Genomic DNA, 71,927 nt, shown 5'->3' with positions numbered 1-71,927 from the left:
AGGTTCCAGTGATTTGCTGGTGCTCTGCATCCTGCAAAGAATCGCTACTGCAGCATGAGACCCAGGCAACAAATTGTCCTGGGAAAAGGGGGGGGAAAAGAGGATTTTAAAGACAGTAGAATGTCTGAAAGGAGAAAACATGGGGGCAGCTGTGAAGTGTCAAACAGCTGCAAATGTCCTGCTGGTTTTACCAACATTAATTAGCCTGCTTAATCTTCAGAGCCATAATAATGCCCTTGCTAACATTAACCAGCTGCAGTGAATGAGCTGAGATCCTGAATAAGAGGAGAGAGGGGGCTAGAAGGAAGGCTGAGTGGAACAGGTAGAAAACTTCAACTCTAGAAATAAAACCTCTCCACAACTAGCATTTCACTATCCTTCCTCTTAACAAAGGCCCCTCACAGCCTGCAGTCTGAGGCTAGGGATGGCTAGGAAAAGTGACATTGTATCAATAAGGACAGGTTTGTCATGCCAGAGTGAAAAAAACTCTATTGTCCCCAGGAACAAAAGCAAAACTGTCTTTGTGCCTGGCCCAGAATGTAAGTTCTGGTCTCCTATATGCAAAACAAGCACTAACTTCACCAGGATGTTTTGACACAGTCATATCTCCTCATCCTCTGTTCTCTTCACCATTTAAAGAAACAGATCTTCCTTCCCTAAAAGTCATTCTATTGCACTGTAAAACAGAAATCAGCTTGGAAAAAGAGTAATCATAAATACTTGAAAACTAGGATCATGTCTTCCTTGTGCCAGCCTCGGATTTATTCAATTCTGACACCTAGTGGGCATCAGCACGAGTGGAGCACAAGTGGCCAGCCCAGCTCGCAAACAGCCTTAGCAGTAATGCTGATGCTCAGCATTAGCTCCATGAGGGATTGGCTCCATCCATAGCACAGCTGTGTCTCCTTAAACCCTCCCAAACCTCTGTGTTGAACTTGCACTTGCAGATGTACTGACAACTGAACATTTTGTGGTAGAATCAAGGCTGGAAAATGCTCAGGTCCTGATCCCAGCATCTCATTGCTCTGAATCAGGACACGGGCTTGGCAATTAAGTCCTATCCATCATTTCAGAGAGATCATCCAAGGGTCACTCTGGTTGGTCAATCACCTGAGATTAGGTTGCTGACAGTAAAGCGCAGGCCCGGAAATCACCACATTCCTTCAGGATGAGCAATAACCTTCTGTCTAACATAGACTAGGCTTCATCCAGCTTTCACTTAAGATGATCTCTGCCCTTTGAGAAATTTCATAGCATTATAGAATAGTTTGCATTGGAAGGGATCTTTAAAGGCCATGTAGTCCTATCCTCCTATAGTAAGCAGGGTCATCTCCAACTAGATCAGGTTGCTCAGAGCCCTGTCCAACCTGACCTGCAATATTTCCAGGGGTGGAGCATCCACCTCCTCTCTGGGCAATCCATGCCACTGTTTCACTACCCTCACTGTACAAACTTTAGTTCTTTCTATCCAATCCAAATCTCCCCTGTTGTAGTTTAATACCATCACACCTTGTCACAATAGACCCTGCTAAAAAGATTGTCCTCATCTTTCTTGGACCAGTTTCACATAGCACTGAACTCCTCTTAGTTGCTGGTAATTCCATCCATTCCCAGCTAGCCCAAAAGAGAGGGGCTGGGAAATAAAATGCCATAGCACTCTGGACCTCAAATACTGCCATGTTTCTCCAAGTGTTGACTGAAGGGCAAGAAGGGAACTGAGCCCAGATTTTCAGCCATACTACTATATAGAGTGTTGTCCTTCATCCACACCATGGGAATTCCTACTCAGACAGTCAGCAAGAAAAGCATCGGAGTGTACAGAAAAGAGAGAAGATGCATATAAAAGGACTGATTCTGCCATGAATGCAGGTTTTACCACTTTTTCATACAGAACAAAAACTCAGCAGTTTCCCTTCTTCCACAGAGACAAACTGCAGTGCTGGAGCTCTGTACAGGACACACTTTCTGTGCACAGAAATGGATCCCCTGACACTGCCCCAGCCACAGAAGGTAGCTGCAGTTGCTCTTACTCATTCCCTAAACTGTAGCAGGAGTCCAAATCAACATGAGTCCCTTTTCTCTTGATCCTACAGCTGCTACAGGTGCTCTGCATTGAATGGGGCACTGAAAAATGTTCTGTGGTTTTACCTTCTTCTGAGGCAAAGCTCAAAGGAATTGCCATGAAACCCCTGAATGGAGCAAGCCCCAGGATAATACCCCATGGCTTTGCTGTCTCCTTTCAGACATCACTCCTTTTTTTGTTGTCTCAGTTTACGAACAACCTCAAAGGGGAGAACTCCTACTCTGCACATTCCTTCCACCACAAGCATCTCTTTAGCAGTGCAGGGAAAGCTCCCTCCACCCTATCCCTTATGCTGCATGAATCTTCAGTCTCCAAGCAAAATCCAGCAACAAATCCAGTGGTCTCCTTTCATAAAATCTTCTCCTTCTCAGTGTACTTTGCTCTGCATCTAACTGTTCACAGCATTTCTCCTTTCCATGCTAAATGCAGAATGCCCATGTTACTGGTACAGCCTAGAAGAAAGATGGCATCTTGCCTAATAAATCCTTGTTTCTGACTTAGCAAAGCTACTCTAGTTAATAGCTTGGAGAGGAAGGCCATGGAGAACACAACATGCAGACAAACAATGAGACAAAGTATTTCACGGTGCAGGAGTACAAAAAGAGCTTGGTGACTCTATTGAGTTTACTCCCTCAGAGACAGGTAGTCTGGAAGCCTGTCAGTGATCTTGGAGGTTGGAAGTCCGTAAGTGTGAGGACGTGGCTGAATTTGAACAAAACCAGGACCCCAGCAGGATTTCAGGCTTCAATCACATCAAGGAGAGATTTGCTCTTGGATGCAGTTGTGGTATCTCAGACCAAAATCTCAGACATGGGAGTTGGAAGAGAACATCTGTAGCAACTATCATTGGTATGTTGGAGCAACAAGTGCTTGAGTCAGCAATCTGAGACCGTGAAAGACTTGAATAATGCAGACAAAGAAAATATTGCTCTCTAGTGCCAGACAAACATCTGCACAACAGATGCCATATCAGCTTCTAGGTGTGAAGATATTTGCATACATGCAGTAAAGAGCTTAAAGCACCTGTAATCCATTTTCCTGGAGGGAGGGGAACTTTAATTGTTCTATTTGCTTTTTGGAAGGCCAATCTACTCCAAAATCCCTGCAGTGACCAGGGACATAGTCAACTAAATCCCTTGCTCAGAGCCCCATCCAACCTGACCCAGAATGTTCCAGAGATGAAGCTTTGATCCCCTTTCTGGGCAATCTATGACAGTGTTTTACCACCCTCACCATAAAAAATGTCTTCCTTAGATCTATTTTAAATCTCTTCTCTTTTAGTTTATAGCCATCATTCGTTTCAGAAAGCAGCTAAACTGTCTCTTTCCACCAGCTTTTAAAATGAAGAGTCCTCGTTCTACCTAAAATCAGTGCAAAGGTGTGATGTCATCCCTATTAGGAAGAAGATGCTCAGCAAAAGTTATTCAACTACAACAGAGATTATGCAAGGATGCTGGAGATATACATTCACAACAAAGGAAGGGGTAATGTTCCCTATCCTGTTGACACAGAAAAAGCAAAACCACCATGAAAAAATAGCCCTTCCTCTGCTGGACCTTTACTGTACATCTTATCAGCACCTTTGGCTTCCCCTTCTACCCCCTGCTGTTGCTATGGGTAATCATTGAGGACTTCTCTGTCTATGTGTTGTCACGTTTATGAGATAGAAATTCCTATGAACCAGACTGCCTGGCTGCAATAAGTAAGGAAAATTACCTGAGAGTCAAACTGGGCGGGAGAATTGCTTTAGAGAGAAAAATCAGTTGATTTTGAAAGGCGAGACAGTTACATAACTGATACAGAGCCAAGGATCAATTTCCAGCTCCCATGACTGCCACTTACTGAGAAAGACAGCTGAGTACTAGGGAGTGCAGCAGCAAAACTGTGACAGGGATGGAAGTACATCTTAACACCCAGCTGATACTTCTTCCTAAAGAAGACAGCTTTGTTATGTCCTAATGTTTCAAAGATTTCTTTGGCACTAAATGGCACTGTTGTATTCCACAAGACATCCAACTATATGACTGTTTCTGTCTCAAGAAATTCACTTGTTATTCTGACCCAGTTTGCCATAAAGCCATCATGAGCATGGTATAAAAGACCTATCTGTGTTTCTAGTACTTGGACAACAGACACTTTCCCCAGAGGCCTCTTCCCTCCCATACCAGAGAATTGGAGCTGGAAAAAGGGAAGGCAAGACGTAGAGAAAGACACCTCTGTTCCCAGAACTGCAGACTCACCACCTGGTTTCTTTCCATTGCAACCAGAAACAGTGGAAAGCTATGCTTCACAGAAGGCTTGGTAGGAGGAAAACTATTCAGTTGGGATCTCAGTATCAGGTAACAGACAGGGAATCAAATTGCCCAAGCAGGTCAGCTGCAACAAGAGCCTTCCAGTCCGCGGTTTGATGAAGGGTTGGCTGCTCCATCAGGATTGAATCCCTGCTTCATAAGGGCTGTTCAGTCCTTATAACCTTGTTGATACAGGCACCTACGTGACCAGCCCAGCATATGAGAACCTTTGCTGTTATCCCAACACATAAAGGACACCCCTTCAGAACCTTCACTATGTACATGACAATTTCTGTAGGAACAGCTTCTGGTGCCTATTTATAGCCAATTTGCCTGTCTCCAGTGGGGTCACATCAGCACTGTTTGAATTAGGTGTGCACAAAAGCATAGCCCTAACCATAAACAAAAAGCAGAGTTGGTGTTAAAGCCAAACAAACAAGAACCCCCCCAAACGGCACAGTAATCTTTCCTTTGCCAAAGGTCTGAAGGGTGGGATCTGCTGCATGGAGTGGAGCGAAAGGAACAAAACTGAAAAGATCTGTTTACCACCTTAGTGGTCAAGTACATCAAAGCTAGATGGCTGGTGGGCTAAAAAGCTTTTGGGCATGTAGCAAGATGCCTTGTCTACAGCTGCTGCATCCCAGAGAAAAAGGAATAAAGTGTCTTTATTAGTCTGGATGAATCAATAATTAGCTACAAGCACTACAGAAAATTACAAGCAACCACAGAGCAATGTAGAACAAACAGATGGAATAATGATCCTTTAATTACATCATTATGAGATGGTACAACACATACTGGACACAGATTTGCTAGGTGCCTAAGACAGTACTCCCAGTGAGCTTCAACACATCAGAAGGCAGCTATCAACTGATTGATGGAACACAGGAACAGATTGCCCAAGAAGGCAATGGAAGCCCCGTCACTGGAGATGTTTGAGGTCAGGCTTGATAGGGCTCTGAGCAACCTGATCTAGTTAAAGATGTCCCTGATTACTGCATGGCATTGGACTGGATGACCTTTAAATGTCCCATCCAACACAATGCATTCTATGATTCTGTGAGAAGTGCAGGCAGTTACCATGAGCTCTCATCCAACGGTCATTTGATGCTGCAGCAGAAAATGAGTTTAGAGAAAGACTTTGTTACAGGACAGTATTTCATGAAAAAGAAATCGGAATCTTGATGGGGAGCCTGACGTCAGGTTCTTTCTTCCCGAGCTGTATCTTTGAGTCTTGATTCTTCTCATTCTCCGATCTACTTTAAAACAAAAACAAACCAAACAAAACCAAAAAAACAAACCACCACATGGAGAAATGTCATAGCTCAACATTTGTTTCATACTTCACAGAACTAACCACACATCCATGGCCTCAGAAAAAAAAAAAATAAATACGTATTCAGCTTCACTGAGCTGCTTATTAATTTGTTTAGCATGAGAATCACACCATGAGGAATCCGTAAAAGGAAACCTGCATATGCAAAACACTTCACATTTGCACAAATGTCATGTCAATTGCTAATTAGTATAAAAAAAAATAATCCCAACAAGCCAGACTGCCAGAAAAATTAACAACAGTGAAATATGTAACATGGGACACAAATCAACACATATTGTAAAGTCTCAAAAGCTGAGATTGTTGAGGCCACAAACTGATGTATGGTCTTCTGAGAAATGTGTCTGAATTAAGAGCTACAATATGCAGAAGAAATTTGAGATCTGTTTTTCTGAGGGCCATGTGACTACTTCCACAGCAATCTGTAGCCTACACTGTATCTTCAGCAAGTTTGATCACCATGGCAACTTGACATTTTTTCTGCAAGGCAATTTTGTTAGTAAAATTTTAGGGATAGATTTGTGCCAAAAAGCATTGACCACACCTGGTAATGACAGATATACCAACCCTCTGGGAACAGCTTGCCCAGAAGTGCCTGATTCCTGCACAGCTCTGGAGATGGGGAATGAAGGCCAAAGAACCTGGACTGACTGATACTGGGGATCAAGTGACAGGAGGAGATAGGAATGAGTGAAAACATAGGAAATTCCATCTCAATTTAAGGAAAAATCTTCCCCCTATAGCTCTTCAACACTGAACCTGGAGTTCAGAGAGAATGAAGTACCTGTATCTAAGGACAGTCAAAACTCAACTGCACAGCCTCATGAACCTGGTCATGTTTTGAGCCAGGGACGGGCTTTCAGAGATCCTTCCCCATCTCTGTGATTCTTTGGTAAGCTCATTTCTGGAGCTTGAAAGAGGCACATTAAGCAGTATGCCGGAAAACAGCTGAGAGCCCTTTCTTTTCTGTTCCTCCAGTGAAGTCCTGATGGTTTTCTCCAGGAATGAAATTAAGGGGCTTGCAATCAGGCCTTTCAATCAGACACAGTGAAGTCTAAGGAATCATCCAAGCTCTGTGACCTCCAGAAGCAGGAACAATTTCCTCAGTGCATCACTGAGTCTAATCCTTCAAAACAGATGCAGAAGAGGTGGACAAAGGGCAAGGCAAAAATCACTGCCATTTAGAATTGCAACAAGAAATTGTCACAGTCGTTCTCCTCTCTGCTGTAACACCTCCGCTTTATCCTTGCACCACGATCTGGCCCGAGCCTTGCCTTGGTCTGTTCCAATTTCAGTCTTTCACTTCTGAACAGATGAAGGCTTGCTATCACAGATACTAGGTGACAGCAAGAACTTATCTATCACAGATAGGCTCCAAGTCAGGAGGAACACAACTGCGGTCTGACATTTCCTCCATGTTGCCTAAGTGATAAATGGCTCTAGCTCTGGCTCTCAAAGCTGATCTGATACGGAGCTCATGCACTATGCAACAGATCCCATTCTGCAGGGATTTTCTTCCCCTCTGATGCTTCACATTTTCCCCCAGGAAGCAATAAGCTGCTTTCTGAGAGCTGTAGAAAGTGGGGTGGGTGAAAGGAGAGGGAAAAACAAAGGAATATATAAAGCTGTGAAAATACAAAACTGGAATTAAAATAAAGCATCTCCTTAATGAAGACACTGGGGATAAAAGCTCTTCTTTCCATTCCTCGGGAGGGTTGTGCACCCTGCTCTGTTATTGTTTTTATAGAAGACAGCCAAGCAAGCATCCATCTCACTCTGATGGGTTAGACCCTAGACTTCTGGGGTATGAGAAGAAGCCCAATGTTGCCAGTTACTCCTCCATTAAAAAAAAAAAAACAACCAATCCCTAAAATTCAGTATGCCAGTTTATTCACTTCTGCTTCTGCAAGGCTGCTAATCAGCTTGTAAGAACAGCCATCAACCACACCCCTGCCAGCAGCGAGCTGTGCCAGGTAAGAATTTGGCCAGAGAGTCACTGAAAGAAAAATGTAGAAATCTCTAGGAGGAAATCACAGCCCCTTGGCTTAATGCAGAAGGCATTCGATTAGTTGTTTAAACATTTCCCTTGCGTGATTTATGACAGTAAGAGAAAACCAGCATTCACAATCTACATGTGCATTGCAAGCAAAGGCAGGAGTTTTCTTAATTTTCCTGTCCAAGGAAATGAAGCATTGCTGGTGAGGCTCCAGATGTAAGTCATATGTTGGACTCCACCCCGCACAAAAAAGAAAACCTGCCTCAGGCAGTTGATTTTGGAAGAGCAGAGCGTGGGAGCCCTTTTCTTTTGTTTTCTGAGGTTAAAGGCATTAGGTGAGTTTGAGCCATTTTTCAGGCTCTTCTTTGCAGTTCAGAGCCACAAACACCATTAAGCAGATTTCAGCTTAATGGAATCCATAATTCCTTATACCTGCGCACACTCAAGCAGCCTTTCATATTGGTGTGTGCTAAACAGCGACCTTTCAGAGCAGGAGTCCCTCCTTCCCAAGAGGTTCAACAGGGAATCAACCACATCACTACCATGGCCTTTGCTGACACTGTGGCAACAGAAATATCTCCAGCAAGCTCTGCATGTACCTGGCAGGCCAAGCTAATGCCCTTAATTCTTGTTCCAGGCTAAGGTCGTTAAGCAGTGATCAGCTGTTGTACAGCAGCTGACTCCCCTGCTGTCACTCGCCCATGTGCCCAAGCTGTTTGTTGGAAAGCCTGGCATGCCATGTGAATTTTACAATCTCCCCTGCTCCAGAGATGCACTAGGAAATAAATCCAGAAAATCTGATTAGGACTTGTCACTGAAGTAAGCCCATTAATCATTGATGTGGTTCTTTCATATGCAGTTTGCCAACTCCTGCAGGCATCAGCAGACTGGTAGATCTGAAGGCTGCAGACTTGAAAAAGTTCTTCCTTATATAACAATTGCACTGATTTTTTTTCCTCCTGAATATTTAGCACATTCTGATAAATAAAAAAAGCTACAAAGCACCAGAGAGATAATTTAGCCCAGCTTCTTGCATAAAGTCAGGCGTAGGGAATTCAGGCATAGGATTCCCCTGAAATAATTTTTGTAGCCAAAAGATAAGAAGCTTTAGTTCAGAAAATGTAAAATCCAGCATGAAAAACTTTAGTGAGTTTTGCAGAAGTCAGTTACCCATACTGTTGAGTACATTTCATTTGAGCTACATTGAGCTACATTTCATTTCTTACCTGAACTTGTCTAGCTTTGCCTGTCAACAGCAGGTTGAGTAAGAGATGAAAGTCTTTTATTAAACTGCTGTTTCCCCAGCCTCCCCCAGAATATTCTCAACAAAGATAAGCTAGCTGAGATCCATCTCAAAGCCCAGCACATATTTCCCATGCCCCACCAAACACTGCCATCACAGTACAGATTGTAATAATGCCAGCCATCATCACACAGGTGCCAAAACACATGGGGGAAAAAGCCACGAGTAGCTTTCCCCGGCCTCAAATGCATAACTTAATTTGGGTACTTTTGGCTCCAAATTAGACCCACAAATGAAGCTCTGTGATTCTGAATGCAAGTTAAATTAAGAAGATTTCTCTTCAGACTTATTAAAATAAGTCAAAACAATTAAAAAACAAACAAGCAAACAAACCCACACCAACAAACAAACCAAAAAACAAACCACAAGGACTTCCAAGGGGGGTTGAATTTCTCTTTTAGTCTCTTAATCTATTTGTCTCCGCGATGTTCAAAATCTACAACACTGGTATGAAACCTAGGTCCATGAATCATACTTGCAACCCATCTTCAACTGTAAATAGAAAGTATTTAAACTCAAAATGCACAGGATTTCAGGAACTATACATTTTCCCCCATTTGTTCCACGTACTTGTCCAAGAAGATTTTACAGCTTGCTTCTGGTTAGGCATTAGACACAGGATCACAAAACATTTGTGATTACTGCTTAATGGGGGTAGCTCCTCTTGAAAGCCAATGAATTAATTCAAGATACCTGGCATTTTCCAAAAACAAAAAAGGGATGTCTTCCCATCTTGAGTACACAGATCTCCTTCCCCACAACTTTTCTAGAAAACTGTCTGAAGTACAACCTGAATTCATCCAGAGTTGGGACAGATTGGTTCTCAAGACAGCACTGGTCGGGCATTTACAAAATTTGCCTGACTCTTCTCTGGAACAGAAACTCAACCTTATACTACTCTTCAGTAAGCCTCAGTCTGTCCGCACCATTTCCTTGGTTTAAAGGTACCCAGAAGGACAGAGAGTGCACATCAGAATGCCACTGCAATATGCTTAAGGAAGTTCAAAGACATTTAGAAAAGCTAGAGATTCCTATAAGAGGAAAAGTAATGATTAAACCAGTCTATCGCCTTTACTGGCTCATGGATAAATGAAATAGCATGTGGGTTTAATGAAATTATATTTAAAACAAAGACCTGACCTCACAGAATGCCTGGATTTTCCTTTCATATCTAGTTTCTAGGAGAGTAGGGGGTATGTCTCCTTCAGCACATATAAGCTTGGATATGCTTATGAGTAACATGTGTTAGTTTTTGGTGAGTCATCAGTGCTAAATCACATCTAAAACTGTCTCCTCTCCAATGCACACACATGGAGCATTCAGTTCTGGCACACTCTACAGGGACAGGGAGCTGCTAATGATATGTACCCCAAGTGAGTGTACAAAACCTTTTCAATCACAAAGACACAGTGCTAAGCAATTTCCTCTTCCTTTCCCAACTACTTTAAAACTGTTTGGTGTGCCATACAGTGACCTTCATTCTGTGTTGCTAAAACTATTCTAAAATCACTTCCCTTTGGATTAACTCCATAAGATAGCAGGTAAAATATCAGCAGCAATTACAGCTGCTCCCACATTCTCATTAAGAGGGTTCCAAACATTTCTTTCACACCTTTTCTGCAACAAACTTTAGCCCAGGAGTAACTGCATCTTGGTTCTCCCAAGAACTAAGTTCATCTTTTGTTTGCTGAACTCTGCAGCCTCAAGGTTGCATTAGATTTGGCACACCAACATGGGCATTGCTCCAAGAGTTTGCAGTGTAGAGAGGCATAACAAGCCACGGGTTAGAGGAGAGCACCAGCACAAAGATGGTGGGTGATTTGCTGAAGGACTGGGGCACTCAACAACTCATCTGGATTTTTGCCAATACACAACCAGGGTGTGTTCTAGATCACACAGCCAAGTGATACAGCCATGCTATGGACAGACAGCTTGAATAAAGCCCAAAGTATCAATGAAGTGTTAGACAGAAACATGTCTCTGCCAGGAAAGAGAGGTGGAGGCAAAAAGGCAGAACTGTAGCTCAAGGCTTGAGCCTTAGGCTAAACTCAGGCCAGCAAACTTTTCTGGGTGCCATTCACACTACCTCCACATCAGGACTGTGCAAATATAGGGGATGAACTACTCAAGAGTGAGCAAAAGCCACCAGAGATTGCTACCCCATCACCACTTCATAATGGTGCTAATAGTGCTGCTTCTATCACTAAATTTCCCCATAAACAGCTCCTACAAATGCCTGAAGTAAAAAGGCTTTTAAAATGCTTGCAGCCAAGAACCACATTCCCAAAGAGGGTTTTTAACGTCAGCAGTACCCCCTTGACATAAAATCTGCAGATCTAGGGTGCATAAAACCTACAATTTCAATTGTACTCACCCAAACCTTATTATTCAATCTTGTCAGAGCTGAAATAGCTGGGTTTATACCAATCTCCACGGCTGCTGCCTCTTCCCCTTGAAGGGAAGGCTTCAGGAGCAAACACATCTTAAAAAAAGAACATGGAGACATACATTGAGTGTTGTGTGCTTTCAAACATGTTCATTTAGCATTCTGCACATCGAGACATCACCTGATTTATCAGGGCAGTGGGACTGGATGACCTCCAGAGGTCCCTTCCAACCCCCAGCATTTTATGATTCTGTGCACACAAGTATGGGTTGTTAGAGCACCAATCTGGCAATCCAGAAGATGTGTACACAGAGCATACAAACCTCAGCACTGCCCTACTTTGCAGCCTAATGGCCTCACTGCTTCTTCAATGGCACACCCTTCTGCAAAGGAAAGAGTAGCTGTCCATGGCATGAGCAATCTGCTGGTCTTCCCTATTTTCCCTCAGACAGATGACCTTCAGATGGTCCAAAGAGATGATCCAAAATATAAAGAGGAGAGTTGAGCACGGCAGAAATGGCTTACCTTCCTGGCGATTGCCCCCTCGCCTGTTGGGGTCCATTACTGGCAGATGCATCATCTGTAAATTAAAAATACTTATTGAAGAAGCTCAGCCATCAAGAAGTCCACTTCTCCTTCATTTCCTCAGGTACTCACTGAAGTAATTCCAAACTTCATTATCAATGTCTCTGAAAATAAGACTACTGCCAATGCAAAGCCCCTTGGCAGTCAGTCACAAGGTGTTCTTTAATTTTTGTTGTCAGTGATCTAGACAAGAGGATAGAGTGCAGTACGTCTGCAGGCAACACAAAGTTGGGTGGAAGTCTTGACCTACTTGCAGGTGGGGAGGCTCTGGATAGGCTGGATCAATGGGCCAAGGCCAGTGGTATGAGGGTCAACAAGGCCAAGTGCCAGGTCTCACACTTGGGTCACAACAACCCCACACAATGTTACAGGCTTGGGGAAGAGTGCCTGAAAAGTTGCCCAGCAGAAATAGACCTGGGAGTGTCAGCCAAGAGCCAGCTGAGTATGAGCCAGCAGTGTGCCCAGCAGCATCTCGAATTGTATCAAAAGCAGCGTGGCCAACATGACTAGGGAAGGGGTCATGCCTCTGTGCTCAGCACTGGTGAGGCTGCACCTCGAATACTGTGTTCAGTTTTGGGGCCCTCACTACAAGGACACTGAGGTGCTGGACCACATCTAAAGTAGGGTAGCAAAGGTGGTGAAGGGCTCAGAGCATAAGTCTTTTGATCAGCAGCTGAGGGAACCAGGATTGTATAGCCTGAAGAAAAGGAGGCTGAGGGGAGATCTTATTGCTCTCTACAACTAATTGAAAGGAGATTGCAGTGAAGTGGAGGTCAGTCTCTTCTTTCAATAACAAGTGATAAGACACATGGGATTTTGGCAGAGGCTGGGAAACAGCTTCAAGTTGCACCAGGGGAGGTTTAAGTTGGATATTAAGAAATATTTCTTCACCAAAAGGGTTGTCAAGCACTAGAAAAGGCTGCCCAGAGAATTGGTGGAGTCACCATCCCTGGAGATATTTAAAAAATATGTCAGTTCTGGTGCTGAGGGACACAGTATAGCACAGGGTTAATGGTTGGACTCAATGATCATGAAGGTTTTTTTCCAACCAGGACAATTATATGATTCTAAGACATTACTAAGGATGTCTGCAGTTGCAGGTAGGCTGTCAGGTCAACTTCTTTCATACTTCATACTTGACCTTCCTGTAGTGCAGATACAGCCAGGAGAGCAGCATTTGTCTGTTGCAGTCACACAGGACACCTCATTGACTCATTTATCCTAAGTTACTGCTTTAAAAGCTCTCTATACTCTTCTTTCGTTGGTATCTATGCAAGTGACATGATTCCAGCCTCAGCCAACCACAATTCTTTCTCCTGTCCAAATGCCACCAGCACTATGTGACCTACATCAACCACAGCTACACCACACCATCTCAGCCAGGCCGAGATCCCCTGAACAGAGTTGCAGTTCTATAGCAAAATCTACAGTGCACTTGGTGCATCTTTCTGCAGAAAAAAATACTTCCCTTTTCATGTGCAATAATTCCCTGTGGCATTTACTCCTTATTAAGATTGCAGAAAACACATTCCCCAGCAGGAATATTGGCAGCAGTACTGAATTTTAACTGATGGTTAAAGACGACTTGCAGGAAGATGTCTGCTTGTAAAAGCAAGTGTTTATACTAAGTGTGCCGTTAAACAAGAGTTATGCTTAACCCTCAGAGGACAAACTGAACATCCAAGACCACATTACGTATCCAAGTACTTCACATGCAGTCTTTCTGCTCTACAAATCAAGATGTGATGCGTTCACTAGCTAGCTCCAAAGAAAAATCCTGAACCCCTTTGTTGTTGTTGTTGTTAAATTAAAAATTACAAGGTAATTTGGCATTTCAAAACAGGAGAAGGTGACACAGAATCCCATTTGCTTCAAGTTATTCCTATAGTCACCTGCACTTTCTAAAGATAGAAGCTGTCCACATCCTCTGGCACTTTGCTTGTTCCCTGCATATGATCGTCAAGCACAACGCCCCCTACAGATCTGTGTTGTAAATGCAGGCACCCAGGTGCAAGAGTCAGTTCACAGAAAAAGAGGACAATGGCATGATTTGAAAACAGCCAGCAGGAATTCACAGGCTGGGCTGGCATTGAATCACACCTTAAAAGATCATATGAGAGCTCCAAAAGGGAGTACAAATCTCAGCAAAGCAAGTGTTCTTCAGCTACACTGTGATTACATGCTCAGCTGAGAGCTGGGTCTGGTAACAGGGCCAGTCATTGGTATTTGTTTCTGTTTAAGATGAACCAGTCACTGTTCTGCAGGCACATACACAATACATCAACAAGAAAAGAGCTGGTGGATGTGCCAGACTACTACAGAGATTCACACTCTCCCCAGGCATCCCTCGAGCAAGGTCAAACTTCTCAGCTGATGGAAAGTGAAGCATAACAGGAGACAGATGGGTTTCAAGCCACATTCAGTTTTCTCATCAAAAGCTCCAACTGCAACAGGAGTTGCAGTTCATACACACACACACCTGACTTCTCCTTAAAAGAGGGTGAGCAGAATATTTGCGCCCCCAGGCAGCAAAAATCAATTTTCTCCTTCCTTACCTCCTCGCTGCTCATCGATTCAGAACTGGATGTGCCATGATGGCACTGCACAGAGATGTTTGAGATCAGCTCACCAGAGACTTCCACAACACTTCTGCATAAAGCAGTTGGCTGTAAGAGATCAAAACAGAGCAAATGCCACAGAGCCACTTACTGTGCAAACCCTCCCATGGGAGTTTCTCTGAGAGAAGAGAATATGAATAGGGATTTTTTTTCTTCATTGTGAACTGAAAGTTGAAAATTGCTTTCAACCTCTCCTATAAGGACAGGCTGAGAGAGTTGGGGTTGTTCAGCCTGGAGAGTAGGCAGCTCCAGGGAAACCTTAATGTGGCCTTTCAGTACTTAATCAGGCCTATAAGAAAGATGGGGACAGTATTTCCAGCAGGGCCTGTTGCAACAGGACAGATGGCGATGGTATGAAACTAAAAGAGGGGAGATTTGGACTAGATAGAAGGAAGACTTATTTACCATGAGGGTGGTGAAACAGTCACAGGTTGCCCAGAGAGACGGTAGAAGCCCCATCCTTGGAAACACTCCCAGTCAGGTTGGATGGTGTCCTGAGCGATCTGACCTAGCTGAAGATGTCCCTGCTCACTGCATGAGGGTTGGACTGGATAACCTTTAAAATGTCCTTCTAACCCAAACTGTTTCTATGCTTAGCACTATCAGCACAGAGGGAATCTGCACTACACAGGAAGATAACCCTTAATATGGTGCCTAGATGCATGATAGACCAAAGTAGGTCGAACATCCATTTTTCTATTCTCTTATCTTAGAAAGGAAGCCATATCTTCCTCCCAGGATTTTGTCCCAGAGCACACAGACACTTTCACTGTATGCTGCTCTAAGCACACATCCTCTTTTCAGCTCACAGTAGTTCCCCACTGACCAGGCAGAAGAGTATCCTAGCACTGATCCTTTCCACCTAACACTCACTCCAACCTGCAGGTTATATTTGTCTGAGTTTGGCTCTGTTTTCAGAAAACCAGTGTTTCAGTATGGCCTGAGAACATCCTGCACAGAGCAGGGGGGTCACATTCACACCGGAGGCACTTACCACAAAAAGCCCAATTTTGAAGTCACATGTGGAAGGGTCTCTGCCTGAAGCTTTCGTGCACACAGTTTCACGAATGCTGAACTGCAGCTCTAGTCTATAGTCATCACTGTTCCATGTGTCAACCTGGTAAAAGCAAGGTCGACACAACACATGATTAGTGTCTGTCAGTTTTCTATGCCCACTACATGGCAGCCTTGCTTCTTTCCCCATTTCTATGCCCACTACATAGCAGCCTCGCTTCTTCCCCAAAGCAGAAGCAAGACATAAGGGCAGTATGGGTCAGTGGCCAATTTAGAGCAGTTTACTGTGTGTGAGAACAGCTCTTTATTGTGCACAGGAGTTGCACTCTTAGGCAGACTTGTGACAGCAACACAGAGCAGCTTTCTATTGTAGGATCCTCCCTGCTCTACAGGGTCACCTGAAGGGTCTATAGCTATCAAAGGCAGACAAGCATAGTACTACCCCTGCATGCTACCCCCTTTTCTGTGGGAACCATGTGCTAACAGCTCTGCTTTGGATATCCAGACTGCTGGGAAGTCTGTTGCAAATAGAAAACTTGGAAAGTAAATCACAGAACTGCAAGCAACTGAGTTAATGTAGTTTATAGAGTTGCTGCTTGTCAGCTGAGGTGCCTTAATAATCAGTGTGCACACAACATTGCAAGCTTCAGAAGGTTTGGTTGCTTTTGTTGACACATTAGGGCTTTCCCGCTTCCCACAGGCTAATCAATGTTTTAGCTCAAGATGGAAGGCTCCATAAAGCCCCCCAAAACCAGCACCCCACCCCCCAAGTAGATGAATCATCATGTCATTTATTCTTGCAGAAGACTCAATACATGCTATCTATAGAAACAGAGTGGTTCTGAGGATGTTCAGGAACATGGACAAGCTAACTTTAAATTAGGAAGATTTAACTCCATAACTGACTATAACTCCAACATAATTCTTAGCAATGCAAATTAAAACAGATACAGGTTTCTTGCCTGCATTTAGACACCAGCAGATTTAATCCAGAAATGGTGTGTAGAGACAGATACCTAACTACAGATTGGAGAAAGAATCCTGAATGAGTTTGTATTGCTATTTAGTTAGCAATGTGAACATTCAGATGAATGAAGTTTCTTTATGCCCAAAGCAAAACAGTTAGCTAGAGGGATTTGAAAAAAACAGTGGAGAACAAAACCTTACAAGACTTGCCTCAAAGTTTTCTGTTTTAGGGGTAGAAAATCTGAACTAAAGTGTTTTTAATTACAAACCAACATACGAGAATATTTGGGTTCCTAAATCCATAACTTCAGATAACGTCCCAAACCCGCCCTCTTCCAAGCAGCATCAGAAAACTCCAACTAAATCTGTGGTTCCAGGATTGAGAGAAGAAGAGTTTTCCATCACAGCAAAGCATATTTCGTGTAAAAGATCTCCACTGTCTGCTCACTTACTCTTGTGACATGGCTCGTGACAACACCGTACAGGTATGTGCCCCACGACTGAGAATTGATCCTCGCAATGGAAGCATTGAGAGCCTCTTCTGTGACAGGGAGTTCATAGTCGTACACTGGAAAGCCTGAGATGGAGGCACTTAGCTGCATTAGAAGCTCAGGGTGGTCTTGGGCTTTCCCTCCCAAAACCACCGTAAGAAAAAAGACATGGTTCCATTCTAAGCAACTTACCTGAACATGAGAAAACACTCAGTGTGAGGAAAAAAATCAAGATGCTCATAGTGTGACTTTCAAACTTGTCTGGTCTTTTCCAAGCAAGGCTTTCCAGTGCGTGTTCCTCTATCTTTATATAAACGCAGCCTTGAACCTACAACTGACCCTCCTGTGTGCATGTTCTGCTACTAACATTGCACTTTAAACAGAATTGATCCCAGAGTAAATATTTGCTGTCAGCTTTTCTCCATTTAGCAGTAGTTCCTGGACACAAGATGGGTCACCATGTCTTTTTTTCCCAGCACTGTGACTAAAAAGAGAGCACTGAATTGCTGATATCTCCACAGCCAAAGGCACCATCTAGTTCTTTTTCTCACTTTTAGCCATTTTATTTGTCCCTTTAAAACTGGTGAGTAAACTCTTTCCTTAGCACTGGACTCAGTGCCACTGTGTCTCAGCAGCGACTGGTGGCACTTAAAAGTCAGCATTCCCAGAAGAGGGGATGATTCCCCAGCATGGAATGGGAATCCACCCACATAGATTCATCCAATGCCACCATGCTGCAGGCCAAATCATTCAACAGAAGCCTCTCAGGCACAGAGCAGACTCTTGGGACACCCCAGGTCTGTTTGCTATGCAAGATCCTGGGACCTCTGCAATTCAGCACATGCCAGAAGAGCATACGCGTTGCTCTGACTCTTATGAAGCCTGAGCTCAGCTAAACATGTTGTTCAGCCTTAAGTTTAAGTACAGAAATTAATGGGCTTTTTGACCCAGGCCTAACTTCAGTACTGAAAGCACCTTAAGGAATTACAGGGATGAGCTGGACATGACACCTCAGCTCTTAGCTAACTGGTGCCACTTGCTAGTCTACCACAGCCACCCCACAACAGAGCCACTGAAGTGCCACAAGGTTCAGATTTGCACTTGGGTTTTAAGTGCTTAAAGTCTGTCCATAGAGTTGGAAGAACGAGTGCTGCCTTCAAACACCTTCACTCATTGCTGACCATCCACAAGGCACAGATGTGTCTAACCATGTTCACCTTGAGGATCTCAGGTGTGAATTCCTCCGTTAATCTTCAAATCACAGTTTCACTTGAAGTAGAAAGGGTGATTTGGAAGGACTTCCCAAATGGCAAGCACTCAAGGAAAGATATGGAAGCACATAAAGAAACAGGGTCCAGATTTAATAAGAAAGAGGATGAAGTTGCTTTCAGTTGTTTGGTTGTCTGGTTGCATGACAGCAGGTTGCACACTAGGGACATCTGACTCCTCAGGTGACAGGTGGAGTACTCCTCATGCTGCAAACACCTTCAGGCAGAGACCCATAAAGGCAATGCAGTTCCAAGACAAAACAACTGTCCAGGTGTGAGCCTTGATGGTCACTGGATTCATTCCCCATCATTGCTACAAGATCTTTTAAAAGCAAACTGCTGAGCCATGGTACACCCCAGGAAAGAGTCTCTGTGCCAGCTGGTAGAGTTGCACATGAGCACATGGTTCTAAGAACAAACTGTGCCTGGAGGGGTCAAGCAGACATGGTCCCAAACAGAAACATCACCAGAGCCACACTACTGGCCAGTGGGAGATCACGTGTGTGCCATCCCCACCCAAGCATTGCTTTGAGAGAGGTGGATGTGGGTGCATATTCCAAAAACGGGGTGGGAGTTTTTTACCAGCCAATTTGGATTTCAGCATTGGGAACACGATCAAAAACACCGATTGAAACTTTGCCCAGTCAAAAGACAGAGTCTGTTCTGTACATCCATTCTCCCTGTTCACTGCAGCTGAAGACGCTCTCTCCTGGCTCTTGGATCTGCTCCTCTGGAGCAGGGTCTGCCCTTCCTGCTTCTCAGTTCTGCGTAACTGCCATCAGTGCCACAGGGAGGCCAGTAATATAATTCTGTGGCTACAGCCATGCCAGAGCACCACAATGTGGAGGATTTAAACTGAGCTGTAAATTCTCAAGAACAAAATCTGTTGTGCTGTTCCCAAGTTTTCTGCAACCAGAGCCAAGATCACACTCCTTCAGATCAAGGAGGAAACCTTCTGATATGCTGTTTGACCTGCTCCTGTGGTGGCTTCTCTGCAATCAGTTGTGCTGCTGCTGTAGTAATGAAACAGAAGAAACAAGAATGCTCAAACCACTTAACAGAAAGAACTTGGCAGATGGAGCCCCAAGGTCCTTATAGTTTTCCTTATTGCTTCGCCACCAGCTTGCTGCAGTAGTTTGGATAACATTTAGCTTTCGACTTCATCACTAGAAAAGGAACCATCTGCTTCTTGTATGCCAGCACCAGTTAATATTCCACCTGAACCTGCTTCCTAACTGCCAAGGCACAGCATTGTAGCCAGTCCAGTAGTAATTTTAACTTGGTAACCAACCACTGGGGGTAAAGATTTTCCTCTCAGAGAAGCTACCAGGACATGCTGCCAGCAGGATTGCAATAATGTTGAGGGGGGCTTGAAGATAAAATTATTTTTAAAAAATTAAATTCAGTTGCTGTGCAGAGGTCTGGCTTCACTTTATGGCATCCAGAGAATGATGATGTTTGTTATCCCACCTCTCCGATTCCTGGCTTATTAAGTTTGCAACAAAGTTGGTAATTATTTCTCCTATCTCTCCACAGATACATTACACACTCCAGCAGATTCATGTTACAGCAAAATTGGCTTCAACCACCATCCATGTCAGAGACACATTTGGGTTGAGAGTCCTCAACCCAAACAGAGACAGGAGCCAGGAAGAAGCAGAAACTGGAAGCAGACAGGACGGGGAAAGGAGAGAAGGGAGGGTGAGTGGAGAGAACAGGCTTTTCTGGCAGGAGGAAAAGTAATTCTGATCCCAGCACTATGCTCTTCCCACTTAAAGTGCCTGGAGTGCCTGGTTTCTGAGGTTCTTCCCACATTCTCTTTTCACTGGAGGCTGTAACTGAAGCATCAGGTCAGGAAACCTGAAGACCAAATGGTATTCAACCTGAAATTCAACAATTTGCAGAAGGCCTCCAAGGTCAAATTCTTGAACCCAAGAGACTCTTCAGTTACCAGTCTGCTCAAAACAGAAACTTCTTGTTTCATCTGTGCTAAACAACAGGCATGGTCACAGAGACCAAGGACAACATGCTCTTGGAAGAGCAAAGCATCCTTCCCTTCCTCTGGATACCAGCTCCTGGCATTTGCCAATGAAGACCCTGCCACAGATTTCTATGTATTACTGTGGCAAGCAGTGGCCTGACACATGGAAGAATGATACAAGGCTAAGCCTTTACTGCAGACCAAAACCAGGGCAGAGCAACATGGAGAAGGTACAAAAATGCCACAATAAATGTTTCATATTGCCTGCTGCCCTATTGTGGCTGTCTTTATTATCCCTGATTTTCTTTCTCATCCCCTTCATCTTCCATGGGAAGACAACTCAGATGCCACCTAGCACTGCAGAGAAACCAAAATTTCTTCTGCAGCTTTATGAAGGATTCTGGTTGCAGCAGCAGCAGTAGTGCTTGCAATATCTAACATTTTTTCCCCCTCACAATCAACCAGACTGAAGAAGCTGGAGAAGACTTTTAGAGTTTGCAGAGCAAACAGAAAAAGCATATGGGCACATACATATATGTCTTTTTAGAAAAGACAAATACAAAACCTCTTGAATATTGAGAGAGGACAAGATGAGGAAAGACTCCTCATAACTTGACTAAACTTCTACTCTACTATCATCAAGTTCCAGATGCCAAGGACCAAGGGCAGAGGGAGGGAGTTGTGTTCAAATTTATCTATGCAGCAAACGGATATGTGCTATTTAGGAAAAGGGGAAATTAACAAGCTTCTGTTAGATTACTATTTTCAGACCACTTTCATTCCCAGCAATCAAGTCAGCTCTGTTCCCAGACAACTGGGAGAACAATAATTTCTCTTTGTGAGTGAAATGTTGATAATTACAAGATGTGTCTTCATTCTAAATCCTCCAGCATCATCACACGCCTGTAGGCTGAAATCAGTCTAAACAGCATCCCAGGCAGTGAGAAGCTAATCCTGATCCCTTGTTTCCTGGACACTCAGAAGAGAGATGAAAATTAATGATGCCCCCACAGAAAAAAGAAAATCCAATTAAATTCAAAACAGCATCTTTTTAATTCCCCCCTCCCCCTTCCTCCCCGCCACCTAGGTCCCACAGCATGACATTAGAAAATCAAAAGGCTCCCTAAAAGTTTGTCTCTATGGGTAACTACTTCATCAGACATGCAGAAGACCTGGAACAGGTTGCCCAGAGAGGTGATGGAAGCCCCATCCCTGGAAACATTAAAGGTTGGAAGTGGCTCTGAGCAACCTGATCTAGATGAAGATGTCCCTGTTCATAGCAAGAGGGGTTGGACTAGATGATCCTTAAAGGTCTCTTCCAGCTAAAACTGTTCTGTGATTCTGGTGTATTGACATCAACAGGTAAGGATAAGATAAAGGCTTCTACATTTTGCTCTGACTAACAGAGGCTTTGAGACCTGATCCATAGCTCAGAAACAACAGCAAAGACTCAGCTTTGATTCCTTTCGATCTTGTCTGCATGTGCCTTGAGAAACTAGCAGGCACTTGTGTAGCCAGCAACCCATGGGCTGCTGAATGTTCTGGAATGGGGAATTAGCTTTTGTTCCAATTTTTCTAACTGCTCTCATACCTGCATAAGATCACAGAAACACAGAATGGTGGGGGTTGGAAGGGACCTCTAAAAATCATCTAGTCCAACACTCCTACCAAAGCTGATTTATCTAGAACAGGTTGCACAGGCATGTGTACAGAGGAGACTTCACAACCTCTCCGGGCAGCCTGTTCCAGTGCTATCGCCCTCAAAGCAGTTTTTCCTTATCAGATGGAACTTCCTGTGTTCCTTTTTGTTCCATTGCACCTTGTCCTGTTGCTGAGCACCGCTGAAAAGAATCTGATCCTATCCTCTTGAAACCCACCCTTTAGATATTGACAAGCATTGATAAGATCCCCTGTAAGTTTTTTCTCCTCCACACTAAACAGCCCCAGGTCTGTCAGCCTCTCCTCGAAAGAGAGAAGCTTCAATTCCCTCAGCATCTTCACAGTTCCTCCACTAGACTATTTCCACCAGTTCCTTGCCTCTTGAACTGGAGAAGCCAGAACTGGGCACGATAGTCCAGATGTGGCCTCACTAGGGCAGCATAGAGGGAGAGTAGAACCTCCCTTGATTTCTTAACACACCCTGAAACACCTTTGGTCTTCCTGGCCACAAGGGCACGTTGCTGGTTCATGGGTAACTTGTCCACCAGGACTCCCAGGTCCTTCTCTGCAGAGCAGCTTTCCAGCAGGTTAGACCCTAATTTGTACTGCTGCAAGGGGTTACACTTCCCTGTTTCATAAGTCTAGAGTGCATAACATGGCAGCTTCATACTCTACAGTCTCAAAAGATTTTCTATGTCAATAGTGAAAACCATCAGAACTTAACAGTGGTTATACAAAGACTGAAGGAAATATTTTGGTAGGCACATAAAGGCGGTGCCTAACCCCTTCTGAAGTGCACTTCCAAGGTGCACCATACATGACAGCCTAATGAATGTAATCTAAACCTACACAGTTTCTACTGCTGTTGCTGGAGATGGACTTTGAAAGTGAAGCAACAGAAAGCACACGTTACAACAAACAAAACCTCAGTAACACACACTGAGTGACTGCTCTGAAACATCACAGGCTGCAGCAGAATCTCAGAGGTCTCACTTCATTACTCTCAGCCTCTGAAACTTTAAATATTTATATTTCCTATAGCTGCCAGGTCAGCAGTAATAGCTCTTACAGGGCCACTGGCACAACTTTGTAGCTGATGCAAGGCAAACATTACCTCCAGACACCGAGATTGCTACCTGAAAAGCCTAAGAGCTATATCTCCTTTTAATTTTTTAATATTTTTTCTAAATTCTGCTGACTCTACTGATCATTTTCAAGGTTATCTCCCTATCCCTAGGACACCTTCTTAGTTCTACTGTTACATTTTTTTGCACTCTTAGCACAAGTTGCTCGCAACCACCAGTCAAACCAAACCCTGGTAAAACTTGAAACCCTAGTCAAAACCAGGCAAAACATTAACCTCCTTCTTCTGAAGCCATCAGCTGCAAAGTGCAGCCACCGGTGTCACACCCTGTCCCTCATAAGCCTCCCGGTGCCATGTATTGAAAGCATCTGGCACTGCTGAAGGAGGCTCAGCCCTTCTGCCAGCCAGTCCTGCTGCCAGCATTTCCTCTTAATGCTATTTCAAACTTAGCCCTCAGCATGGGTGTGATTTGATACACAAAGGGCTGTCTCTGGCTACAACTCATGATAAGGTGCATATTCAGGGCAACACAGGTCAGGAGGTTTAAGCAGGAATTCATTTTTTTAAAAAAAGTTTCTTTCCTTCAGTTACCTTTTTTTTTTTCTCTGCACAGAAAAATGGAGAATGTTTCTGTAATTTCCCATAGGCATTAAGAAAAATCAGAAGGCCAAATCTGAGAGATTTATGAATACCAAAGTCATCATTTTAATCTCTGGCTTTCAGTGTCTCTGAAAGTTACACAAGGCTCTAGACATGAGACAGAGTCACTGGCAAGGGCAAGCTTTAAATCACCATATAATTCAGGTAATTATTTTAGCCATGAGCAGCAAAACCAAGAATGAGCCAAATAGGCTATTCTAGGTACTGTTTTCCCTCGCTTCCTGCAATGTAGCAGCAAGAGATTGATAAGCTTCAAAAGGGTACACATGAAGCCATGGTCTTTCAGGTGCTGAAAGGGACCAGTCTGGTGCCTGAGAGTGGGCTGTGCAGGAATGGGCTCAATAGACTGAAACAAAGGAAAACTTCTTTTTTCAACTGTTCACTTAGTAAATTCTTTACCTCAACCTGCAAGTTTGGTTTGCTTGTTTTTCTTGCTTTTGCCCTTCTCGTTCTCTTCCTCATCCCACTTGAGCAGACAGAGCAAGTGACTGGGTGGGAGCTTAGCTGCCAGTTGTGGTCAGCCTGTCACAGTCACACATTTATTATGATTCATCACCAACTGTATGACACTGCCTCTGTTCCCTGGGTGGCTGCATTAGCAGACAAACCTAATAGCAATGGCCAGCTCCAAGAAAAACAACAATTACCACTGAGCACACAAACAAATATCCTAAGGGCATTCACACTAGCAAAATGCAATCACGTGGAGCTGGCAGAAAGCACAAAGACATACATCAGCTCCAACAGTGACAGAAGTGATGCTCCTGAAGCCTTTCCTGAAGTACTTCCTGATTCAACAGTCTCATAGAACAGGAGTTCCTCTGCCTCATTCAAATTCTACACTGAGATCAGTCACGAGGCAAAAAGCATTTCTGCTGTCCAAAAAACCCTCTTAGAAGTAATGTCTACCTGCTTTCTAAGAGCAAAAAAGAGAAGTTCAGTAACTGGATGCTCCCCAACCGAAACAGGGCGCACTGTAGAAACCAAGGCAGGCTCCACCTCTTGCAGTTCTGCTGCAGGCAATACAGCCATATGGTTACAATCTCATTCTGCATGTTTGCTTCTGCTGAAACCATCCTGTATTTATGAATCCAAGGAAGCAAATTTATTGCAATCTAGGTTTAACTGTGGCCTCTGATTCATTTCTAAATTACATAAATCCTTTTCTCACCATACCTGTGCACCAGCCACCAGCCTAGGCGAGCAGAACACTTTCAACCCTCGCCTACTCATTTATCCTTGCTTGAGCCACTATTTTTAACTGTGTATCATTTCAGTGTCTCCCAGACCAAGCCCACATTGCAGATAAAACACAATGTTTTTCAGACACTTACCATGAAAGGCAAATTTACATCTTTTAAGTAAATACTTTTTTAAAAAAATTAAAAGCATTGTATATGACTTCGTTACTGTTCTTTTTCATAAGAAAGATTTCCTGATAGCTGAAAACTCATCTGATAAATTAACAGGGAGATTATTAGTTTTATGTCTTTCTTAGATGACAGTTTTACAATGTTATTGGAAATACATTAACATCCTACACACAATAACATAATAGGAATGGCATAAAGCAAAAATTACTACCCACTTACACCCAGGGTGCAGAAAAATAACTCAGTGCAAAACTGCCTTGAGACAATATCATATCAGTGTTTCAAATCAAATTAATAATGGAAAAGCAAGAAACAGCCAGGGGCAAAAACATGTAAGCCACCCCCTCCTGAGGAAATGCAGATTGGCTTGTTTACAGCACTCAGGGATGCTTTGTGCCAGGATTCCTAGGGCAGGCTCCGGCAGTGCAAGCATTTCTCCTGATCAAGGGGCACAGCCTCAGGCATCCATTTCCCCTGGGAACTTCAAATACCAGCAGTGGGTGATAATGCATCCTCCCATCCCTGCAGTTTTCCATCCTATGTGTGGCAGGTTTAGGCTATGCCTTTAAAATTAAGCTGCAGATTTCAAGCAGAAAAGTAGAAAAATATAAGTCACAAAATATTATTCTAAACGAATTTCACTGGCCAGAATGTGCGGGATGGACGCAGATGTACCCTAACAATCTTTCACATTTCACTTCATTCTCATTCCTTCCTTTTCTCTTGTGGTTCCAGCTGCTTTGGCTGGGGAGTTAACCGTTACTGGCTGGCCTTGCAGATAAGAACACTAACATTGCTTCTTTGAACTAGCACTCCTCCTAACTGCTCCTCTTTTCTTCTGTTACAGGGGGAAGGAGGGGGTTGGGCGGGGAGTGGAGCAGCTCCCCTGCTCTCTGGGATCCCAGAGGGGATACAGAGGGGGTACAGGGGGTTTCTGTGCTATTTTCTGTTTGTAAATACCTGTATAATATTGTAAATACTGTATATTTTGTACATATTCATTGCATTCCATTGCAGAGTGCAGTTCTTGCTTGTAAATACAGCTTCTATTTGCTTCTAATTGAGCTGGTAGTGCTTAGTTAATGTGAATCAGAAACTTTAACCCACCACACTATGCCAGGGCCCCTACCCCTGGTGACAGATGCAGGACATTTCCACAGGAAAGCAACTTGTGTCACAAAATGTGGAAGGCATCCATCAGGTTAGGGAAGACTGGAATGGACATGTGTATTCTGAAGCATATCTGAAGGAACATCCTGTGTGGATACTCATGCAAGCTTGAAATCAGCTGCCTCACTTCCCAGGACAGGTCAGTCTTCACCAGCATCACCCAGGGTGACAGGACTAGCTGTCTAAAGACCAACTTGTGTACACATAGCACCCCCTCATGTACCCACAACAGGCCAGTGTTATCCTGAAACCAGACAAACCCTCATATGTCAACAGAGAAGAGCAAACAGCATCCAGCTTCTTTCAGGATGTCTGAGCTGTGCTTGCTCAGGTACATGCCCTGTACAGCCTGGTAATACCCCACGCTAACAGCTGCCAAACCCACCTATCTCACCCTCCACAGGATGCACAAGAAGGTCTAGTTAGCAGGAAGTTTTGGAAGCTAAACCTGGCAACCCTTTCCTGAAGCTGGGTGTGCATCAGTATCAGCTGGTGCCATACAGAGGACTCTGCAAGGTGCATGGCCCATGCATCTCAGCCATGTGCTGGCGCCAGTCCTGAGCAGCTTCCACTAAAGAAGAGACTGTGCCTAGCTCTCCCATCTGTTCACAACCACCCCCATCTGCACAGAGGAGGCAGCACAGGCCTGGAGAGATCAGGTGCTAGAATATCATGACACCAAGTTTATGCATCTCCAGCTTAGATTAGGGTGCAAAGGAAGTAAAAAGCAGGATGGATCTGCCACCTCTTTGAGACAGAAGAGGGGCACCACAGTTCTCAAGAGCCAGTGAGGTGGCAAGTCTCCTGCAACACTACATTCTCCACTGTACCTATTGGTTTCAGTACACCATTTGGGCACTTGTCCTTTTGGACACACATTCCTTGCCCACTTACAATTACATGCTTATGACTGTCACAAGCTGGGACATCTTCCAAGGAGGTCATGCCTGGTGGAAGAGTATTTGTGGGACAAGTTTTTCAGTGATTCCCACAGGTCTGGGCTCTGTCCATGATCTGTCACCAGCATTAAGGCTTCAGCAGAAGATCCAAAAGGATTTTTGGCCACTCTTCCCACCATGCTGCACTTCTGGGCAACTGTTGCAGAGCACAAATAACCTTTTTCTCCTCTTCCTCAACATTCTTCAGTATCCTGGGGACACTAGGGACCAAAGCAAGACCCACTGGTTTGAGAAAGATAGCTCAAGTTTTGCACATAAAGCCATTCATGTGCTCTCCACCACCACCAGAGGAGTGGGAAATGTGTTTTTCTATCACCCAGTGACCTCATCCCCCTGGGAAGTGATGGTGGGAATGTTGAACTGGAGACTTACTAAAATAAAAAATAATAATAAACTAGTAGAAAATACAAAAATTTAGACTCAGCAAATGTAGTAGTGACAAGCAGCACACTTCCAGCAGTGAATGTTGAATATCAGGCACTGCAAGCACCACAGCTCCAGTGAAATCTTAAGTCAGCAAACAGTGGGCCCTGAGAGCAGAATGGCAGGTGAGATGCTCCAGGGATGCCAGTCATCAGGAGAAGAGACTGTTCCCAGTACACTTCCCAGTTTATAGTCTGTGTGACATTTTAGAATAGAATGGAATTAACCAGGTTGGAAAAGACCTCCAAGATCATCAAGTCCAACCTATCACCCAACACCATCTAATCAACTAAACCATGGCACCATAAGCCTCATCCAGTCTCTTCCTAAACACCTCCAGTGATGGTGACCCAACACCTCCCTGGGCAGCCCATTCCAATGGCAAATCACCCTTTATGTGAAGAACTTTTTCCTAACATCCAGCCTAAACCTCCCCTGGTGCAGCTTGAGACTGTGTCCTCTTGTTCTGTTGGTGGTATGGAATACTTTTTTGGGCCATTTTGGGTCAGCTGCCCTGGCTTTTGCTTCTCCTGGCTTTAGCATCTGGCTAACTCAAAACTGCTAAGACCTTGACTCACATACCATAGCTGGCCAGAAATATCTGATCTACTTTGATCAAAGTGTCTTACCAACTTTATTCTCACTGAACTGGGTGCTATAGTCTTCTCAAAAATGCAGCATTCACAAATGAAAAACCAATTCTATGATTCTATCCCAGCAAAACCAGGACAGTGGGACGAGCTACAGAAATAAAGCCTATCAAACAGCCTAGAAATCTCACCACCTTTTTTCTTTTTCTCCCCCCCACCGCCTTCAGTGCTTCATTTCTGCATCTGTAGACAGTGCACACAGCACTCTTAGACAAGAGCTGTCCTGTGGTGAAGGAGATGCCAGGAGCCATCCAGCCTTCCCCACTTGTTCAGGTGGCCCCAGCATACAGAGCTCCTGGGATCAACTCTTCATAGGGCTCCAGTAGCATAGCCAGCCATTGCCCTCAAGACAAGGCAGCCTCCTCCACCCAGCTGCAGCCCAAATCTGGAGGAATGATTTCTCTGCAGCTCTTAGCAGGGTTAAGGTTTCAGACATCATGTTTGAGATGGAGAGGCTGAAGTCAACTGTCATGCCTTGAAGGGCTGGAACTGACAGGAACAGGCTCACAGCCAGAGTCTGGCTCTGGGGGGACCTGTGTCATGCCCGATCTGCCCCACCCAGCCCTTCCCATGGACAGAAGAGAGCAAGGGCCAAGAGGAATTGCTGGAAAGTGCTGACCACAAATCCCCGATGCGCCCTGACATATTTCTCTGCTCTGGCCAGGGAGCGGAACCCTCCCCAGCTGGCCTGGCCTTTCCTCTTTCCCACCAGCCCCCACTGACACCCACTGCCCTCACTCACCTTCCCTTCATGGATGCTCTGGAGCTTCTCCTGCTGTCCTCTGCCACCTGGACAGCCCTAGGTCTACACAGCCTGTCCCAAATCCCACTGCCCCAGCAGAAGGGCTTCCTCACACCAGCCCAGCTCCATACCTCCCTCCCCTCGCCAGGGCTGAGCCTGGTGCCTTCCCCAAGTGTCAGGCCCAAGGCCAGGGGTGGGGAGAGCAGCAGAAGCCCCACAGGCAGCTGGTCCCACATCGAGTGGTCAGAGGCTCCACAGCCACAGGGCAACTTGCTGCTGCTGGGCTGGGGCCAAGCTGCAGGCAGGAGGGAACCCCGGGGTTGTGGCATACCAAGAAACCCGATGGCTGCCTCACGCATGGCCTCCTGTGGGCTCAGCAGGTCTGGCGGGAACTGCCGCAGGTGCTCATCTGCTCTGCTGCAGCGCTGTGCCAGCCAGAGAGAGCACGAGGGGACAGAGGGAAGGGTTGGTGCAGACTCTCCTCTGCACCCACAACTGCCCTTCCCTGTCAGGACACCCAGAATGCCCAGGCAGCAGCCAGCTGAAGCTGGGTTTGGAGGAAGCAGAGGGCTGGATACACCCAGGGAGCTGTGGTGCCACCCTGCTGCTAATGCCCAGTTGGGCCAGGACTCTGTTGGCACCCCTGGGCTCAGGGAGGGAGAGTACCCTGGAGAAGAATCCACAGAGACACATGCATGAGGGAAGGGAGCATGCGTGGGGTGCGGGCTGGCAGCAATGGGCTGTGGCACTGTGCAGGGGTGAGCATTGGGGGTTTGAGTTTTCAGAACAGAGTTAAAAGCTCTATTCAACATTTTACAAGAGAACGGATCAGTAGAGCTACTGGCAAGTACAGTGTAGGCTTTATATATGAAAGGAACAAACTAAAAGCACAATTTTCACATTCAAGGCATACAGGTGACATTGGATTTCTAGAAAGGAAACATTCAATGATTTATGATGCAAGCTAATTGCCATAGAAGTCTATGAAAGCTCAAGTCCCTTATAAACTTTAACAGAATACACAAATATGTCCACATGTAAACAAGTAATGCTTCCACTGGTAGCTCTGTATTTCCCAGGATCACATAATGCATGGTATACAGTAATGCTGGGTCATGTGAAGCAAGAAGGAATGAGATAGAACCTTTCTGATAAGGCCTCGTCACAGTTTTCCCTGTAAGACTGTTCCATTTTCAGCTACAAAGACGCCAGAGCAGTGGCTTCAGTAAGCAAGATGTGCATGTGCTGGCCTCCTCAGTCAGCTGCATCCTAAAGTAGAAACAATTCTCCATGTGCGACAAGGCTTCATGTCCCTATACTGAAGCAAACACCAAAATACACAAACTGGTCTTGTCTTCTCTCCACTGTCTTGGACCAACACATTTTCACAGCGGGCATAGAGTGGAACATGCTCTTGTGCACTGAGGCAGGTAAAGTGTACAGACTATGGTAGCTGTTGCCTGGCAAAAGGAAAATACCTGAATATTCAAAATTATGTATTTTGGGAGATCGCTCCTAGACAGCAGGGATAAGATGGATACAATGCTTTGCTAGGTAAATAAATGCCATTTTCAGTGGTACTGCACCCAGTTATACCACATAAAATGCCACAAGAGTCAACTGACAGAAAGCAGAAAGAGCAACCCCACCATAGCAAGCATCACAATATTTAAGGCTGGCCAATAATGTCTTCTCCATTTCAAAATGCTAACATCCACAAACAGGTGTTTGAAAAAGCTAAATTAATTGAAATGCTCCAAAGATACAAATTACAATAAAGAAACAAGCAAGGATTATCACACAAGGCCTTTGGAAGCACATTCTAGATGAATTAAGTCTCTCCCATGTGGAGCTGTTGACAGCTGAGCTTCTGCATTGCTGCACAGTTCTAGGCAGCGCAGGAAGAAGTCCACCCTGCTCATGTAGAGTCTGAGACGTGGGTGCAGGGTTGGACCACAAGCTGTCTTTCCTCCAGGGAATGATGCTGAAATGCAACAACCTCAGAAGGTCTGACAGACAAACAAGTAGCAAGCTAGATCTGGCTACTATAACAAAGTAAAGGGAATGGAGATTGATTCATGAAGACAAGCAATTAGTGGCTAAAGGAAACTCATGAACAGGCTCCTTTGAGTGAAATTGCAAAGCAAAGTGATTTTGGCAGCAGTAGCAGAACTCTCAGAATTAGGAGTGCTTTTTAACAGCAACTGACAAGAGCTAATTACTACCATTGAACATCACGGGAGATGAGGAAAAAGGAGAGCTTGGGTAACATGGGAGTCCTGCCAGGAGATAAACAGTCATCTTAATGTTTTACCATCATTGTGCAATGAGCAGAAAGGGCTATTTTATCAAACATCCACCCCCACCCCCACAAAAAAAAAGTTCTGGTGATTCCTGCTGAGACACTGACGCTTTGGTAGGTCAGTTACCATTTGCTTGGTGGTTACTGCCAGCTCAGAGAATTTATTCTGATGAACTGTAACCTGTGTGAGCAAAAGAAAAAATAATTAGAGTAGAGCTCCTGACTCTCTTGAGCATTTTGCTTTCAACCTCATGATATCATCGTGGAAAAGTGAATGTCTTGCACAACACTTGGGATCAAGGAGTTCTTTGCAGCACCCATTCAGGACAAAGTGTCTTAGCAGAGCAACAGAGAAACTAATTGTCAGGAAGTGAATTTAAAAGACAGAAACATCTGCATGCAAAACACCTGGAATGGCCAATCCAGCGACTCATATTGAGGACAGTCAGTGCAGATATAAGTACTCCCTTTCAGAGGGGACAACATAATGCACACATCTGCTTCCTGTGAGACACTAACCTCTCTGTTCACACCCTGACGTTAGTACTGTGGGTTGCCAAGGCTCAGCTTCAGATTCAGGACAGCTCACATGCAAACCTGTTTGATCACAACTGTGGCATCATTTAGACAGCTTACTGGAAAGTGACTCCATCTTTTCAATGAGAGGTTATTTCCACAAGCTCCATCATAAACAGGCATCTTCTTTCCCAGGCTCTCTAACTGGAATTTATTAGTTCCTTTAAACAGATTAGGTTGTTGAGACTTCCATTTCCTCTTGTCACCGTTCTGAGCACTCTTCAGCCACCCTATCATCTTCCTTGAAGCTTAGTGCTAGCACTGCATGCTGTACTCAACAAAGGATTCACTGCACTATAAGGAGCAGGAGGAATAATTCATACATCTCACAGACAATAAAATACTAGCTCTTTAATATTCCATTTCACACACTTTTCTGCAGAACAGCTGTCTTCACAGGTTTTCCCCTATTTTGTGCCTGTATAGCTAGTACCTCACAGGAAACTGGACATTTTGCATTTGTTCTTTGAAGCTTTGAACTCCAAGCTGCAGCTACCTTTGATCTGAACCACTGCTGTTTGGAGCAGGGTTCAACTAGATGACCTCCAGAGTTCCATTCCTCTATTCTCTAGGTGACTTGGAGTTTACTGAACCCCAGATAAAGCCCAGTAACTGGCAATCATTGTAAATGTTGTTAGGTGATTGTAAGTCATTCATAACTAAATTGAACTTCAGGTCATGTGAATATGAAGTTATGCCTGACAAATGGCAAGATAACTGATTCAGAAATGTTCAACACAGGTACAAGTTGTCTTTCAGGAAAATCCTCTAGGGTAGAGGGAGCCAGGCTCTGGTGTTCAGGCTGATCAAGTCATTCCAGATTACCCTCATCAACAGCTGTATTTCTTAATTTGCTGTCTTTAAAGACAGCATTTTCTGCATCCATCAATGTTTGTCTGGTTTTCACATCCCACTGGAATCTGTGGCTCCAATTCTTCTGCAGAACTTGATGAAAAAGGACACAAGGCTAATGACTAGACACTAAACTACAGCTCTGGAGACTTTGAATCTCTATAGTTTGTTGTATAGGAAACAGGAAGACTACAGTGATCCATGACCAGAACAGAAACAAACAACAGAAACAAATGAGGAAGAGAATTTAGCTCTTGTTTCTTTTCCAGTATTAGACCACATCAATGCAAGCACAAATAATTAACATTTCATCCAGAGATACACCAATTTAAGACCACAAATGCTGTTAACTTACACAAGTTAGAGAACGGATTAAAAATGGCTTACCCTGCTCAGGTAGCTGCTCTTGGGTTTTGGCTATTTTTACTTGATTTTGCTGGAAATCTCTTTTAGAAGACCTTTCAAATCAGAGAGCTTAAAATGGGGGTGGGGAGAGAGGAAAAAAGAGGCAGCTTTGTTTATATAAACTTGGTCAAAAGAGAATTCTCTTTCCAAAAGAGAATTGCAGACTAGGATGAAGGAAAAGGAACAAAACAATCAAGCAGTAATAATTACGTTAAAGGACCCCTGGGAAATACTGTACAACATCAGCAACAACAGGCATAAACCTCCTTATCTGAGCTCCTGACTCCCTGGCTACCCTGTGAGCACCAGCCACTACTTCAAAAGCAATGACTGACTGCTTCTGTATTCAGCAGTGATGGCAAATGAAGCAGTGTTAACCAAACAGTTCACAGGACAGCAATTGTTAATAATAGAGGAATGTGTAATTGCCTCTCCAAATATTACATCAATGCAACAGTGCTTGAAGGGATACTCCCAGTTGTAGTTTTCATCAATGCACTAAATGCAGTGAGGCCCAAAGCATACGTATTTCACGTAGTTAACACATAGGCATCATGACAGCTACAAGCCTCTCAACTAGACTCCATCTCCTTCTGCCCCTTCAGAGCAGAGACAGCAGATGAGTAGAGTTTTGTGGAGCAGTTACTCCAACACACAGAGCTGCCCTCAAACCCTCCCCATGCCATAACTGAAGTCTGCTATTCCTCTGCAAATCTGCATCAAGCTTAGGGAAAAGCTTACCCCCTACCTCCAGTTCATGCCTAAGACTTACTTATATTCTCAGACTTGTTTTTAAGATACCATCTCAAGTGAGAGCCAGTGAGATATCCTTGGAGTCTTTTGCTCTCAAGGATACTATTTCTAAGCAGTGGCCTCACCACAATTCTGTCACTGAAGCTGAAGGCATGAATAGAACAGTTTACTGTAAGGTATAGCCTCACTGAGTAAGAGACACGGTTTGAGTATTACTTCTCAGTGGAGGATTAAGGTCATATTTCCTTTCAGCTTCACGAGGAGCATCACTAGACATGTATTTTGTCACTCACCAATTCCATTTTAGACGTGAAGCAAGCTATTATTTTGCAATCTAAATTATTTGACAGCAATCCAAAATATTTTGAAGTACATGAGGGCCTTTACACTCCAGGACTTCTAAAAACCTCTGTTCTTCACACCAAAGCAACTCCCCACTTCATAGGCAAAATATGCAATTCAATTAACCCTCAGGAAATACTACTTGTGAAGGTCTTTTCAGTATCACAGCCATACAAAGTATACTCGTATGAGAATTCTGTTAATTCTGTGCTCTCGAGTAGATTGGTAGCTTTAGATTGCTTCAACACAGGACGCTTTTGTAAATCAGATGAGTATTAGTCATTTTTTTGTAATTAAAGGTCTTTCCACCTTGCTATACGTATGAAATGTGTTTTATGGGGCTGCTGCACAGCAGAATCTTGCAGTTTTGTAACACAGAAGTTATTTTTACTTCTATTCCATCCAACAAAAAACACTATGACACAATTCTTTAGTGCTCAGCAAGTACCTTTCTACTTTGTTTCCCAGCACAAAATGAAGCTACGTATGGCATCAAAGGAGCAAAGGAGCACATTGAAAAAGCCCAATTAAAATGGAGTCCTGGTGGCAACAGGAAAAACTGCACATGACTATTAGTGATGTTCCTTTTCCAGTAGCTGCTATACCAGACAGAGGTACTTTCCCCAGAGCAGTGTAAAACACACATACCTTTGCATCCAGTTGTCTGAATCGATGCAACATCCTGAAAATGGAAAGATGACATAGAAGAAAGGATTGAGTCTAGGTGTTATACAAGCCTTGGCTAACCATATCCTGTTTGCAAACCTGTCCACCTAGTCCTCATTTTTGGCCAAAGTGTGGACCTAAGGCAACTAGAGTCTGAAGATGCCAGAAGGCTTCCCTCTTTCTGTGTAGTCAGAGGTCAGATACAAAACAGATCATCTGCAGCTGCCCCATGCTTGGGAACACCAGTGTTTCATCCTCCCCAGGTGGCAGGGCTGCAGGTGGTTTGGCAGCTACTGTGTGCATAATACCTTAAAATATTGCCATTAGCATTTTATCAGCCCAAATAAACTATTTCTGAAGATGGTCTGTGGCAGCTGACAAAAAGCCATCATTTTACTTAAAAAGAAAAGGCACATCTATGCTGAGTTTATTTATCTGCTCCTTAGTTTGTAAACAATTAGAGCTGCTGAAAACCTGTCTCCACCAAAAATATTCAGTGGCACGTTTAAGAGAGTGAAGACAAAGAATGGCAGCCTTACTCTTCTGATGAATCATTTGCTTTGGTGTTGATTTTGACAAGGTAGTTCTCCTTCATGACAGCTTCCCATGCCAGAATTTCATTGTCCTCATTTTTTGAGCCTGAAAAATGCATGTGAAGAAAAACAGCATCACTAAATTCAGTTAATTTCACTAAATTTGGTTTTCTAATGCCTAGGTGCAAAAACGTTGTGTACATGCTTGCATCCAAAGGCTAACAATTCCATTCTCTGTGTCCAGAGCCCCTCTTCCCACATGTGGCAGAGCTCTGATAAACAGACATTAATGCATTTTACTGCATGCTTCCAGCAACCAGAGTTGGTTAAAAAAGAGAAAATATGAACAAAAACCCCTAACAAGCTCCAAAAATCTCTCTGGAATCTGCTGAGTCTCTGTTAACACAAGTGCTTTGTGAAACAGCAGCTGCCTCAACAAGCACAGGACATTCCAGGCAGTCCCTGTCTAGGCTTGAACTTTCCATTAGTTTCTACATTATCCCATATTGGATCATTAAGAGTAAAATGTGTTACAAATGGAGTTTTATGGAAAAAAAAAAAGGGGGGGGGAGGGGGGGAAGTTTGCTGAGCCAAAGGAAGGCCACAATTGGCAAATGACTGAAGTCCTATTTCCTCCATTCAGTGCTCCTCTGACTTCACACAGCCTGTTGTTCTCTCAGATACTGACAAGCATTTGAAGCGCCCAAATCTCAGACAGGTCCATAATAGCTAAGTGGGGAATTCAGGCTTTTGCAACATTCAGTGCCTTAGCATGCCTTCTTTGTGCAGTTCTCAGTTCCTGCCACCAGTTCAATCACAATATTATGGCCCTAATTAATTCCTCTGTTTCTTTTCAGAACGGCGACATCTGCTGTGCATCACTTGGGCAGGAATACCTGCCTTTAAACAATCTCCCCGGCAAGGAAACAAAACAGTGATTTGGACAGCCAAAACAATTCAGTGTTAAGGAATGTTATACCCCAAAGCAGGGGGTATAGTTCTTCTAAACTGGTAACAAATCCAGCCTGTGCTGCAGGGCAACAGTCAGGTTGCTAATGGATGGGAGTAAGTCTGTCAATTAACTCAACTTATCCCCTCTCCTCTGCTTTTGAATGGCACTTAAAAAGAGAAAGCACTCCATTTGTTAGGGGAAAAAGCTTGTTAAAACAATTCATATCTGTGCCCTCTGACAGAGTAAATAAGAGGGAAATAGCTAGAAGACTGACTCAGCCAATTCTGCATTTTTAAGGTGGTTTACCCATTTGGGTATGCCCAGAGGGCCAGGAGACTCTTTATCCTCTTTCAGTCACTCACTAGCAGGAAAAAGAGCTTCTGAAGATGACTGATCTACTAGGCTGCCCTAACAGCTACTAGCAGTATTAGCTGGAAGATTGGAAAGGAATGACAAATAGAAATGAAGCTCCAGAGGGTGGAGTGACAAACAGAGACTGAGTCTACCTCTTATACTAGCTAGCTACACGCTCAAGATATACAAGATCAGGGATCTCTACCCCGGGGTAATCACACAGGAGGGTTGCACTACCAGATATTAATGATAAATTGGGTGGTTTACATCTTCCATGCAGACCACAAAGATTACTTATGCCAGTGCTCTAATACAAAAAACCCCAAAATTAAACAGAAAAACAGCCAGAAACAAAATACCACCTTTCAAAGGTAGGAAGCAGCATAGGCAGCTAAAAACTGATAGATTTAATTTGAAGACCTAAATGTTCTACATACCCGAGATAATTCTGCCTTGAAATGACTTGGACAAGAAAGCACAGGATAACTCTCTATAACATTCAAGTAGAGCAGGACTCATGGTAGAATGTAAAAGCTTTTTAACCAGACCAAACCCAAAGTTATTGGGAGGCAAGAATACCAACAATGCTCAGCTGGAGTTTTAGCATAAGGAGTTAGGAGTATAATTCCACATATCCCAGAGAGTACCTAGAGTACTGAAGGTAGATTGGAGCTCAGCAAAGCCTCTGGCTGCTTATTTGAATGTTATTGAAGAGTAATGTTACTGAAAAGCTGCATTTGAGAATGAACATGAATAAGGTGCTCCTCATTTCCAAGATGACCACATCTTCTAAGGTCTACATTGCCCTAGAAAACTTCCCAGCAAAACACTAACTGCCTGCTTGAAGCATATGAAAGAGCTGACTTCTAGGCAGTAAAAAGATAATCCAACTCACAACAAATAGATGGTTCTTTACTTTCTTTCTTACAGCAGCATTTGAAACATTTCCTCATCACCATGAATATGTAGGCAAAGATAACAAAAGGGAAGGGGGTAGTCAAGCGACTGCAGTACTCTTGGACCAAGAAGTAGCGCTGGAACTTCCACACCTGGTCATTGTTCTCTTGTACTGATCCAACAGTGTAACTGGCAGGTAAAGAGAAAATACATAAATACATTAGCTATTCATCAAAGGACTCCATCTCAGAGCCAAATAACACAGTGTTTCTCTGCATTATACCAGGGCATGTTTTTGTAAAGCCATCCCAGAGCTGTTAATTTTTACTGAGGTTAGTGAGTTTGCCCTCCTTTTTAGAGAGGAATTTGAAAATGGCAAGAACAAACACAGTGGGGAAAAAACCTAACCATTGAAAAAACCCTGATGTTACAAATGAACTGGAAAAGTTAGGAACAGGGAGCTAATATTCAAAATACCTTCACTGCTTTAGCTTCTAGGCAATCTTCTTTCAGCCTAGACACGTGAGAAAAGGACGCTTCTTCACAAGATGCTCAGTCTCATTAACTCATCAGCTAATGTTCTTCCATGCAGCACCCCCCACCCTCAAAACTGGAACATTTACCAAAAAAAATTAAAGCTCCTGAGATTTTAAGTGGAGGCAGTAAGAATGCTCCAGGCATGGAACAAGTTTACCATACTAAGTACTGTATGAACACAGGAAAAAGAAAAAAAAAAAGTGGGGGGAGGGGAAGAAAACACCACACACAAAAAAACCCCACCAGAAACAAAAACACAAGAGCAAATAGCTGACAGACTGCCCAACCTCTCATTGCTGACATTAAATGGCAGACAGATTCTTCCACAATATCTGTGTTGAGATCCTAATGGACCACTACATGAGAAGCTAGGACTTTCACCTGGAGGAAATTATTTTAGAAGGTCTAAAATGTAATAGTCAACCTTTTCAGCTAATGCACACTGGATGCAACGAAAAAGATGGATTGCCTGTTCAAATTTATATATCACTAATAACAACATAGAGTGGGACTGGTGTCAGACATCAGCATTATTAAAGATTGACAAATACTGTGTACACACTGGTCCAAGAGGAGCATCACAAATGTCACAGGTTTCTAACTGCATCAAGGAAAAGCCATCTGAGATTGCTGTTTGCCCACTGGGCTTTCTTGACTGCAGTACAATCCAGTGCTCCAGCTGTTCAGCCCATTGTTAAAATGAATAATGCACAGCTCAGTGTCATTACAGAATTCATGCTGGGTCCTTCCACAGAATAAACTGAAATGGCAAAACCTAGGTTTTCACTAGCACAACTGTATAAACCAGAGCATTTACCATGAGGTGCTGCTAAAACAAATGTTCTAACAAAGATCAGAGGCCTCTAGGGTAGAGCTAGTTTACTGTTGTACTTTCCTTTATTAATGTTAATTGTTTTCACTCTTTCTTGTGTATATAAGCATTACCTTCTGTCCTCAGGTCCTGTGCAGGTTAGAAAATGTAGGTATAACTAATAGGTATTCTACACCAGTCCTAGTTGCCTTGCCAAAAAAGCACATTTCTGTCTTTGGAGTCTAGATCAGCATGGGGAGCAAAAAGGATTCAGAGCAGAAGGGAGAGCAGATGCCAAAGGTGAGACATTCTCAACTTATCACAGTGACACATCTCATCTCAGGCCAGTAAAACTTGGCACTGGCATTCAGAAGGGAGATCCTCAAGGCAAATCAGGAGTCCTTAGCAGTTCCTGTAAATACTCTTGTTGCCAAAGCAAATCCTTGCCAAGTCTCACCACAAAGTACCATCAAACGCACATAACCAAACATGGCAGACCTCAAGAAGGATGCTTAGGGGGTGTAAGTATTTTTGATAGGCTGCAAAGCAGGAAAAGCAGGAATAGGAAGGGGAACAGAGCCACAGCACCAATCCAACTGTATTCACAGGTCAGAAATGAGATGGGAGGGCAACACACTCCAGAAGTCTAATGTGAAGGACTTTCAATTACAAACTAAACTCTGTGTCAAAGCTTGCAGTGTAAACAACAAAGATTTCTGGGAGAAGCTGAGGAAGCCTTTCCCTGCAGATCAGTTAGTTTTGCTCTTGCACGTTCACTGCAGTCAGTGAATACAACAGCAACCACTTTGATTTGGCAAATCAGTGTTGGCTATGTGGTATAGACAGCAGTTACTACCACCATATTTCAGGTGCCTGATCCATCTGCATGGATGGACAACACCTCATGAGATGCCAGAACAGGCTTCAGGACTGGAAGAACTATAGACAATTTACTATATAAAAGCAGAGGTGATGAGATTTTTCAAGATAAAGTCCTTTTGTATATCCCAAGGAGATACAGCCCATTGCCCGTGCTAGAAGTCAGAACAATAAATAGCAGATCCATCAGAGCAATAACACACTCATCACCAGACAGCAGTTCTGGTTAATAAAACCAAATTGTCTTGAAAGGACTGTGATGATAACTCATTTATTCAGTCTAGGAAGGTCAGCTGTGGAGCAACTCACACTTGGTAAAGCACTAGCCCATCCATCACTCCTGTGTGAGCCACAGGAGTTAGTACTAAGCCCAGTGTGCATGGATGATTAGAGAAGTAGTAAAAGGACAGGCAACAATCCATTCTTTCTCAGGGGCATACTTATACAGGCATCACAAGCAAACAATTGCCTCTTTTGTACATACCCAAACATGGCCACAAGCAGGTTCACAAGGAGGATGTTAGTTGAGAGCATGTAAATACAGACAAGGGGAATGGTAATCCACTCTGGGAAGCGAGGTTGGTTGTTGGCATCCAGCTCCACACATAAGGGTTTGGACTCATTCCCAGAAAAGGTGCAGCGATCGAAGTTGTAGGTGGTACCTCAGAGGGTGAGAGAGGAGAGCAAACAATGAGTCCTATCCCACACTTTCTGTTGAGTCCAGTCCCAGATACTGCCAGTGACCACAGTACATGTGGCTGCCTCCTTCCCCGCCTCCCCATCAGACCTAAAATCTTGGTTTGTTGTTATTCAGAGAAAAGGGGTCAACACAGGACTGGGCAACAGAGCCTTACACCCACCCAGGAGAGCTTCCCACAGGAAATAGGTACCATCAACATCGTCAGGGTATTGGCCAAACATAGCCAGGTATGGCTCATAGATGACAGATCGAAATATCCACTCCCAGCGGTGCTCATTCTTCCTCAGGATGCCTTGCCTGGCCACACCAAAGGCCACCATCCATACAGCAAAGAGGAAGAGGAAGAAAAATACATCTACCATCTGAAAAAGGACAACAAGCAAACACATCAGTGCCCCACTGAATACCTGATTACAAGTCTCATGTGCCTTTTTTTCTCCCTGATTTGATATCAGGGTGGAGAACAAGCATTAGCAAAGCCCACTCAGGATAGCACCATTGTAATGCAAGTTTTCAGAGCAGTGCTTTGTAAGTTTACAGCTGCCAAGACACACACATACAAATAATTGACCATTGCCATTCAGGGCACTTTAAAAATGCTTCTGCAACCATAAAACCAAGGCACCTTTCAGAATATGGGTTATCCACCTGGCACCACACCGAGCCCACCTAGAAAAGTCAGATCTACGTACAAAGGCTAAACAACAAAGGCAGTTGCAGATCCTGCAGATGAGTGTCAGGTGAAAGCAGCCACCACCTCTGAAAATGCCACCTTGGATGGTTTCAAACCAACATTTACAGCCCATACATTCTGGCTAATGGTTTCATTAATTTTCTAGTTCTTAATATACAGATAACTGAAGACTGGCAATACCCCAGGTGAGCTTTCCTGTTTCTTGCAGATCCGCTTTGACCAATATCTGCCTTTCTGCTAGATCCAAGCACCTATATTATTAGACTTACTCAAAACCCCATCACTTTTGAAGGCCAAACAAGAGAAAGGTGTACAGGAAACAACCCTCTGTGATTGCTTCCGTATCACAAAACACTCTAGGACCAGGCAGTCTCTAGACTTCATCTTAGCAGCAGAGGTGCAAGGCAAAAAAAAGGCTTTCTGGCTAACCTGCAGACTATATTGTTATCCCTATAGTCACCACACACACATATATATATAAAATTTAGAACCTAACTATAAGTCCTTAGCTATGGCATAAGACAATCCAAATACTGCAGAAATGCAGAAAGAGGGGGGAAATTTCCCCTCAGAATATCTAGCAATGGAGTGTCATTCCCCAAATGCTCCCTGCATTAAGTTCACTTCAATTTTTTGTTGTTTAGAATATATCTGCCTATGTGCACAGATATCACTGGAAGGAAGATTCAAGCAGACATGCTCCAGCTCTCCAATGCTCCTTACCCTCTAGCTTTAGCAAGCCAGATCTGTGTTATATGGAACCTTACTCTCTTCCTACTACCTTTGCCAGTCTGTTAGTGAATATCCCTTCCAGCTACAAAAACAGAATTGGTCAAGCCACTCACCACCCAATTCTCCAGTTAGTTGTGTGATGGATGCAGTGGAAGACAGAAATGCCCCTCCTATACTATTTCTCTTCATTGTCTGGTTTGGGGAATGCTCATGGGAGCAACAAGAGTGATAGAATATATCAATGAAACATGGAAGATAAAAGCCACCAGGAAATGAGTTTCCTTTTCTTTTCTTTAGCCTGATCTTTATTCTCTCCCTGTGCAGAAGGAGAGAAAGAGTCCTTGGTCTTATAATTAGGTCCTATTTAAAGCTTAATTAACCCTGTTTAGCAGATTTAAGAGGAAAGAACATGCTGCCATCATCAGAATGCTGGCGATTTCACTTGAAAAACAAGACATCACATCACTTATATGTATCTCTTGAATAGCTGCCAGAATCTTACCATCCTCTGCAGCATAATAATTTTGGGTCCTAAATTCCTGCTAACTGTGAAAATATGGATCAGCCTCAGAGTAAAAACTATGTAGTCCAAACAGAAAATGACTCTCCCAGAATACCAAGAGCTTTCATCAGATGTGTGAAGCCTGATGGAGACAGTAAAAGAAAATGAAGAGGAGTTGGGTGAAGCATGCAGAAACCAGGTAAAAATACAGTGAAATGCTGAAATGGGGAGGGGGGAAATAGAACAGGGCTCTCCAGGACTACATGTCTTCTCCTACCCATTCCTACCTGATGATGACAGGTAGCAAAACTCCTTAAAACACACTTTGTTCACACCCTTCCTGTCTTAGCATCATCATAGCTGTCTCTCCTCTTCCCCTCCACATCTATTAGCAGCAGGAAAATCTTCTGTTCCCACAGCCCTCCAAAAACATCAGTGCAATGACTGCCCTGCTGCACTGAGGCAGCAAGCACTAAGCTACAGTTGGCTGAACAATTACACTATAAAATGTGTTTTCATCAGTTCTTTGTCATGGTTGTTAACTCACCCATTCATGTAAAACAGCTCATGTGAGCTAATAACATTCTGTTTAGACTACTGTATTCCCTTAAACACAACACACTGCAGCTCAGAGCCCAGGTTACCATATTAATAATAGGAGACAGGGAAAATCCCAAAGAACTAACTCCCTGAGATATTAACCGTTTCACTCTGCAGCTTTGTCTGATATGATCTATAATGCCAGTCTTGAAGGCATTGTGGTGAAACCTATGCCTATTTCAATCATCACTTTCTAAACCTGCCCATCCAAAGCACTAAGAAGGGCAGCCCTGCTGGCACAGAAAGATCTGAGTTTGGGGAAGCTACCTTTGACTCCAAGGGTAGACTCAACTTCCATTAAACAAACAAACAAAAAATACTGCATGCTGATATTCCCTAGTCACTTAATTTCTTTATTTGCTTTAGAATTATTTGCAGAATAAAGACTTGACAGTATTTGGGGTCTTCACAGAAGACAGGGAGTTTCATGAACATTTCCCAAAACTTTATAGTCATAACCCACAAAGGAAGCAAAGCCATTACATGGCCACAAGAAAAGACACTACTCACCTGAACACAAGGCCAGCTATGAAGTAGAAGATTGCTAACGTATCCATAACATTCCACGTATCTGAGAAATACTTACTGCCATTCATGTACCACTGGGAAGGAAGAAGAGGAGAAAGTAACCACCACACAGCACTGGCCGGTGACCTGGGGAGCTCAAGCATCTTTCCCTCATCTCTCCCCACTGGATGCCCTCATGTGTAAATATTTCACCCACTGCAATAAGAAGGATTGTTTCCCTGCCCAGTTATTTTTTTCCCCACACACACAATAGGTACACTAAAATTCAGATTGCTTTCAATTTTCCCAAAAGAGGGCTCTTAATATCTTTAACAATGTCAAACATCACTGGCAGCATGTTTTTACCATTAACTTCTGATAGGACTATGGGTCAAGAGTTTCTCTGTCTAGGGCTCCTTAACACATTTTCTTCTGTCACCCAGATGTCCTTAAGATAATGCTCTTCACTAGAACCATTATAGCACATCGGTGACACAAACATTGGTCTTTAATATAGGTTACTGTGCTCAAAGGAATTAACCCAATCACATGGGTCCTTGTACATGGGGAGAGGAAGGAACCACTATGACAAGATTGATATAATTAGTGCTCCATGCTGCCAGGGGACCTCAGAGTAGTTCTGCTAGATCATACCATAGTCTGCTGCCAAACAGGTGAAAGGAATCTTGGTGAGACCCACTAGGATCAGAAGAAACACTGTAGGGAGGCACTGTTTGGGGGCAGTTGAACTATTCTGGCTTCCCTTTCTTCCTATAGCTCATTCAGCAATCTGTCCTTGGCTACACTCATGTGCATCTTTGATCAATAGATGCAGATTTGATTTATTATTTTAAGTACCTGTCTCTTTCTTCCTGAATTTCCAGTCTAGTGAGAATCTCTGCCTGATCCCAGACTGACTGGTACCACACTGGTTTGTGCAAGAACCAACTGCTGCATCTTGTTCCGAGGTGACTCATTAGGACATGTAGTTTAACCAGGAGAAACCTCCACCAGGTCTGAAGAAATAGCTTAAGTCTTTGACCATAATTGGTTTTAATTTTCATTGAAATTATCAAAGCTTAGAAGAATATAGATCAGTGAATCCCTCTATAACTGGAACATTCAAGATAGGCAGTTCTGCTCTCAGTACTTTTATTGGAAACAGAGAGTGAGGAGAGTTTTCTTCTAAATGCATAAGAAGCTGTGAGTAGACCGCCTCACTTTTTCCTGTGTCCACCCACTGGGCTGGACCCTTGGGATACCAGAGGTGTATCTTGTGTGGCAGCGACAGGAGACACCTAGCCTAAACTGCCACACTTTGCTATTCCAGATGCACAGCTGTTGTATTTTCTTCACATGATGGGATGCAGTGCTAAAGACAGACAGTTGTTGCACCTAGCAGGGTGTCAGGCTCAAGATATTACCAGACACTATTTCAGTCTCTGGGGATATACATACACCTTTGCTTATCACTTTAGGTACTGAAGGCCTAGCACTGAATGGGAACAGCATGTCTGATGCACTGTTTCTCTCTAGAAACTCTCCAAATAAAAAATAAACTCTCTTGTTATATGTGACAGTGAAGGAGTGTTTCACGTGAACAGCTGGACACGGGCCAAAGGTCTGTCACAAAGCAAGAAGCCATGTCACTGCGCTGCAGCTGTATTAAATGCAGCAGTTTTAAGCCTGATGCCTCTTCTACTAAGGGCACAACTGTGGATGGAGAAAAGGAAACAGATTTTGGTCCAAAGCAGAAACAGAGACATAACAGAGGCAGATGGTTATAAACAACCAAGAGTGCAGTGCAGCTTAGTCCGTCAAAGATCAAGTGGTTCCCACTACTAAGAGTTAATGTTCACAGAGGTTCTCTCTAGACTCTCCATTTGAGAACGGGGCTCTCTTGTACATCCCATAAATCTACCCACTCACCTGACTGAAGGCTACATCCATGTGGCTATAAGAAGATAGCAGCAAAAAGGCATCTCCAATTTCCCTACTGCCATGACAGCTCTAAACAGGATATGAGAAAGTAGTTCCAGCTAGTGAAAATCCTCTAGGACTGTCAGAAGTGAAACAGACAGTTGTTTATGGTCCGGAGACCATAACTGCTCAGTTCTGAACAGTGAAACAATTCGCTTTAACTTGGAGGAATCTGGAGTAGCTGTCACTTCCACAGACACACCACTGTCTAATTAGAGTGATTACTGCCCAAAACTAGTTATCTAACTGTAGTGGGACCTCAGGCAGCATTGTTTCTCCTTTGATGTGAAAACAAAATCGGAGACATGCCCCTTTTTAGCAAAAGGACACATATACTATTTTGACTGCAAATGTACACCAGTGAACACACAAATCTATCTTGGATGAAGCCAGCAAGAAACTTGCTGAGAGGCTCAGAGAACTGGGACACTGCCCTCTATTCTGTTCCTTAGCAAAATGGGTTTGAAGCCAGGACACTGACTCAAGAGAACTTTAAATCTTCAGTAACGTCTGTTTTGGCTGCCTCCACTCCCACAATCAAACTGGTGCAGTCTGGCCTCTGGGATCCAAAAGCTGCTCAGCCTGCTCAGGTTAGAAATAGTGATATTGGTGGGGAAAAACCAAACAAACAAAAACCAGTTCTCTCCCTAAGGCTTTCCCTAGGACTTCTGCTGGGTACACACGGGAAGTGCAAGGACAGGTCCAGAGACACCAGAACCTAAATCAGCAGAAACAAATGCTCCATTAGTGTTTTCATTGAAACAGAGTCTTTTACTTTTCCCCAATTTTCCTTAGCAAGTAAAGTCACCTTAAACAGGGCACCACCTTGACTACCAAAAAGGAAAAAGACCGCACGGCAAGTTAAGCACAGTAACATCAACACTTAGCAATGTGATTTGAGCTCATGTATTGCAGGGTGGGCTGATCCAGCAGATCACCCGCAAACACTCATGGGAACTCTAATGCTTTATAGGATAATCAGAAAGCAGCACTGCATTGAAACTACACACCCATTTCTCTTCCAAATTCCCCAGCATCTTCCCAATATTTTGAATGCTGCCTGGTAGAGACTGGCTTGCCTGAAACCCAACATACTTCATATGTCCCCTTACATATGAAGTGAGAAGGATATCAACTATATGGCTGATTAAAAACGCAGCCCCACATGCCGTTCCCACACCAGCACAAGCAATGTCAGCAGTCCAAATATGGTCCTAAGGACTACATGAAACCAGTAAAAACTCTATTTGTGACAGTTTTAGGTTGTGCCTTTAAGAAAAGACAGCTCACTACCACACTATGATTAAAAGAGAAAGAGAAACATCATACAATCCTCATTGGTCAAAAAATGTGGGTAGCATGCGGAAAAGAGAGGCAGGAATCACTTGATCTAGAGGTATGCACCCAGATAAATGTGTTGAATTTAATTTTGTGTTCTAAACTGTTTTGGCAATCCAAGCCAAGTACTCCTGAGAAATGCCACTACTGGCATAAGCCTCAAAGTCAATACACATTCCTCTTGGTGCATGGACATTGCAATTACTGAGATTCAAGCAGAAATTAAACATTGCAGGAGGGGAGAAATAAAATTTATTGTGCCTCAAGTTGCCTAAACATATCTCCCAGGAAGTGGTTCCCTTGTAACTTAGAAGCAGCCTGCAATGACTTATGCTACTAGGAGGGGGAAAACCCCAAGGGCTAGCACTAAGCACTTTTGGTTTGCAAGCGCTGCCTACTTGTCTCACTTCATCACAAAGCAGAATGAAGACCAGGACGTAAAGGATGATCTCCAGGACAGTAGGTTCCTTCTGGAAATCCATAAGCAACACGTAGGCAAAGAGCAACAGGAAAGCGATGTAGAAGATGACATTCCAGGTGAAGACCACAAAGGGAGAGGTGAAGAAAGACACATAATATAGGAAGAGTTTCTTACTCTTCTCCACAGGCTTTTTCCTGAGGAATTAAGAAAGAGAAAAATGTCTCCAAGCATAGTTTTTATACCTGGAAATATTTGTGCTCCTCAAAGTGAAAATGAAAAAGGTGCAAAGTCTAGCACAGGAGACACCAAAGGGCTCCTCTACATCTACTGACTTCAGGCACTCAAATTGGCACAACTCCAGAACAGAGTGAGGACAGGACCTCTCAAAAGCTCATTCAGTCATTAAATAGCTTTATCTGAGAGTCATTAAACACTGGAACAGGTTCCTCAGTCTCCATCCTTGGAGATACTCAAAATCCAAATGGACACAGCCCTGAGCAACCTGCTCGAGCTGATCCTGTTTTGAGCAGGAGGTTGGGTGATCACCAGAAGTCCCTTCCAGTCTGGATTACACAATGATTCTATGATTAATTTATTTGCTTCTGCTAATGAGAAGCCAGTTGATTACCTGAATGAGATGAAACCACAGCCTAATAAAGGGAAAAAGAACAGACACAGTATAATCTTCCAGTTCTTAGTATCTCTTGAAATCTCTCCATACCACTGCTTGGAAAGGAAATTCTGCAGGGAAGAAGAAAATATCCTCATTTGTTCTAATAGCATACACTAACCTAGGAATGCTATTAGAAGACTTTTGATTTAGTAAAAAACAAACACACACAAAAAAACCCACAAAGCTTTGAGATTTCAACTGGGATTCCCATTTCAACAATATAAAAGGCTTTCTGCACCAGTCTGCTGGTTCCTTGGTCCAGCCACCCTACAGTCCATGTGATGAGAAGCTCGTGTGAGGCTGAGCAGGACTTGACCTGATTTATAAGGCACTTTACATCAGGCAGTACATTCACACTGTGCCTACATGGGAGTTATGCCAACTTCTAGAAGTCTTTATCATCCTCAGCTCATTATGATTTACAGCTCTAAATCAAGCCTTCCCCTCCTGACTTAAAATTTATGGACAAATCAGCCACTGCTTATTTCAAAAGATAGGAGTCACACAGCCTGTTTCCACCACCAGCTCTTTGGGATGCATTTGACAGCCCTGCAGGCTGTACTGTGAGTGTGCGGCAGGACACAGTTATGCTGATGGCATGCAAAGCTCAATGTTCATAAGGCTGGGAAGCCTCACCTGGGAGCTCTCATTTCCATGAAGACAGTGTTTGAGCATTAGCCTTTCATAGAGTGTTCATGTGGATGTAGTATTTTCACAGCAAGAATATTCACTTTTATTTAAGCTACTCTGATCACAGTAGTTATGGTAATCTGTGCACCTTGTTTTCACTGACCTTACCTGCACCCCTGGCTGTGCAATGAACTGCTGGTCTTTAGCTTCCACTGCAAGTTCCAGACAATTGCATCCTCCCCAGGCTTCACAAGAATAAGTTAGCAGCTGCTCAGCTAGATCTTCGTCATTGCTGTAGCACTCTGTGAACAGCTCTGGAGGAGAGAGGCAGCCTGACACTGAGCTCCAACTCAATTTCCCACCAAACAGAGTGCAATTGTCTCCAGTGACTTCCAAAGATAACATTTGTAATAGCAAAACATGCACATACAAAAACACATTTTCAGCATGGTAAAACAATGTGTGTGTTTTGCTTCACAACCTCACTTGCATGTATTAAGCTTTCCTACAGAATTCACGCCGGGATGGAAAGCTGTAATAGCAAACCAGCTCACACAGAGATAGCATTAAGTTGAGTTCTGCACTAAGAAACCATGAGTAAAAAACATGAACTTCTCCCACTCAAATAACTCAGTATATCATCTTACTGTTATTTATTTAGCACTGATCTAATGATTTAGAATCATTCTCAGTAGTCCCATATCAGCAGCAGGGTTGAACGACAAGGGCAGAATCTGATGCTTTTCCACTAGGAAATGCATTGCAAGGAGAGCTTTTTTAGAAGATCCATAAGCATCTTATTCTGCCCAAAGATTTTTGACACTCTGGGTATTTCCCACTCAAAGGCCATTCATTATGTTGGTGCATCTGTGGCAGAGAACAACTGCCCTGATGAGCAAGCCAGACTCTTATAAAACGTGTCAGGCTTCACTAGAAGCTCCTCTGTCCAACAGACACCTCCCTAGGCATTTCACAAACAGCTGTGTTACTGTAACTGGATGCACACATACAGCAATACCTTTGGTTGCTGTTACACAGATTGCAGTATGCAGATAGATCTTGATAGATTTGAATGGGACCTGTTCACTTCTCAGTGTCTCGCTATATAATCAGGCCTGAGGGATGTAAACACCTCTATGAAACTCTATTAAGTTTTCACCTTGTAATATAGGAGATACCATCAGGTAACAAGCAAGGTATTTTCACAGTGTGGCCTTGTTCCACTCCTTAGTGGAACAAACACAAAATTAAGGCTCAGGTTCAAGAGGTCAGAGCCCCAGAAAAGGAATGAACATGGCCTGCTCTTAGGAGCAATAAAACAATAGCCACCTGGGGAGGTTGTCAAGATTTGGCTAAACGAAGCCATAACTCAACTGTTTAAGTCTGGGTGGTAACCCCACCTCAGTGTGAAGATTGGACTAGAGACTTAGAGAAGCCCTTTCCAGCAACCTATCTGTGGGCTGCTGTTCAACCTGCAGGGCTATTGCACTTTACCTGTCACTAACCAGGTTTATGGTGGTGACAGCAGATTTCTATGCAGTAATGCATTTACAGACTCTCTGTTCTCTGTATCAAGCAGAGGAAGAAGCCTCAGAAAAAACACCATGTTGTATCTCCCTCCAACTTTAGGAACCAAAGTCCTGCATGACAGGTAAGCTTGGCTTTTTAAGTGGTGGGTGATAGCAGTTGATTTCTGCTTAATCATCTCCCAGCTGTGCTGGGGTTCATTTGCATATTTCTCTGAATAATTTGCAGGATAACTGGTCACTGAGGACATATTAGCATTATAACTCAGGAAATGAAGTCCTAAAATAACCAGAACATCCCTTTACTCTTCCCATCACCCTCATTAAATAAGAAAGCATTGGTCACTTCACAGCCCATGCGATGCAGGGCTCAGTTCTGAATTATTGACAGTCCTTGCAATAGGAAAAGCTGGAAGTCATATCAAGTAAGAAAAATAACTGAGCTAGATCTAAATTCCTAACGAGCAACTGTATGCTTCTTGTCTCAAATAAGGAAGGTCTATGATTTTGCAGTTCAGAATTTAGAAATTCAATCTGCTTTTTACCCACAATGTATTCTCATGCCCCAAAAGTACTCCTGCAAATTCATAGGGTGGCTTTTCTCAACCTGAACACTACCAGCATTCATGCAGAAAACCTCTCTTATCCTACACTGCCCTTCCTGTTTCTGGGTTCTTTTTCTTTTTCAGCCCTGCCATTAGAGTTAGGTAGCTTTTCTTCCCAATTAATGGAATTTTCTACACCTCAAAAAAAAAAAAAAACAACAAAAAAACCAACCCACAACACCCACCTCTGGAAGCAACCTATTCCGACAAGACATACAATTTCTACTGGGAACAGATGGTGTAGCAGAAATTTCCAAGCAGTAAAACCACATTTTGACATTAAAAGGAAGCATTTAGTGTTGAGTATCTAGTTTTCTAAATAAAGCTTTCTTTCCACTTCCGTTTGAGATGTCATTTCTCTTCTTTAAAATTCAAGCTGGATTTCTGGGCAGCATTTCAGGCAAACTGAATGAATTACTTTGCCTTGCATTTTGTTGAACAAAACCAGCAGGGTTGTCAGTTTTCCTTCACACAAAATAAAATCATCACTGTGCAATCATTGATACACACCAGACTTGGAGAATAGAATAGAATAGAATAGAATAGAATAGAATAGAATAGAATAGAATAGAATAGAATAGAATAGAATAGACCAATAAACCAGGTTGGAAGAGACCTCCAAGATCGTCGTATCCATCATATTATCCTTGCTAAAACAAGTAATGTTCCAAGAAAGGAAACTATTTCCTGGTCTCTAACCCATCCTATTAAATTTCTAAAGGACTTAAAAGAGGACACTTACCTACTGCTCTTGTCTCATACTCATTAGCGAGCTCCTCAGACTCACCAGCAGCATTTATATCATTCTTTACCTTTGCCATGCTCTTCAGGAGCTTACTGGCCCCAAGGGCTGCCAATGTACAACCTCTGGTCTGTGGAGAGAGAGTTAAGTCATGCAAAGCCCTCTGCAAAGGGAAAATGTGATATATTCTTTAAAAATCATGTCCCTTTCTGCAGCAGCTTCCCAGTTCTCAGTTGTGACCGGAAAATGAGGATCCACTTCCACAAAATAAATGGTAACCATCAGTGTACTGGCTTGATAACAACTTTATGACTAGTTTGAAAAGGTCTTATATTTAATAGTTACATATGTGGCATACATAGCTTTGTCTCTCTGGCTGAAGACTCACAAAAGAGGGTCTGTGGTGTCTACCATTTTCACTGTCTGTCAGTCTGAACCAGCTGGATGTACCCAGAACTTCTCAGACTACATTGATGCATTCCTTGCAATACACCTACATGTGCAGGGAAGAAGCACTCTGTTTCAGACACAAAGATCACAGAATCACATAAATGTTAGGGTTGGAAGGAACCCCCAAGGATCATCTAGTTCCAATCCCCATGCCATGGCCAGAGGCATCTTCCACTAGATCAGATTTCCCAGAGCCACATCCAGCCTGGCCTTAAAAACATCCAGGGATGGGGTTTCCACCTCCTTCCTGGGCAACTTGTTCCAGTGTCTCACCACCCCTCATGGTGAAGAACTTCTTCCTGACACCTGATCTATATCTACCTTCTTCTAGCTTGGATCCATTCCCCCTAGTCCTATCACTACTCAACACCCTAAAAAGTCTTTCACCAGTTTTCTTATAGACCCCCTCAAGATAATGGAAGGCTACAATAAGGTGTCCTCAGAGCCTCCCCTTCTCCAAACTGAAGAACCCCAACTCTCTCAGTCTGTCCTCATAGCAGAGGTGGTCCAGCCCTCTGATCATCCTCGTGGCCCTTCTCTGGACATGCTCCAGCACATCCACATCTTTCTTGTAATAGGGTTTCCAGAACTGGACACAGTACTCCAGGTGGGATCTCACAAGAGCCATGTAGAGGGGCAGAATCACCTCTCTCAACCGGCTGGCCACACTTCTATTGATGCAGTCCAAGATACTTTTGGCTCTCTGTGATGCAAATGCACTCAATATGAGCCCAAGCATCCATCAGCTTGCTTACATTAGCCTCACATTTATATCCTGCAAATTATGTATTTGGTGCAATCACCACTAAATGTACTGTCTAATAAAAGTTAGAAACAGATTTCAATCAAATACCTGGGATGAGAACACATTCATAGTGTGGAATGAGTGGGAACTCAGCTCCAAGCTTGAACACAGAGGAGAACGTACAACTATATGTTAAAGCTAGTTTGGACTGCTGACTGATATGTGATATCAGGAAACAAAATTATGAAATCCACACCCAAACACAAAATGGATAACATTAAACCTCCTTCAAAGCCATCTAGCAATTATCTCTTGTGAGCGTGTGTTTAAAGTTAGGCTCAATGCCTTCAAAGTCCTACAAATCACAGAAAGGAAGATGACTGTGCTGTTTGCAATGAGGAATAAAGGAACTTACTTGCTCCCAAATTACTTTAGACAACTCTTTCTTGTTCTGAAGAACAGACCAAATAAACAGAGCTTGTAATGGATGTCTGGTGATAGGACACTCATCCTGAAATAAAGAGCAACAACTCTTCAGAACTAAGCTCACTGAACTGTTTTCAGCTGGAACAAATCCTAGCCTGCCAAGCTCCTGTTCTCACATTTTCTTCCTTATACAACTGGCCCAATGATCCTCTCTCGGCTATCTGGTATTTGGCACACATTAATATAAGTTAGGCCTTATATTATCCTACGTGGTGTGGGAGAAGCAGTCTCCCTTTTCCTCCTGAAACGGGCATTAAAAGTCATTTGGGACTCACTCGCTGCTTGACTTAGTGTTCAGTGAACACATATTAAGTTCTTCTGAAAAGAACACTAGCTTTATATTAATTCCTTTTGACTCTAAAGAAGATCCTGAGCTTCACAAGAACTTAGAGAAAAATTTCTATAGCACTATCTTCTTTGCATTAGACCTATTCATACCTGACAAAGCCATCACAAAAGGACTCCTGAGCAACGTAACTTTAGAGAATGCCAAGCTTTGGTGGAAACTCACAGCTAATCAGCATTTTCAAGCCAAGCTTCCCCTGAATGCCATGCACTGCATTGTATCTCTGAAGTCAACAATTGACTGGAAAAGTTTCCAATCTGATGCCCATGTTCCAGTTTTGAAACTCACTTTGGATCTGATGTTTGGACCTGCTGTGCTCTGAGAGGCGGTTTTACCTGACAATTAAGTAAAGTCCAGGAAGTGCTTGACATCCTTGCAACAAGCAAGGTTTAATATACAAGAGTGTGTACCAAAATAGAAGTCCAAATCCTTTATGCACCTCTGCACCAGACTGAGTTTATATTGGCATACACTACAAACATAACACTACATAACTAGAGCATTTATTGCTCTGATAAGAAATATTTCAACTCAACACCCAAATAAACTCTCACATTTTTCTGATGGTTATTGTTTTTCTTTCAGAGGAAACATAGTGGAATCAAACTGCTCATCACTTACTGGAAGGTGTATCTTCATCTCATCCTTGCTATTCTTGTCATCTCTTTTGAGACCTCTTCGGAAGTCTTCAACCATCTTCCACACAAATGTGAGAAGTGCATCATTATAGGAGTTCTTGGCAATCTGCAGGTTCTTGAACACCAGGCTGCTGAAGTTGTTTGTGTACAGCTCTCTAAGGACCTCTGTGGTAAGGAACTTCCTCAGATTCAAGCCGTTTTCCAGGAAGAGACGGACAAATTTGGGCCTGTCTTTCACTATGGCTGTGAACATGACATCCTGTAGGTCAGCAGACTAGGAAGAAACAGAAAAGTGAATGTTAGGGCACACAAGACATGTAAAGCTTACCTAAGGACTTGATATATGTGTGTAACTGCCACAAGTTCCTTCATGCTGCCACATTTTCTCCAGAATCAGGCTTTTTTAATGTGTGCAATTGCCCTTGTTGATCAATGTAGAGTACTTCTGGATTGGGCAGATAACCTTTCCAATCAGTGATGTCAGTACAAGGAGAAGTAGGCACTCTTACATATCATCAGAGAGGTTGGGGTGATGAGATAGTGGCTGCTGTTACAAGGTCTCTCTTCCCACTGCTACCCTGTCCCATATCACTGCTCAGAAGTGGTCTGTACCTCCCAGTTTCGGTCATTGGTGAAGATCTCATCACTGGCCAGGTCTAACTGGTTCCACTCCAGCAGCAGCTTCAGCTGCCCATTCCAGTTATCTCTGTCATGTTCATTGGTGCTGAAAGCTGCAGAGGAGGAACAATCCTCTAAGTAAAAGACCAGAGACAGAAGAGCTTCTTGGCATACCTATTTCACACACTACCTGACTAGCCCCCTACCAAGTGATTTCTCCAGCTCATGCACATCAAGGGGACACAGTCTCAAGCTGCGCCAGGGGAAGTTTAGGCTCGAGGTGAGGAGAAAGTTCTTCACAGAGAGAGTTGTTAGCTGTTGGAATGGGCTGCCCAGGGAGGTGGTGGGGTCACCATCCCTGGAGGTGTTCAAGAGGGGATTGGATGTGGCACTTGGTGCCATGGTCTAGTCATGAGGTCTGTGGTGACAGGTTGGACTCAATGATCTTTGAAGTCTCTTCCAACCTTGGTGATACTGTGATACTGTGATCTTCCTGACTGGGTTTTAGTGGATGCTAGAGGATCAGATACATAATTATGGTTCAGCGTAGGTCACAAATGAGCTACTAGGAACACCTCATCAACCAAAATGAGCACAACATTTTCTTCAGGCTCCTCAGCGTCCTGCATTGCCTACAAAAAATAAATTCTGCAGGACTCTCAATAGAGCCCTAGACAAGAAGTGTCATAAGCAGCTGTAACATTCATAGGCTTTCTACAAGCACAAACAGAAGCCTTTACTGAGTACCAGTTCTGCACTGGTGGAGTAGTAGAGCCCATGCCTGAATTACTAAGGGTAGCAAGTCACTGATATTGGAAAGAGTTCAGAGTTAGAAAGCAGCCCTACATATTAAATGTTAATTAGCTGGATACTTCTCTCCCTGCTGAATGCCAAACTTCTTCAATAATCCAGATATACACCAAAATATACTTGATTTTACATTGCAGTAACCCACAGAAAAGATCCTGTGCTTGGTTTCCTGTCTCCCTGTTGTGCTGCATACTTGTCGCCCTCAGAAATGCTACCCCACCATCCCCAAAGCTCTGTGAAATGCCTTTGATCTCACCCACACTAACAGATCCCGAAACACTTCTGCAGCCTGTTCACACCACTTGAGGTGAAGATAAGATCCCATTGTGACAGAGGCTTATCTCTACCAAGATGGCTCTAAAGCAGGCTGTTCAAGCAAATACATTGACATCTTTTTTTTCTATTAAAATAAAACACACACACACAAACAAAACACCCCAAAAAACAATTACTTGCCTTTGTACAGAGCAAAGGCAATGGCATTGCTCACAATTTCATCTCCAGCTTCTTCTATTTTGATAACTGTCAGTAAATGAGGGCTCTCAAGGACTTCTTTGATCTACAAAAAGGAAAAGTTCAATTTCAAAGCAATCTTAGGCTGTTTAGTAGCTGATCTCCTAGAGTATCTTTAAAAGAAATTTCCCATCATAATGTAGCAAAGCTGCTTCTCAGTCTCATTTCTACATGCAGTTAAAATTTAATCAAGTCTAGATAGAAGTAATGAGTTTTTTTTAAAGTCACCAAAGAACAAGATTAATTAACCTATGAACATACAGCAAATAACTGTGATTCCCCTATGCAGAACATCATAACTGAAAAGATATAATCTCAATAATTAGAAACTACTCAAAGAAAAACCAGATTGTGACAGCACACATTTCAAAAACTGTCTAGCAGTTCAATGGAGAACAGCTTCTACCTCCTTGTGCTTTGTCAAAAATAGAGATCATTTCTCACATAACCAGGATTTGCAAAGTTACTTTCATTCAAGCACATAAAAGACAATCTTAGCCATTCTTGACTGCAGGAGGAGGTATGCTCCAAGGCCACTCAGCAGAAGCTGTGAGGAGTGATCAAACAGGTAAAATTGCCTTCAGCAGCTCCACGCTGTCCAGTGCAGAGCTCACTCTGGAAATCAGAGGCTTGTGGTCTGCTCAGAGTCAGGTCTGGATGCCACAGTTTCCATGCTCAAAGTGTAAGTTCAGATATGGCTTCTGCAGGAAGCTCAAGTTAATGGACTGTTCACTGAACAGAGGTGTTCTTGGAACTAAGACTTCTGAAAAATCACAGAACACTAAGATTTTCCTGGAGCTCCATTTCTTTTGTGTGTACACAGAGATGTTAGTTTATGGCTGGACTCAATCTTATGGTCTTTTCCAACCATGTGATTCTTTGATTCTACTCAGAAGAGCAGAAGTATATCTAAAACCAGATCCACCTGAAGGTCAGGTAACCAAAGAGTTACAAGTACTTTCCAAGACTGGTCCAAGCAACCCAAGGCAGCAGATGCTCTCCTTACTTCTCCACTTGGCCAAGTTTCCAGAAAACACTCTTGTAGCAAACAGTTACCTATGGGATCACAACAGTGAGAAGGCTCTACCTCTGGTCAAAAAGGCAAAAAAGGAGCACACACAAAGTTTGCTGGTGCAGGTACAGCATTGTACCTTTAACTGTGTGCTGTGTACACAGGACTAGGAAGTCGATGTTAACAGAATCCCAGTGGAGACGGCATAGGGATGCTGCTGCTGTGAAACACTGACCAAGCCTCCAGTACTCAGCTTCCCACTTCTAGTCTCCATCAATCTTGATGGAGCAAGGAGGCACTGCACATCCTATATGCACCACCTCATAGCAACATCCGTGATTTGGAAGTCACTACCTGCTCCTCACCTCCAATTTTCTCCACCCTTCTCCCACTTCCAGCCTTGGTATGGCATCACACACTTACCCATTTGATCCAGCTTTCAGTCTCCTCTTCTGAGAGCCTTGAAATAGTACGAGGCAGATATCTGAGCAAGCTCTCCTTGACACATGAGGAAGCAAGAGTGCCCTCTGACTCCACCAAGCTAGCAATAACATCAGCGATTCGGCCAGAGCCTTCCACCACAACACAGGGAATCTTACTCTTGATGGCCACATTGATAGACTAAGAGGTCAGAGAGGAAGAGGTGATCACTTGAAGCCTGACTGTGTTATTCAGTGTGAAAGTCTAGAGACTGAAGGTTTGATTAGGCAAGAACAACAGAAGCCTGTAGTCCAGAGCAGTATTTTTATTGCTACCTGCTGATACCTTACCAATGACAGCACTTTGAAACAGCATTCATCTAATGACAGAGGGCTGTGAAGAGACTCACAGAAACTGAGGGACTGAAATCACCATCTGCCAACTTTTAGAGCTGCTTAGCAGATCAGGAAAATTGCCAAGTGGAAATGGCATTCAGGACACATTCCAGCACTACCTAGCTACAGCTATTGCTGGTTTATGGTGCAGCACTGCTCAAGTAACCGCACAGCTGAGAACCAGGGCTCTGGCTTTACTTGCTGGAGACACAAGCAGCAGCCTTTTACACAGAGATGGCTTGTGTGCTTTCATGAGAACATCAAACTGCAGTGTTACTGAACATCTCCAAGTAGATGCTCATGTGATTTCTCACACAACAATGTTGTACATAGCTTACCAGTAAAAAAAAAAAAAAAAAAAATTAAAATAGAAGGTGTTGAAATAATGACAAAAAGATCATTAGTCGTCCTGTTGCAAAGACCACAACAGGCAACCTTTATTTCATTTGCTTCCTGACTGTTGAGAAGACAGGCACCAGAATATAAACTGTCTGCCAACAAATTGTACAAAAGGAGTCAATGCAAGCTATCCTTGAGCACTGGAAAGATGGAACACCTATTAGCTCTCTGAAGAGATCGTTTTGTGAGAACAGCAACAGCAAAAATGCAACTTGAAGCCATCAAACCCATGAACATATTACTGCTGCCAATCGGATAGAGGCTTTTTCTTACCAACTAGATCAAAGTGGAGTTCTTAAGAAGGGTCCAAGTAAAGGGTACATTTTACATCACAGGGAGTTTAAAGCATAAGCTCAAAACAGTTTTACTTCTCCTGTGCTAAAGCTGATTCCTGTCATCATACACCAGTCACAGAAGCTGAGAAAGAGGAAGTCTTTTCTGACCAACACTGCTAAGACCGAGGCAAAGTCAGGGCAGGTGCTCACAGCACCTGCTATGTCACTTTGGGCTGATCAGAGACCCAATTTATTCTTGAGAAAATGGCTTCACCTGTAATTAAACAGGAAGGTTGACAAGAACATCTGCATGTACTAATAACATCAATAAGCCAAGAGATCAGCATGGACCCTTCAGTGAACTATCACCCAGTTACTTTTCAGAGGAACCTCTTGCTGGGAATTACACACTCAATTTAACAAGGCTTTTCTTCATTCTGAGGAGATAGCTACTATAACTCTCTTTGATTCACCTCACTATTAACAGCACAGTTTTGGTCAGATCAGGTAGTACCAAGATTACCTCTTCAAAAGAAATCATATAATGGTTTGAGTTGAAAGGAACCTTTAAAGCAGGGACATCTTTAACTAGATCGGGTTGCTCAGAGCCCCATCCTACCTAACTGTGAATGTTTTCAAGGACAGAGCTTCTACCACCTCTCTGGACAACCTGTGCCAGTATTTCACCACTCTTCATCCTGCTTTGATTTTACTGATTCAAACACTGACATTACCTTTTCATCACATCTGAACCCCTGGCAAAATCCAGCCCATTTCCTCAGCTCTTTCTCAAGGTCCTTCAGCCCAGGCTACAGCAGTTGTTCTTGCTGTCCAAGCCACTTATTTCTCACTGTTCCTATCCCACACAGCCTGATTGCACATCCTACTCACTTTAAATTCCCTGGTGCAAGGTCCCCTTGCTTCTTCAGTCACACCCTCCTCACTCAGGACACTCATCTTCACTCTTGCAAAGTGGACAGGGAAGTATCTATCCTGGGGTTTAACACCGAGGCGTCCCTTCCCTAAGTGTCACCTAAACATCCCATTTCAAGCAATTTCTTTCTGCATCCTCCAGCCTACACATCCTCTTCCTACTTGTCACCTATTTGATGATGATGCCTGCTCCGTCACCTTCTAGGCTTAGAAGAGGCAGAATCACCAGAGCCTTCCTGCCTTGATCAGCTGCCTAGATTTATAGTAGTTGCAGCCCACAGTTCTCAGGAGCAACAATCACAAGTCAGTTCAAGCAAGCTCTGAGCCAGAGCATCTCCAGTACAACTGGTCTTCCCTCTGTATTACAAGAACGCACTAATCCTCACTGCCCATGGGCAAGACAAGTTTTCCCAAACCACAGTTTAGGCACATTTGTATAAGGATCAAGAGATACATGACTGGCAAAGACTCATGAATCTTTGCTGCTCAATAAACACGAGAAACAAACCTTTTTCTACTGGATTTGTTACGGAAGAACTGTGATAACTGAGCGGGCCTAGCCAACAGTTTTCCAGGATGTCATTCAGAGTTATAGATTTTGCACAGAAAACATTAACCAAAACAAAATTTATATGCTTAAATGCAATTGCAAGAAAGGTCTTTATATAGGAAGTGCTAGGCAAGCTTTGGTAAATATTAGGACTGTAGGACTATCAACTTTGTCAAGTTGCTTGTGGAGTAATCTGCTTTAAATCTGACAAATATGGGAAAAAAAGTAAAAGAAACAAACTTACTTTCAAAGTCTCTTTCCCTCCACCTTGGGCAAAACACACAATAGGAATCTTCCCACCATAATTAGATTCTGTGAAATACACCAAAAGATTTTAAAAAAAAAAAAGAAAAAAACCCAAACAAAAAAAAAAAAAGGAAAATATTCAGCCAATTAGTGCAGTTGGAACAACTACTTTTTCCCAGATACAATGAAAGAATTTCCACACAGTTCATGCAAACACTCTGATACTAGTTTGCTTTTCATTTTTTCCAAATCTTCCTAGTTTTAATGAAAATTCAGTTGATGAACATTCTTCACAGCGGACTTCAGACAATTTTAACAGATTCCTTTTTCCTCATAGCAACCAGAATTTTTCCTATCTCTGAAGTCCCCAAAAGTGATTTTCCTGTATTTCCCCACTGCTTTGACCACTGAGACTAGGTGCAAGGTTCTTATCACCTCCAGCTGCAAAATTTCAACTGTAAAGGGAAGCTAAGAACCAAATAACCCCTGGAGCTAGTGTTAAAGAGAAATACCAAGTTCTGTAATGATTCGGGTTCTTCATCATGACTGACAGCAAGTATTCTTCATCTGAAGTACTCAGTAAAGAAACAGAAATAAACACACACACACATAGCCAACAACAACCCAAACCCCCACAGTAACCCAAAAAACACCTCTAACTATGAATTTAATAAAACCATAGAATCCATAAGGTTGGAAAAGACCTCAAAGATCATCAAGTCCAATCTGTCACTCAAGACCTCATGGCTACTAAACCATGGCATTTCCTGTCAAGGCTTTTGATTATTTATTTTTTTTCCATTTTGGCAAAGAAGGGGCTGAAAGGTAAATTATTTCAGAGCAGGCTGCAGGTGGATCAATCACCCTCACAAATTCATATTTTCAGGAAAGCCTATTTTCAGCTCTTGTGTAGTTGTGCTTCAGCTACCTGGAATTCAGTGCCAGGTGGGAATTATGTAGAAGGGTCATTTTCCAACAGATAGCCCAGCAGGAAAGGTGGAAAGGGCTTTATGGAATGGCCGAAACATGATCATTTGATGTATCCCACAAAGGATTATTGTCATATAAAGAAATGAAGATGAGGGGAAGAGATATTGCTCTAAAGAGGGCTGGTTGTTCCTCAAAGTGCTCAAGATGCAATTCAGTTAACACATCCTTTCCAGCTCAGTATCCAAGGGATGAATACCACTACTCTTTTGTTCTCAAAAAAAAAAAAAATCAAAAAAGCCCTAAAAAACTCTGCATCAGCCCCAAAACATGCAAGGACTAAGGAGAAAGAAGTCTGCAACCTGATGGCCACACCTACCTGGGATAACCCGCTCTGAAATGTACTTTTCTAACTGAGTTCGGACTTTTGCCTCTATCGTCGGGTGCCCATGGGTGCCATTATCAACCAGTAAGAGATGGGTGTGGTTATTATCCAGGCAATAGAGGGGGTCTCTCTTGAGATCATCCATTATGTAGTGGGCCAAGTAATACCCCTAGAAGCACAAGCACAATGTTTAATAGAGGTCCAAGGGCAAAGCATGCAAGAGCCTTCAAGGACAAGCCTATAACAGTTAAACCCCTAGTCACCAACTACTCCTCATTACTTAGGAGTCTGACAAAGCATTCTGCTCACTGTCAGTTCCAGCAGCTGAAGGGTCATGCTAAGCCCACAACTGAAGTTATCCCCACCAAGCCTGGTGGTGTATGACCATCTTGAACACGAGAACAGTTTCCTCCTGACAGTTTGTTTCACTGCTATGTAAGGTGGAGAAAAGCTGCCCTCAGGTTGATTGTTCAGGACACAGTAGCTCAAGCTTCACAGACAGATTTACTTCTATGCAAACATTTCACTGGAAAGCATTTTGCTGAGCTCTGCTTTGCCAGACATACAAGCAAAGCTTGACTGACCACTCAACTCAGTCATCACACAGCTGATAGCATCAGCCTAGCACAGCAGTGGTCAGTCAGGGACATAATCTGTACAACTGACAGCCAAGCCTCCTCTGCTTCCCCACAAACCCATACATGTTTCTTACATCAGTATCTCCACTGCGAATCAGACTTTCTCGGTTGGAAATCATGCCCCAAGCTGCTATGCCAATAGCCACCACGTTCTCCTCTGAGCTCCGACTGATGGTGTTGTCTCTGACCACTTCCCCAATGTACTTCATCAGCCCATAATGCGTGCCTCCTGTGAAAATCCAGGCCCCTGGGGACAACATCCAATAAACTGTGGGGAATGCTGGGGAACATGCACCCTCCTAATGCATTACCTTTAAGACAGAACAACAAAATCCCCTCCCAAGACCTCACCTCAGAAGAAACATATGTACTTCAATTAAGCACAAGATGCTAACCAACTTACCTTGCTTCACTGTGGGCATCTAAGGACTATCTCTCAATCCTGTTACTTCTGAGCCATTAGGTCACATTTACCCCAAGTGCGCCAGCCAAGCAGAAACAACCCAAACCTTCTGTTTCCCTGCTGGTCCTTTGAGCTGCTACCACTCCACCAGCATTCTGAACAATACAGACACACATGCAGGTCATTACCTTTGGACTGAGCAATGTAGATGAGCCTGCTGAATATCTTGCGCATCCGGGGCTTGAGTGCAAAGTTCTTTGCGCCCCCGGTGACAGAGATGACAAGGTTAGGGGTTTTCAGGTGCCAGTGCTGGGTCATCAGGTCATAGAGGGTTTCGGAGTCTGTATCGCAGGACAAACGGATGTACTTGGGTGAGAGAAAAGGAGAGAACAAGTGCAGCAAGAGATAAATAGAAATTCAGGTCTGATCCCAGCCAGCTCATTTTCTTCTCTAATGTACAATCGGTCTTATTCCAACAGCCAGCAGACAAAAGTGGCAGAACAAGCAACCAGTGGCAGAACAAGAAGACACAGTCTCAAGCTGCACAAAGGGAAGGTTAAGCTCGAGATGAGAAGAAAGTTCTTCACAGAAAGAGTAATTGGCCAGGGGAATGTGCTGCTCAGGGAGGTGATGGAGTCACCATCCCTGGAGGTCTTCAAAAAAGGATTGGATGTGGCACTTGGAGCCATGGTTTAGTTGTCAGGAGGTGTTAGGTAATAGGTTGGACTTGATGATCTCTGAGGTCTTTTCCAACCTGGTTGATTCTGTGATGAAGAGACTGTTCCTTTCCCTAAAGCACCTTTATTCTCCCCCTATGACAAGGCACCCAACTCACCTTTCACTAGAGGAAGGATGAACACACCACCAAGGCAGTTTATGGCAGCCATGCTATTTATAGCTTAGATTATGGATCAGTGGTAGCATTGTTGTAAGGAAACTAATAATAATGTTTGCATTTTGATTAGACTACTAAAGCCCTAATGAACTAGTAATTCTAGGCTTTGTGGGCATGGTGTCCCCATTGTAATATAACCAGAACAATACCTTATATAACACAATCTTATCAAATATATAGTAAAGCTTAAATGTTGTATGACTATGTCAAAAAACACATCAGATGGATGATCAGACTATGTTTCCACTTTGGTAAAATGCTCTAACTTTTTCTTGCTGTGCTATTCAAGAGCCTTTTTGCAATTTCATCACTGTTAGTAGTTAAGTGTGATGGACTTTTTGGCAGAGTCATGGCTATACAACCCACACCAGGGACAGAAAGGAGTAACTTGGACCTGAATCATCAGCAACTTTGTATAGATTGCCCGGTATTTGCATAAGAGATAAACCAAGTCTAACAGGCTCCAACAGCTATGCAGGAGGCTAAGGTTCTCCCACAGCTTCTGCCCTAAAGCATCAGCCACATAAAGGCTTGGGTGGTTTTCAGAGAGGGTCCTGCATAGAAGAGGGGGAGTCTGCCAGCAAAATTAACTGTTCAACAGCAAATCTTGTTAGCTCTGTAGTTAGAAGGCGTTTCTCCTAAACTCTACTGATACAGAGTACCCTGTACCTGAACATCTACTTTTGTTTAAGATTTCTACTTGAATGACCTGGTTTATATCTACACAAGTTGTTTTCGTGTACATAAAAGCAAGTCCCAAGTAAAACATGCCGAAGCTGAATTACCCACACAGCACATTCCGTGCTCATACATCATTGCTGTGCATAACTCCAAACACTTAAGTCACAGCAAAGCTTCGTTCCATGAAAATGAGGGAAAATTGCCACCTCGAGTCCTTGGCAAGGCTTTACTCAAGCGAGTGAAACCTCCAGTGCAGCCTTTTTTCTTCTCCGAGGTACAACGGCGCCATCTCCTGGTATAGCCAAGTGGTGCACCACAATCATGACCGATACAACTCTAACACAGGCGATACCAAAGCGGTTCAGCAGCTGAACTCAGAAAAGTATTCAGAGAAGCATTTTTCAGATTGATGGCTACCAGAACATAAAATACAGCAACTGCAATGTTCTTGGATGTTACAAGATCTGAGCAACACTGCGGGGGGGAGGGGGCGGATAAAAAAATCAGCAAGCAGGACTTAGGAAATGTAGAGATTTTATTGGTCTGTTCTGCACCAAACTTGTTATGACTCATCTGTCCTTAAAAGTATGGTGCAGGGTATAAAACTTCCCATCTCTCACTGATAATAGCCAGCAATTTGCAAGTTACCTTGGGCTTGAAGTCCTCCCATGAGATCAAGAGAAAATATTTTGCGGTGTTTAAGATCAGCAGGTGCCTTGTGGTATAGGAAATAAGAATACACAACGGAGATGTAACTCCAGACAGTGTGTTGATGGGATGGATTAGGAGACTTATAAGCGGTAATTCAACAAAGTGTGCTCTGAACCATGCACAGTGGCCTTGAGAGTCCTCAAAATCCAACTATGGGCATAACATTTCCAAGGTGGGAAGGGAGACACAAGCTAAGGAAAGAACATTTAAGCTTTTAGAACTCAGAAATGCTGAAATATAGTGAACCATTTCTTCTTTCAGTACAGGTATGCAAGAGCTTACAATGAAGTACTATGAAGCTTCAAGAAATAAATTAAGTACTTGGATCTGTTTAAACACTATTCAAAACCTTCAGTCTTATTTCGGACCACAATGCCTTGTTTCTGCTACTTTGCATAAAACCAAATTAATTTATACAGCATACTCTGATTCTCCTCATTTGTTTTTATGGTCTCAAGCAAGCTGCACTGGTGGTAAATGTCAGTCATTTAGAAGAGACAGATGAGCTCAGCCACATCTGATTCCTCACATAGTATCAGTATAAATCATCAGAAACAGCAACACCAGTTATTTTCTTATTTCCCCTCCTCCCCTGTCCCCACACCAAGGAAAAACACAGGGAAGAGAAAAACATACAAAATAATCCCTCTGAAGTTGCATTGATTGCTTACATCCCCAGTTAATTTACCATCATTTTAAAATCTCCTCCTTGGGAAACACTATTTCATTAGTTATGGGCCTGAACAAGCTGATCTCTGTGGATATGCTTTGTGTAAGGGTTTTGGCTAGAGAACTCTGGAGAGTCCTTCCAAAGGACATTATCCCTTGAGGATATTGGCCACAAAAGCCTCATTCCAACATCCCACAACAACATCCCCAGTCAAATGCCTAAGACACAACTGCATGGAAAGGAGCATTATATATCCACAGACTGCAATGGTCTGCACACAAAGCAGCTAGTGAGGAAGGTAGTGTAGGTCAGTAAGCTGTAGGCAGATGCTGGATAACATGTTAAAGACATTACAAAGCATGAGCAATGATTTTATGGAGTTGCAAGCAGGAACGTGTAGCTTCTATGCTGAAGAGTTCATATCCATATAAAGGTCTTTCATCCCTAAAGATATGAAATCCCTGTGGATATGATGTCACAGACCTGCTGCACCTTCAAAGGTAAAACATGGGACACATGTTCCTGTCTCAAAAGTTGCACTGGACCCCACGCTTACATCATTTTCTTTCCAATGCAGAAGTTAGTCCACACTAGAAAGATGCAATGTTCCAAAACCAGACTTGTCTTTGCATTAGAGTCAGACAGGCAGGAACAAGGGTTCTCTACCAGGACCTTAATTAATCAGGCACTTAACTTATCAGGTGGAGCTCACCATTAAAGATGGATTAAAGGGTACTAAGCTGCTCCCCAGCACTATAACATTTCTATACAAACAGGGACCACAAAATGCCCACTAACTGCACACTGATGTAGTCGGGGCACAGAGCCTCCATGAAATATCACGGACCCCTTCTAAAATTAGTTTCTTCTTGTACAAGACTTCAAATTTGTATTACAAGCTTGTTATAATGAAAACAAGAAAAATTATAATTGAGGATCACCCTCATTCACCCATTCTTCTGCCATGCTTGGAAACAGATAACGTCTTTTCATTCCCATCATCAGCCTATGAAACAAATAACACAGAAGAAATTATTTTTTTCTTACCTCATTTCAGAACCAGTTTATCTCCTTTGTAGGCTAACAAAGTCCATTCTCATCAGAATAAAAAACAACTTTAGTTTCACCTTCCCTGCTTTTCATGAGCTTCAAGTTCAGGACTCTGAATACAGTACACCAAACAGGTGCCTGATGTATGCCCTTCCCACAATCACTTACCTTTCCTCTTTTCCCCAGGTTTTCAAACTGAATGTCCCCAAAGGCATCAGTGGGAAGTTCCTTAGTGTGCTTCTTGTAGTTCCATTTCTCATTGGTATTAATCTGAGTGCCCTCTATGTGCTGATTTTCAGGGTATCCACATTTACATAAGTTACCCCTGAAAGAAGAATAAATGGATATGAAACCACCTGGTTATCATCCTGAGCACATGACAGTGAGCTCTGGTACGTTTAGTAACAAGAAAAATAAAATGTTCACAGCTGACGTCACCATCCAAACCTCTGCTCAGTCAGGACATTCCCAAGAAGTGTTATCTTGCCACAAAATGGGAGGCTTGTAGAGCACTGAGTGTTCTAGCACTCACATCAAGCTCAAAGTCTTGAAGCAGGGTTGTACCAACACAACAAGCCAAGCAGCAGATGGAGCTATGGATCAGATGGACATGGGTGCACTTGCATTTACTACAGGACAAATGAGACACACCTCTCAGCTGAGACCAGCCCCTCCTTGTGTTAAGCAGTACTTGCTATTAGAGTGGGTCCAGAATAGGGATATGAAGATGATCAGGGTACTAGAATCCCTCTCTTAGGTGGACAGGCTGAGAGTTGTGGTTGTTCAGCCTGCAGAAAAGGCAGCTATGGGAAGACTTTATTGTGGCTTTTCAGCATTTAAGTGGGCCCAGCAGAAAGCTGGGGACAGGTTTCTTTAGCAGGGCCTGTTGTGACAGGACAAGGGGTGATGGTTTTAAAATGAGAGGGGAGATTCAGACTGGATGCAAGGAAGATATTTTTTATCATGTGTGTTGTGAAACACTGGCATAGGTTGACCAGAGAGATGATAGACACCTCATCTCTGGAAACATTCTAGGTGAGACTGCATGGGACTTTGAGAAAGCTGAAGATGTCCCTGCTTACTGTAGGGTGGTTTGACTAGATGACCTTTAAAGGTCCCTTCCAACCCAAAGAATTCTCTGATTCTATCTTCCTTCTGTTTGTCTAGCACTGGGCAATGGAGTGGCATACACCTCAGGAGCCAGGCTGTGCTGAGAGATGAGCTGACATTGTTAGATGAATCGTCTGTATGTAGCATCTCTCATTATCACAAATCAAGTTAGGTCACCAGCAGCTAGAGCTGAAACCCTACAACTGTGCACAGAAATTAAGAACATAAACCAGAATGTGGCATCAGACACTACCAGATGTGATCTTATCTACTGCTAACTTGATGTGTACAAGTGGTTTCTTTGCTTTTTTGTGCTCTTAATGAGATATAAAGAGATCACTAGGATGATTGCTGAGTGTAATCATTTTCCATGCACACCCAGGGCCTGACTGATGTCTAAACGCACCCAAGACATTCACATGAAGAGTGAATGGATCTCTGAAATTTTGCCAACTGAAGACAGGAGGCAGATTCCATGAATACATGAATCTCTGAGTTTCTGCAACCAATTGGCTGTGTTGCTAGTATGTTTTCACCACCATCACCATGCAGGGCACCGTGTACAGTCACTAACAGCACGCTCCTCACCAACAATGGCACTGCATGAAGAGAAGGAAGAATCTGTGCTTTGGTTATGTAGGGCTGCTTAGGAAAGATGGGAAGACAATCCACAGAATTTTCTGCATAGCCTATATTCCTGATTCCTCAAATGGAACAGAAAAGGGGCCATAGTTTATGAACAAGAGGACTGCCTGACAACTGCAGTCAGCCAAGTGAAGTAAGCAATGGCAACAAGCGGGAGCAAATGTGCCCCCTGTGCTCTAAGTTAACAAGTAACATGAGGTAAACAGTTACCTAGTGTTCATTTTGATAGCAGCACAAGAAAGTAGATGGAGAAACTAAGCAAGAGGAACAATGCTATTGCTAAATGTGAAGTGTAACAACATAGGGAGAGGAGGATATATTGACAAAAAAAAATAAATGCATTGACCCAAAAGGATTAAGATGAGAACATTAATTTGTGTGCTTACATTGACCTTTATAGTCAGCCTGCAGACTGCAAGCATGAGATTGAGTAATGTCCTCCTGTGAAGATTGCTCTAAAGGTAAGTCACAGCTTGCCTCCCAGAAGGAGAGAAAATTTATATGGTTTGTTGTATTTCACTGTAGTAGAATAACTTCAAAGTAAACCCACCTTATCTTAAAAACAGGCAGACAGAAAAGCCCAGCAAGTATTGAGTATGACTTGCAAACCTTTCCCAGTGGGCTTCCAGGAAGCAAGCTGATAAGAACCGGCTCTCCCATCCTTTGCTGGGCCTTTGCCAGACATCCCATTTTAGATGGCAGAAGAGGACCCTAAGTAAGACTTTCTGAAATGAGACTAATTTCCCTCCCTCCCTGTCTCTCTCTCCAAAGTATTTTTCCTCTCAGCTTCAGAGGAGAATGGGGTTACTTTGAGAGCCCCCAGAGCTCTCTATTCCAACTTATGCAGCTGCATTAGTTTGATCACTTTTCTACTGATATGACAAAAAGAAAGGATACCACCCAAAGCAATGTTATGGTCATCAAACTTGCATTGCATACGTACTTGTGCCTGAAAATCCAGCAGGCATAGTATCTTATCCTAAGAGATGATCAGTGTGAGCAAAACCTAGTGACTGCCCACTATAAAGGCGTGTGCATGGAATTTGTGATTTGAGTTTGAAAGGAAAATTTGAAGTATGTGTAGCAGGGGAGAATTAATTGGAGTTTGATTAGAAATAGCCAGCTGCCAAGGGCTGCCTGAGAATAATTGGTGTTTGTGCCCAGCTGCCCAGGGGTGTCTGGGAATGCTTAGTGGGAGCCCAAAAGCTCCCAGGTGCATGACAAGGGTAACAGATAAAACATATCTGTGGGCCCTTTTGTTTATGAAACTGAGGTGGGGTAGGGATGTGTTGACATCTTGGGATGACCATGAAAGACCTTCAAGCTCTCACTTGACTGCTAATAGACCTGTGAGGGAGATAAAGATGAGGAAGGCTATTGCTGGACAGGGAGTGCACTGGCTTGGAGCTGGGAAAAGCACTCTGGGTGCCTGTCAAACCATAACACTTATTTGGCTACCAGTGCAGAATACCCAGCCAAATCAACATTGACAATGAAAGGAGTTGTACAAGACAAACTGAGGTGAGGTTGCACTGCAAGATTCAGACTCTTTGCCAAAAACCACCAAAACATGCAAAGTTTGTTCCCCACCCAACCTCAGCCATGTGGCTCAGCAGGCAAAAATACCCTCAGCTACCAGCCTCCCACACCTGTAAAACAAGAGGAATAAAAAAGTTCGCTTACATTGACTTGGTGTCTTTTGTAAAAAAGACACATTCTCTCTTCTTAAAGTTTTCTTGGATGTAGCTGACCAAGTCCTTGAAAATAATTTTAAGAAAAGTTACTTTTGATAACTCATTAACCAGAAGAAACAATATCAGCATAGTCAGTTTAAGTAGGAAAAAGACTGATGCAAATTCTTAAGTCTCCTTTCTCAAAGCAAACGATGGAAGGCAGCTAGAAAGCACAGATGGACATTGACTGTAAAGGGCCTAGATACTGCATAAAAGACTACGACAAATAATGTTTCTTGCCAAGGGAAAAACAAACAATTAAACAGAACCAAAAACTTCTCAGGTAGAGACTACTTCAATTCAACAGAAAAAAAAAAGACACCAGGAGGAGACCTACATGCCTTGAAGTCATACTTTGTGTAAGCTCAGTGGAATGTAAAGTCTCCCCAGCTTGTTTAACCATTAACTCTTGTATTAACCCTGAAACTCCACCAGCAGGGGAACTTTTCAAATGTGGGAAACAAATTCATTCCTAATCTGCCTCTCTAAGTGAGGAGAAGAAAAAAAAAAGTCTCCCTTGCTGATAAAAGTTTTGGTGGTTTGGGACTTCAGTTTGGTTTTTAAGCACAGCTTGGATTTGCAAGCCAAGATTTAGCTTGAGATGAAAAGGGTAAACGTACAGCTATAGTTTAGCATTCTGACAGGACACCTGTAGTGAAACAGCAGTTAGAGGAAGTTATTCCAAATAGAAAAGCATTTAAAAATATAATATCCAAAAGAAAGTGGCAGAGAACATAATTAGCCAGTAAAAGCCACAATAATGCAAGACCAAAAAATAATAGTGGGGGGGGGGAAACCACTTGCTAAAAACCTAAGAGCTAGTTATTGGGCCTCTTGTAGCCCATCAAAAGCAAGAAGTCTGCCACCACAACCCCTGCAATCAGCAAATCTTTAAAAGGAAAGTTTAACATTATATGTCATATATATATTATATTACATGTTATATGGAGATTTTTAAGGCCGGGTTGGATGGGGTTCTGAGCAACCTTATCTAGTGTGAGGTGTCCCTGTCCATGGCAAGGGGGTTGGAGCTGGATGATCACTGAAGTCCCTTCCAACCCTGACAATTCTGTGATTCTGTGATATTTTGTCTACCTTTTTCATCAAGTTCCCTGTAGAGGCTGGGGTTTAAAAATACAGGAAACCAGAAGCAACTGAGAAAAGGCAAGTTACAGGGATCAAAAGGAATGCAACATATCTTTCAATTCCACTATATCAACAAAGCACCACTACTCCTTGAAGGATCACTGGCTAGGAAACCTTCTCCATAAAGGGACAAGTGACAAATCATCCTGCTCCTGACATGACCCAATTCATAACCAGTGTGGCCCACTCCTAACTCCTGAGTTTATCAAGGATGTACCAGATACTCACAGCATCGCTGCAGGACACATCTATGCTTCGAGACATGCTGGAATAGAGGAGTCTGGAATTCTCAAAATTGCCATTTCTTCGGTGCCTCATGGTGCCCATGGAAACCTGAAAGAGCACGGCAGAGGAAGAGATGAAGGAGCAAGGTCATTTTCTTCACTAGATAAAAAAACAGCAAAATGACTTAATGCCATAGAAAGGCAAGGGAGAGACTATTCAAATCCAGCATGACAAATTAGGAAGTGTATTTATTCCTAAGACTTTAAGCTAATATTCAAAGAAAATAGTTTTTCTTGTTTCATAGAATCAACCAGGTTGGAAAAGA

At 43.2% G+C, this 71,927-nt stretch overlaps 2 protein-coding genes across 2 annotated transcripts; both read right to left on the bottom strand.

The window, feature by feature from the left end:
• Positions 1–11,355: 11,355 nt before the first annotated feature.
• On the bottom strand, positions 11,356–17,375 carry SPP2 (secreted phosphoprotein 2). Its single transcript, XM_054168270.1, has 6 exons — positions 17,262–17,375; positions 17,031–17,155; positions 15,593–15,715; positions 14,536–14,646; positions 11,921–11,975; positions 11,356–11,473 (listed from the first exon to the last, which is right to left on the bottom strand). The coding sequence occupies exons 1-6, from the start codon at positions 17,308–17,310 to the stop codon at positions 11,394–11,396; spliced, it is 543 nt and encodes a 180-aa protein (XP_054024245.1). The 5' UTR covers positions 17,311–17,375; the 3' UTR covers positions 11,356–11,393.
• Positions 17,376–31,491: 14,116 nt separating this feature from the next.
• TRPM8 (transient receptor potential cation channel subfamily M member 8) lies at positions 31,492–71,704 on the bottom strand. Its single transcript, XM_054172095.1, has 25 exons — positions 71,606–71,704; positions 70,182–70,255; positions 66,912–67,068; positions 62,925–63,102; positions 62,408–62,580; positions 61,690–61,864; positions 60,382–60,449; positions 57,589–57,786; positions 56,097–56,199; positions 54,825–54,943; positions 54,196–54,486; positions 53,158–53,253; positions 51,548–51,677; positions 48,843–48,988; positions 48,000–48,112; positions 47,349–47,565; positions 43,636–43,727; positions 42,526–42,667; positions 40,788–40,959; positions 40,382–40,559; positions 37,669–37,859; positions 35,474–35,573; positions 34,917–34,950; positions 33,156–33,242; positions 31,492–31,521 (listed from the first exon to the last, which is right to left on the bottom strand). Exons 1-24 carry the CDS (start codon positions 71,702–71,704, stop codon positions 33,192–33,194), a joined length of 3,297 nt encoding a protein of 1,098 aa, XP_054028070.1. The 3' UTR covers positions 31,492–31,521; positions 33,156–33,191.
• Between the last annotated feature and the right edge of the window lie 223 nt (positions 71,705–71,927).

Source organism: Dryobates pubescens, chromosome 2 (genome assembly GCF_014839835.1).
Source record: "Dryobates pubescens isolate bDryPub1 chromosome 2, bDryPub1.pri, whole genome shotgun sequence".
In the NCBI taxonomy this organism is placed as follows: domain Eukaryota; kingdom Metazoa; phylum Chordata; class Aves; order Piciformes; family Picidae; genus Dryobates; species Dryobates pubescens.
This window is presented reverse-complemented; position numbering and strand designations above follow the sequence as displayed.

Excerpts from the sequence above, each read along its gene's own strand:
- SPP2 (XM_054168270.1), bottom strand. The coding sequence starts at position 17,310 with ATGAGCATCTTGATTTTTTTCCTCACACTGAGTGTTTTCTCATGTTCA. Across the intron at positions 17,156-17,261 it reads GAGTGTTTTCTCATGTTCAG|GCTTTCCAGTGTACGACTAT; the intron begins GTAAGTTGCTTA and ends CCTCCATCTCAG. Across the intron at positions 14,647-15,592 it reads TCAAAATTGGGCTTTTTGTG|CCAACTGCTTTATGCAGAAG; the intron begins GTAAGTGCCTCC and ends GATCTCTTACAG.
- TRPM8 (XM_054172095.1), bottom strand. The coding sequence starts at position 71,704 with ATGGGCACCATGAGGCACCGAAGAAATGGCAATTTTGAGAATTCCAGA. Across the intron at positions 63,103-66,911 it reads ACCTGGGGAAAAGAGGAAAG|TACATCCGTTTGTCCTGCGA; the intron begins GTAAGTGATTGT and ends CTCTCACCCAAG. Across the intron at positions 40,960-42,525 it reads TTATTATGCTGCAGAGGATG|ATGGTAGATGTATTTTTCTT; the intron begins GTAAGATTCTGG and ends GTCCTTTTTCAG.